This window comes from Diadema antillarum, unplaced genomic scaffold (genome assembly GCF_040938485.1).
Source record: "Diadema antillarum isolate AM-2024a unplaced genomic scaffold, OU_Dant_1.0 scf00000139, whole genome shotgun sequence".
In the NCBI taxonomy this organism is placed as follows: Eukaryota; Metazoa; Echinodermata; class Echinoidea; order Diadematoida; family Diadematidae; genus Diadema; species Diadema antillarum.
In genome coordinates, this window is record NW_027271028.1 from 1,455,246 (window position 1) to 1,527,334 (window position 72,089).

Here is a 72,089-nt window from a genome sequence, read left to right on the forward strand (position 1 = left end):
GATATTTCCCATGTTCATGATACAATTTCTTTCTTTTGTTTCACTCTAATTACAAGTCGCACCTAGCTTCAATAGTTTACAAAAAAATGTATCTTTTAATATCGTGTTATGTATAGTTGAACTTGATGAACAAAAAGATATTTCACAACAACATTTTGACATCGTAGTGTTTTCTCTCATGCATAACAAGCTGGTACTTGTATCTTGTACAATTTTCTCTCTCCCTCTCTTGTTGTCTTTCTCTCTCTCTCTCTCAAAAAAAAATCCTCAAACCACACGGTCATTAACATGCAATCATGTTTCGAGACGTAAGCATATCAGACGTTACATTATGATATTTAAGTTGTAAAGTATCGCGACTATCATGTCGTTTATTTGTTAATTTTGTTTAAGAATGTGTTGCACAAATTTAATTTTTTTTTCGGTTTCGTTAAAGTTCAGCATTTTGAATAAACAAGAACAAGAACAACAACAGAAGTCGCACACTAGTACATAGATTTAAACAAAATGGCGAAATGACAAAATGGCGAAATGACGAAACGGCGAAACGGCGAGTTGACGAATATGAGTACAATTATTCTTGCCTTTAGAGGACCACGATTGAATTTTACTCTTATAATCGTCCATACACGCATACTCTACACAGCTACGCAATGAGAAATAAATACACATTTAGTCTTTCGGTATCATATACACCTTCAATGCTTTAATAAACAAACAAACAAAGTTAATACAAACTATTTACATATTGAATAGTAGAAATGTGGGAAATGAAGAATATTGATAAATAAGTAACATATTACGATGTTATACATACAAAGAACCATCGAAGCTGTGTAAACTGTAGCTAAAGAACCTCCAAGGGAAAAGAAATACGCAAAACATAGTAGTCATGGAATGGTAACACGAACATATTAGTCTGGTTTTGCGCAGCATTATCGAATATTAGAATCGAGACACTAACCATGAACCGATAAACAGATTTCACCTGTTGAGACTCGTCTGCATGAGTCATAACTCTTACGTAAGAAAGGCCAATGCGGAATTCTCCAGTTGAATGACGTCATTATTATTAATTTAAGTATCGCTGGCGAGTGATTAGCTATTGCTTGTGTTATTCGGGCTAATATTCTTTGACAAAAAAAAAAAATGTATAGTGAACTAACTATGTTGAGTAGACCAATAGTCAGAAACAATCGCGTTCAACGGACTTGTTTTGTTTTGTTTTGTTTTTCATCTTGTCATTTTCTTGTTTTCTTCTCTTGTTGTTGTTGTTGTTGTTGTTTTCGCTGTTGAGACTGCGATTCTGCACGTAATTTAGTGTTGTAAAATTCAGTATTAGTTCATCACATCGAATAGAAAACAAATGTACAAAGCGATTGATATTCTACAGCAACACTCCACCAACTAAGGTCTGCGTTTGAATTTAGATATAAACTCAATATTTGCCCACTTCCAATCGAGGACTTTCAGTTTACACAATAGACAATGAAGCAAGCTGCTGAGTAGTTTGTTACATGATTTAGACCCTACCAACAATATTACTTGCGAAATCTAGTCGAATCCAAGTGAAATAAAAAAAAATCTTAGAAAAAAGATAAGGCCAATTTCTTACACACGTGCTCCGTATTAAACAGTTGAGAAAATCAAACATAAATTATATGCATATTATGCAACGCCCTGCTGTGTACATAAGTTTATGCAACTAACGTGGATATACACTGAATTGATAACACGGAATTATAAATATCTCTATTGCAAAGCTCAGTATCATTGTCACACAGCACCATATCAAATAAAATGAAACCCATGTGTTGTTGTTGTTGGGTGTGTTTTTTTTTTTCGACAAAATTCAAACCACTACCTAAATGTTTGTCAATCCATATTCATGATGTGTACGTTCATACAATAACGTGCATTGTACCAAGCATCTAAATCTAAATCAAAGGAGACCTCCGAAAGATTTTCTGAGTTTTACATTTGAACAACTATAAATCAGTTATACTGAGTACAGAGTTTCAAAATTTATAGTGACTGGGATGAAGAATAATATTGTTTTCAAAATTTACAACAAATGACAATGTACAAAGACGATGATATGACAGCCTCACCATAAGAATACATGACTTGGGGCTCAAGGAAGCAGAAGAAAAGAAGAAGGCATGTATAGATTCTACACTTAAGAACTTGTTAAGCAAGCGGTACTGGAATTACACTGCTACATTTCTGAAATATGTGAGGCTCCTATGATATCAACACTGTTCATTGTAATTTCTTTAAGATTTTAAGATTATTGGTTTCTCTCCTGCTCAAAGGCCACAATAAAGTCCAGAAGTTATACATGGAGCTGTTGATTTATGTACTACATGATGTAAAATTATGAATAACGTCTCGAATGCCCCTTCAAATTCAAACATTTTTAACATGTTGATGACTATACGCTCATTCCGCGGTGTATGTAATCTGATACTGTGCAAGATTTATATGTACAATGAATAACAACTAGACTAGCAATAAACATATACAGGTAAACAGACATTCTCTAGTAACTCGCTTCAACCGTAGATACAAAAAAGCCAAAATTATGATATTTTGAGATGCAAACAGTATTTTGCATGAAAATTACAACAATCTTTGCAGTATTACATTCATAATGATATCATAACTGAGTGTACAATGAAGGCATCTGTATCATTTTTTTTTCTCTCGTTAGACTACCGGGTGGAAAACGTATGAATGGAAAATAATTGTATGCAATGACTGATGATACTGCGTGTTTTTTTACTCAGATATCTAAATACGTCGTGGAGATGTTGTCATCCAAGATTTTACGCTTTGGATAGAAATAAGTGAAGGCATTTCTTGTTTGCGAGTATGTAGAGACACCATTGTTCACAACACGAAATCCTAAATTGGTTCCACCGCCCGACACTCTTGAATGGAGAACCTCTAGGTAAGTGTTTTTGTTGATGTCATTTTGTCTCTTACTGACGCCTTTGCAACTGAATTTGTCTGTTGGGCCAAAACAGTAGTACGTCTTGCTACAAAGAGCAACTATTCCGTCACCCTCCCATTCCACTTTGAACAAACCCGGAGTTCGTTTATCATACATAGCATTTTCCACACAGTCATTTCGAGGAAACCAGTTGCCTTTGTCTTCTTCGTATTGCTCTTTCATGTTCGGTTTTATCACATCCTCAAAATCTTTCGAAGAGATGGCGATATACGCAGAATCCGTATCCATTTCACACATCTGAAAATCAGAAGGATCAACATACTTCACGAGGAAATCATAATAAAACTGCAACATTCGAAGTTTTGCCATTTGGTACACGGCGTGTCCAATTTGAACCGGAAGATCCATTTTGATTTTTTGTTTGGCCATGTCCACTTCATAGCAGTCTTTTCCGATAGGATTGAGATCCCGAAACAGAGTGCTATTGACTTGTTTTTGTGCCTTATTTTCATCGCACACATTCACATTGCGATGTTTTTCCTTGTTTGTAATTGTCTTCCCGTAGGAGGAGTTTCCGATCAGCTTCATTGTATCAGCAATGATGCTCTTGCACGGATCGCTATCCCCCGCACGACGTGCGTCTGACACAGCTTCCCCAAATGTTTCAAAGCAAGCATTTGGTTTGTATTCTACAAATTGTGAGATGTTGGTAACAATGAGACCGTGTTCAAGGTACCAACGAAGAAGAGGGGTATACAACAAAATGTTCTTCCCGAACATACTTCCAATGAGGCTACGTCGAGGTGTCTGCATAATGCCATGTTTTTCTGCGTAGTTCCGCATTACATCTCCGATATCCTCCCGCGATATGTTTGTATTCTTAAAGATAGGGCACATCTCTGAGAAATAGTCTTTAAACTTGTCTGGCACGTGTATGTCGCATACAACAAACCCAAAGAGGTGTCCTTCCTGTATAGCGGAGAGAAGTTGTGCTTGTGACGCTCCATGGCGAAGCTTGGTTTGGGGAAAATGTTCTGAGAGAAACGCACTGAGAGTAGAGTCGTGCTTGCGCATATCTCGATATTCACATTCCCAAATGGAAATGTACTGATATCCCATTTGTTGAATGTATTTCTTTTTCTCCTCAGTCTTTTGACGTAATTCTTCCATAGGTTTCCCCAGTCTTTTGTTTAGTGTTTCCCCTTTGGTCAGATGACAAGAATGCCCGTGGAAATAGCACCCATTGAATTCAAAGACCTGATTAGTCTCCGCGCAGAAGCCATCTACGGGGAATTGGAGAGGGCCGATTCTTTTTTCGGAGTGATTGCCATTGTGTCGGATTTTAATGTCTCTTCTAAAACTTTCATACTGGAGCCATTCTTGCGCAATAGGATGTCTGCTCTCCGGTTTGAAATTGTTTTCCGCTCTTCGTCTCACATAGTGTCCAGTAGGCATGTCCTGCATGATTGCCCATAGATACAGAGCGTTCGCGTCAAAGCCAACCACTTTCTGACACGTTTTAACTCCCCGAATCTTCGTCACGTTCTTTTCATGATGGCGGTGAAAAATAATCGATGGACCCCCGACTAAATTTTCGCGAAAAGTGTAGAATAGGTCTTTATCCTTCTCTGAGAACAAACCGAAATGTGCGTCGGGACTACATTTCATCAGATATTTCATGGTAAGTCCCGGAACAGAAATCCCGTCCTTAAATAAATCAATACCTCTATGCTCGTAGAAAGCACGCATCTTTTCTACAGCCTCAATGAATGGGGTTACATCGCGATTATTATACCAGACGAGGTAGTCACGGAAAGTGGACATCTGGTTGTCTTTCCACTCACGCTGACATTGCTTGTATTGTTCAGGGGTCAATGCAGTGCGATGAAGGGTGTCATTAAATGCTTCTATGGGTGGAAGTTGTGGTTCATTCAACTTAGCGAGAGAGTCTACCCATTCGTACGGAAAATACCCCTTTGTTTCCTTGCATCCATAGGCCTTCATGAATGAAGCTAAAGAGAATCCTGGGGCAAGAAAGTTCAAAATGTCGACGAATTGTAGGTGCTGAGTTTTGATAGCCATGTGATTGTGGTTTCTCTTTACTAGGTAGTTGATAGGATCCTTTTCGAGAAGGGTTGGGTATAGAAACTCCTTGATGACATTAATGTCGTATTTACCCGAGTTAAATCCGACAACTGGCAACTCTTGTAAATAGTTTAAGAATTTTTGTCGCAGTCTCGTTAAGTATTTGGGTACAGGAGATATTTCCCCATCAGTCAAGAATCTACTTCGTATCTCCTCAGCTTTGACGTCAATCTTGTCCAGGACGTCTTGATAAAGTGGTTCCAGAAGTTGGAAAGATCGTTGGCTGACTTCTAGTAAGTACGCCACCATAGTGTCGATTAATGTCTGGGGATTTCCATCCGACACCATGCAATAAGCCTCGTTGTAACCTGGTACATTTGAGTTCACGCTAACACTCAAAGGTATGTGTCGAGATGTATACTGTAGGCTACCATCAGATTTGCATTCACTTTCATTAGATTTTTCAAGATAGCTCTCAATGTCAAATGTAGCAAAATATGGGAAAAATCTCCTACTTCCCTCTACGAAAATTCCCTCAGCCTCTAGTTCCTCCCATATTGTGGCTGAGTTGTGAAATGTTGCAAGCCCCTTAGGAAAAACGTGTTTGGTGGCTGTTGCGCTGCAGAGTTTTTCATGTCGGTGAAGTGATTTTCGAGATTTCCACAATTTGTTGCATTGTCTACATTGATAGTTACGGCAATACCTCTCGATGTCAATGATATAACTGAAGTGACTGTCGTGAAGATTAACGTACAGTGTCTCGGCAAACTTATCCAGACCTCGACGAATGAGTGTAGCAGCCACTGTCTGTTCACTGCTGAATAAATCTTTTTCAGTTTCAGTCGAACTAACAGTAGGGGTACAGACATCGTTGACTTCCTTTCCACAATCTCCACCTATTGATTCATCACCTACAGGCACTAACTGATAAACAATTATATTAATTTGAAAGAATTCTTCGATGTCACTCAGTTCGCTGAGTTTAACACCTGGGAATTTGTTTATTTCTTCATTTGGTTTGTAACTCTTTAACAATTCTTTCGTTGTTGTTTCCAGACATTTTGAACTGCAACCACGAAGAAGAGCAATACATCGAAAGAGGCACAAATTGTCGTCGTACGTTTTACCAGTCATTCGGTTCTTGACCAATGATACGATCGCTTTGTTATCTAGCACGTACAGTGGGAGCTCCATTCCCCTACCGATGGGATGATCAATGAGGGAAAATACGTAGAATGTGACGTTCGTGATATGTTGAACCACCCATTTGGAATTTGGGCGCAGGGACCTGGCATATTCAAGAACATCTTCGTGAATGAATGTGTTAATGAAACCTTCAAACGAAGCGTGATTTGTGATAGGAGGTGAAAATTGTACCATCTATGTACTCGTCCTTGTGATTGCCTGTCCTTAATATTGTACCAGTGTTCCTTGTACATTCTGGCGACACATCCCTCCGGGTCCACGTGCGGGGGCAGCTTGATATCTGTACTGAGGTCGGACTGTTGGTCAGACTGAGGGCACCGTGCTAGAAACAAACGAACAAACAATGGTCTTAATTCGTGCCTAAGAGACTGTAGAGTCGGTGATTATATTGACATTCATCATTATAACATTCAAATGAAAACTACTTACAATCAATTGATAATCTAATTACAAAAAAAATACGCATTTATTATTCAGTTATTTTATTTTATTTCATTTCCGATCGATGAAAGTATACAATATGACAATTGCATATAAACGAAATAAAGTACAACGTGACTTTTACATCTCAGAATGAGATTTAAATGCATGTCATTTGTTTACAATGAGACAATAATAATGATAATGATAATAATAACTATTTCTTATTGAGCGCTTCTACAGGAAAATAATAATGATAGAAGAAAATGATAATACTAGATGAAGAAATGCATGGACAAAAATGTAACTGAATAGATCATGACAAATAAAGAGTCGGAAATGGAGGCGACTGCTAAAAAGATGTCCCCTCCAATTTAAGTTATCTATTCACTTGTTAAACAGGATGAGGGAGAGAGAGAGAGAGAGAGTTCTCGAGAGTGCATCATTAACGGAGATAAAGGTAATTTCATTGATAAACACTAAATCTTTACTGAAACCTTAAATATGAGATAATGAAGAATTAATTCAAGCAGAAAATTCAAATAAGAATACTTATGCTTCTTTCGCCTTGTTGACTGATTCTCTCGTGGAGACTTCCGCTTACACGTTGGTGTTGATGAAGATTGTTTCCCATGACTTTTAATGTGTTTCACAAATTTTTTGCATTCATTGTATACTCGTCCGCAAGTGTGACAGAGATAAGTTTCTTTTGGATAATGAGTTTTCTTATGATCTTCGAGATCTCTGATCGTGGTAAAATGTGCATTACATTCTGAACAAACCAATCGTTGACTTTCCTCATCCGAATGACATTTGGAAAGATGTTGTGTCTTCTCATGTCGTCTTAAACTGTCGGGTCGACCAAACGCCTTCCCACACGTATTGCAAACATACAAAACTCGCTGATCCTGATGAAATGTGCGATGATGACGGGTTAAATTTCTCCTCACTGAAAACTCTGCATTACACGTTAGGCAAATGTATTTCCTAGCTCCGGCCGTCGTTTTATCCTCCTGTCCTTGGATATTTTGATGATGGTGCCGGGATTTCTCATGGCGCTTCAAGCTGTCGATTCGTTTGAAAGTCTGACCACACACCTTACATGCGTGTAATACTTGCTGATCCTGATGATGTATGCGATGATGACGCCTGAGATTTCTCCTAGCTGAAAACTTTGCGCTGCACAGCTCACAGGTATATTTTATCGAACTTTCCATCTTAACTCCAAAAGATAGTATACATGGGTAGGCCTAACTTGAAAGTCTGGAGAGTCTCGCTAAGACGAGAGACGAGAGGTGGTTTATTGTGTACGCCGTAAAAGATTAGCGCCTGTCTGAGCTCGAAGTCCAATTGCGCTCATTTAAATCACCCGCCAATTACACTTAAATTAACAATGACGTCATTGGACCAGGGCATTTCGCCATTGTGCGTTCGTATTACGCAAGAGACATGACTCGTAGAGACAAGTCCCAAAAGGTGAAATCTGTTTGTCGGTTCACAGTCACGGCCTCGCTTCTGATCTACTCGATGCTGATGCGCAAAACCAGACTAGTATATCTGTATACATGTATATGTTACGCCATTTCGTGACTCCTATTCGTGTCCGTATCATCGTGTTAACGAACACTTCCTATTTTGTGTATAGTCATTTGGTCATGTATAACAATTTGATTTGAATTATGTAGAATATAATTCTGAAATGAGAATTGCTTTTACTGTTCTTTTATTTCTACGCAATGTTACAGATTATCATTGGGATATTTCAAAATACGTAAGTACGTACATTGTAATTTCTATCATGCTATATAGACGTGGAAACAGAGGGGGTATATTTAGCCTAAAAAAATACGAAAAAGGTGATTCCATTGTAAAAGAAGACTGTGTTAAACCTCATTTCGATTGAACACAATGGACTATACTTCATTTGACATTGTGTTCACTGAAAGTCCTTGACGGAAAGTGGGCAAATGTTATGAGTTTATATTTAAACTTGAACGAGTATACCTTAAAATTTTTGGATGTCTCTGTAGGATATCAATCGCTTTTGTCGTTTGCTTTCCATTCGATGTGATGAAATATCGTTTTATTCCACAGCACTAAATTACGTGCAGAATCACAGTCTCAACAGCGAAAACAACAACAACAGAACAAAACTAGAAAATGACAAGATGAAAAACAATACAAAACAAAACAAGTCCGTTGAACGCGATTGTTTCTGACTTTTGGTCTACTGCACATACTTAATTCACTATACATTCTTTGTCAAAGAATATTATGCCCGCATAACACAAGCTATTGCTAATCACCCGCCAGCGATACTTAAATTATCAATGACGTCATTAGACTGGGGAATTCCGCAATCGGTCATTCTTACGTAAGAGTTATGACTCATGCAGACGAGTCTCAACAGGTGAAATCTGTTTGTCGGTTCATGGTCAGGGTCTCTCTTTTAATAGTCGATAATGCTGCGCAAAACCAGACTAATATTCTTGTGTTACCATTTCATGACTATGTTTTGCGTATTTCTTTTCCCTTGGAGGTTCTTTAGCTATAGTATACATAGCTTCGACGGTTGTATATATAGCGAATATATACGCCATATGGTCAGCGAATGTTCATTTTCTTGATTAACGGTTCTCTAAGTTGTATTTGTGACAAAATTAATATTGACATCGTAATATGTTACTTATTTATCAATATTCTTCATTTCAACATTTCTACTATTCAATGTGTAAATAGTTTGTACTAACTCTTTTTTTTTGTTAAAAAGCCTTTAAGTGTGTATAATACCGAAAGACTAAATGTGTTTTTTTCTCCTTGCGTAGCTGTGTACATTATGCGTGTATGGACGATTAAGAGAGTAAAATTCAATCGTGTTCCTCTAAAGGCAAGAATGTACTCATATTCGTCATTTAGCCATTTTGTTTAAATCTATGTACTAGTGTGCGACTTCTGTTGTTGTTGTTGTTGTTTATTCAACATGCTGAACTTTAACGAAACCGAAAACAAATTTAAATTTGTACAACACATTCTTAAACAAAATTAACAAATAATTTTTACGTCTTCAATATCATTGTGTAACGTCTGATATGCTTACGTCTCGAAACATGATTGCATGTTAATGACCATGTGGTTTGCGGATTTCTTTTTTTTTTTGAGAGAGAGAGAGAGAGAGAGAGAGAAAGAAAGACAACAAGAGAGGGAGAGAGAAAATTGTACAAGATACAAGTACCAGCTTGTTATGCATGAGAGAAAACAATACGATGTCAAAATGTTGTTGTGAAATATCTTTTTTGTTCATCAAGTTCAACTATACATAACACGATATTAAAAGATACATTTTTTGTAAACTATTGAAGCTAGGTGCGACTTGTAATTAGAGTGAAACAAAAGAAAGAAATTGTATCATGAACATGGGAAATATCAAAACATCGATTACATCAATCACTCATTTTTTTTCTTGTAATTTTTTTTCCGCGTATTCTTTCACGAATATATTTGAAAGACTTCGAGTTGTTTGAACCCCTATTCGTTATATTAAGAAAAAGATAAGTTATTGATCACACCATGCATATAGACCTCATTGGGTCAATGTACGATGTCGTGACCATGATAAAGAACCCACATGTCACAGTCGCATCTATGAGCACTCTTTCATGCGTCATCCACCATGATGGAACTCCACTGCTCAGTGGGTACTCGATCGTTATCTTGCGAAAATCGTGTGTACACATTTAAACATGAATATACCTTCAATGATATCACATTTCCGTATTATCGGGTAAACATACGACTCCGCAATTATTGTTCAAAACACTATCTGTTACTTCACACTTGTAAACACTATATACAAGTTTGTGTTTCAACATGTTTGCTTTTCCAACATTGTGTAGAAAACTGACTTAAATCTCTTTCACAATTTAGTACGATAAAATGATGAACGTGATGAACTAACGAAATGATGAAATGACAAAATGATTACACGATGAAATGATGAATGATGAAACGATGAAATGATGAAACGATGAAATGATGAAACGATGAAATGATGAAATGATGAAATGATGAAATGATGAAACGATGAAATGATGAAACGATGAAATGATGAAACGATGAAATAATAGATGAAACGATGAAATGATGAAACGATAAAACGATGAAACGACGAAAAAAGGAATATTGCTATCCTAATCCATTCTCACCTTTGATGTCATTTATTCACACCATGAGATTACGTCATGCAAATTCATATAAAATCTTGCATCATATATAAACGTGCACAGCCCCATCACACCATAAACTCCACATAAACCCTCAAGTTCATGCGATGTCAACTCATGAATATTCATACATTTTGCATCATCTTGGAACTTCACTGCTTCACGACTTATGATCCTACGTCGTGTTTACACATTTACACGAATACCGGTAATGATATGAAATTTTCTGTATGTATTATTGTGCAAGCAAACGACTCTACAACCTAACTTCGCAATAACCATAGAAATCATTTCAAGAGGCTCGCTCTCCACAGCTCCACAAGTCTCACCTGAGCGTGCTTAATCTTACAATCATACATTATTGATACGTATTTGCATACATTAATATTCATATGCTAGGTCATCTTGTTGGAGCTCCGCTGCTCCATAATTCGCTTTTGGTGATGACTTATCCTTATCCTACGAATTTGCATAGCTATATTCATATCAACCTTTCGTATCATCGCTCAAGATCATACGACTCCACAACATACACTCAACACCAGCCATACAATCAATTGGAAAAAAAAGAGACCCCTTCACAGCTCCATAGCTCCAGAGCTCCACAGCTCCACAGCCCCTTAGCCCAAACATAATTTATATATTTACATATTTATGAATAAAGCTTATCAGTATTCATATATTAGTCGTCTTGGAGCTCCACTACTACAATTCACTATAGATGATGCTTAATCCTTCATACGTTACCGGTATATGCATTCGCATTTACTTTGTATCAACCTTTCGTATCATCGTGCCAGAAAAAACAAACAAACAAACAAACACACACAAAAAAAAATAGCAAAAAAAAAACAAAAAAACAAAAAAAACTAGACTCCACAATATGCACTCCACACTGTAAGCCATACAATCCGTTGCAAAAAAAAAAGGTAAGTCTCCACAGCTCCACAGTAGTATGAAATGTACTTAAGCCCACTTGCGTTACTGTCACGCCCATTCACAAGCTAAACGTATCTGTGTCATACATTTAATCTTTACATATGATGCTGATTTAATTTACCCTTTCATATCATCGTGTAAAATCATACGACTCCACAACAAAGTAACACTCCACACCAGGCATACCATCAGTTGCAAAGAGTCACTCTCCACACCTCCACAGCTCCACAGCTCCATAGCTCCACAGCTTATACATAATTCATGTGTATTTACATAAATACATAATCATACATATTAATTGTTAAGCTCATTAATATTCATACGTTAGGTCATCTTGAAGCTCCACAGCTCCACAATTTATTATTGATAATGTTCATTTCTTCGCACCTTACTGTTATACGCATTTGCATAATTATATTCGCATCAACTGTATACGTGCAAAAATCATAGACTCCACAACATACACTCCACACTAGCCATGTTGCAAGAGAGTCACTCCCGCTCCACAACTCCACAACTCCATAGCTCCACCGCGTATGCATAGTTTATACAATGTTAACATAATTGCATAATCATACATATTCATAAATTAAGCTCACTAATATGATATGCTAGGTCATAGAGCTCCACTGCTCCACAATTCATTATTGCTATTGCCACACCCATTCACAGACTATTATATCTCACACTCATACATAATGCATGTACATTTACATAAATACATATTCATACATATTCATGATCATTACTATTCATGAGCTCATTAATATTCATTAGCTGTGGAGCTCCACCGCTCCACAGCTCCACTGCTCCACGAGGTGCGAACGGGTACATGTATATACTACTCTCCAGCTTTTCAGACATTATTTCTGTAAGGTCTTTTAGCCCCTAATGCACGTTGAGTGCCAATTTGCGAAAAAAAAAACCCCACAAAACCCAAACAAATAAACAAAACAAACAAAAACAAAAACAAATGCACAGACAAACAAAAAACAAACAAACGTAGTGTTGCACATCACTGTCCTGAAGAAAAAAGAGGTTTAAGGGAAATCTTACCCAAATATATATGTAAATTGACTGAATGCAGTAATATGAAGTAAAACACATAAGTGAAGTTTGAGGAAAATAGGACAATCCATTCAAAAGTTATGATTTTTTTAGAATACTTTCATTGCCGAAAACGCTGGACGAGAGGACTACAACAATTTGAGATGTCTTTGCAGGACAATAATATTGAGAAAATATAAAGAGAATTCTATATTTTGTCGTTTTTCCAGGATAATCAAAGAGCACTTGACTCATCTCTTTCAGAAAGCAGGGAAATGATATACTCTTAACATACATCACTAACAAGTCGAGGGAATGCATACTTTTCATAAAATATTAAATTTTGTGGAATTCTCTCTACATTTTGTAAGAGTGTCTTTTATATTGTTCTGAACTTTTGAACAGATGGTCTGATTTTCTTAAACTTCACTGACGAGCTTCTAATTATAACAACACCATGCATATTCCCAAAATCCATATATGTATTTGGGTAGCATTCCCTTTAATGTAGAAACGGGCAAACTTACCGATGCCGAAGAATTTGGTTATTGGAAACATTCCGAACATTCTAAGGTGTACATACTTTGCCGACATACACTGTATTTATCTTTTTTATAACATTCTTATCTGTTTATACATTTTAAACCACACAAACACAAACACACACACACACACGCACACACACACACATGCACACACACACACACGCACGCACGCACACACACACACACACACACACACACACACACACACACACACATCTTCTCTGGATCCCACATCAGGAAAATGTACCGCTGAATTACTTTTGCCTTTGTACGAACATTGGGTCATAGGTAAGTGCAAATGCAGGTTTGTTTGTTCTTGTTGTTGTTGTTTTTTTTTTGGGGGGGGGGGAATGGGACAGATAACTGATTTCACTCGTTTATGTCTTTCCTTTGCAGTGGCCATAGTGGTGACATCATGTTGTCAGCAAGTGAAAGGCAAAGGAAGGGAGGATAAGTGTTTAGGCCACACTCAAGTTGTTATCAAACAATCACACATGTGCACCCAACTGCTCACGACTCCTGCACAATGTTGCACTTCAATGTGCTGTTGACTCCCAGTGTTTACATGACTCGGACTGCTCTTTTTAGTCCATCCCACTTTAAAGTAACTGCTCACACCAGACAGTAATAAAGTGTCGGTTAAGTACTTGCCCCCCCCCCCCCTTTTTGCTTTGCTTTTTTTTTTGAGCTGCTATGCTTTGGGTGTGGATTTTTTGGTATTTACAGGGGGGGGGGGGGGGGGTGATCCCTGATAGCACATATAATGAGGAAATTTTACTAGTCCCAGACAGCTCATTATAACGAGGTTCTCATGTACTTTTGCTTCACAGTAAGTTTTTAAGAAAGTCTCTTGCCTTGTATGGCGCATTGCATTTGACAGCAATAGTCAGCATACGGTTTCAACCCGGCAAATTGTGCCAGAAGAAGAACAGCATTTTCTTTCATATTCTTGAAGCAAGCAGATAATTCAAATCATATCATATTGACATTCACACAACAGGTCACAACTTGACAAATTACAACTGAGGATAAATTTGTACGAGGCCATCGGCAGTTACGTCGTAACATAACTCTTGTTTATTCAGAAGCAAAATAAAAGCAAACACACCATCTGATACATACTCAACAAAATATAATGTTGGAAAATTCCACCACCTTTCTGTTACAGTAAAGAAACAAAATATAATTGATAGCAACATTTCTAGAACTGTAAAACAAATTTGGTAGTACTTAATATATTAATACCAGTTTCGTTGTTAATGTTGTTAACTGAAAGAGTTATACAAATGTTGACCTTTCGGTGTACACTTTAACAAATATGACTTGTGGAAAGTGCATATTCAAATGCAGACAGATACTATTCATGATGGAAAGAAAGAAAGAAAGAAACCCATTTCCTGGGATCACTCAAAGTGTGACAAAATCATACGAAAGCCTGAGACCTCAATTTGCTATACATATTACACAAGCACACATTCCACTGTGTCCTCATTTGTGCAAATTCAGAGTGGTAGTGGCAAATGACAAGAACTTACTGTGCAACCATCTCATAATTTCCATAATTGTCAAAATGTCCACAATGGTCCCTGACATTTTAACTTAATCAGTCGCAAATTACACACAGTGTAATGCCAATTACCTCACTACGCACCCCCTTACGCCCGAAACACGCATCACAGTATAGACAATCAGGCGCAGTCCACTACCTATACCTCGCACTCCAATCATAACCCAGGTGAATATTGTATTCCATCCACCCATGGGGAGCCCCCTATCAAGCTAATGCTCACTAAATGAAGATTTGGGGTCTCAATAAATTGATATACAGTATGGCTGGCCACCCACATATGAAGCATATTCGAACTGCACTCCTATTTATGGAATTGAAATTGATGTATGATTCCGGGAATAAAAACTCTGGCAAGCCATAATTAAATCATAATTACATCAATTACCTAGGAGGCAAATGATCAGCTACTAGTAACGTGTAAGGTGGAAAAGGAAGGGAAAAGTCATACTCTTCTGCACTGATCTAATAAATATATACTTGGTTGACCAGGTCAGTGTATTACCAGCAAATTATTTTGCCGCATATACCTTTGTGGACTGTCAGTCAGCATTTCCGCAAAGACAGAGCACAAATTGCACTGATATAGAGTAAAACCCCTGCTATACGTTACTATGTTGTCATGGGAATAACAAGCACAGCACTTATTTTGTGATCATTGTGTGTATAACATACAGTGAACATGCCACACTTGTAGAATTTGACATTGGAAACAAGGTTGATACATGACTTGTGGTTATGCGATGCACTTCACAGGGGTTAAAGGAAATCATCTCTAAGGTCGGTCATAACACAAGTTGGAGTGAAACCGAAACCACTGTAGGGTTCTATCATCACGTGAGATCTTTCTGAGAGGCATTTTGCAGGGAAGAGAGAGTAAAATGAAAGTAAGGCTTTCATCTCCTACTATAAGATATCACAAGGAGAAAACACTTCATTACCAGTAAATCTTAGTTAGGTTTACTTATGAATTCTGACTCTATTCGGCTGATAATACTTCACAGGGAAAACGGTGCATTCTTTCCTAGGTAGATCATAAACCAAGCTACCAGTGACACTGAAATAATTCCAAGGTATAGTTATCGTCACGTGAGATCGCTAATGACCTTGTGGTTGAGCTGATGGGAAACACGCTTTGAGAGAGGAAAAGAGAGTACAATGTATGTGAGACTTTCCTCCCCTAGTAGAGGATGGATCGAGGAGGGCGGTTTCACTTTGGTCTAGTTTCAGTTTGGTTTGCGTCATTTGGATGGGGTACTCTCTCCACATGTTTGACGGTATCCAAGGACACAAAGGCATCATGTTCTTGATCAAAACACAAGGTAACAGAAGCTTTTGTCTTGCACTGAAAGTTAACAAGCAGGAAACTCCACTGTAGCAGCAACAAAGCTCACACCATCAGTAAGAAACCAGTGCTCTCACTATCGTCACAACACACAGACATTTCAAAGATCGGGGCAGTCCCAATGAAGAATACATGTATATCATCTGCCACTCATCCTATGGCAGTACACATAGTCTGTACCTCATTTCAAGAAACCATACCTCTTTCTTTCTTTCTTTCTTTTTTTTTAACTTTGAATACTTGTTGGCAGGTTGCATGAGAACCAGCACCACTCTCCTGCTGTAATACCAAAGTGCAGACAATGGGGAAGATGCAGTCGTCAAACTTTGCTGCATCGAAAAATCAAATCTCACTTTCGGCAAATATGAGAGAAATCGTGACCAAGGTAACCGGGCAAATCTTCAGGACAGACAAGCCTGTGCCACAGAAAGCTGTTACATGTCATTGTGGCCTGTAGTATGGCATTCAGGAGTTAGCAGTGGGTTTATCTCGCTGTTAGACACAAGACTTTTACGGTACCAAACTTAATCTATATACAGGCACGAACAACACAAATTTAGAATGCTCAGCATTCACTGAGACAACAGCAATGGTGAAAACAGATGGTTAACTTATGCCTGGAAAATGATTTATTGTTTCTGGCAAAGATCAACGCATATGATTTTACCGTAAACATGTATTAAAGCACGATAGCGTGGTACCTTTGGAGAGTAATACGTCTTACATGGGTTGACATGACTTTGAGTGGGTGCGTGGTGGATTTTTCATTTTCATTTTTCTTCTTTACTGCTAGATGTTAAGTGCTCTCTATATTTGTAATTTGATATCAGTACTTGCGCCAGCATTGTCGTCATATGAGGCTATCTGCCTATTCCACCTACTTGGATGAGGGTTCTCACTATATCACACTTTGTTATAACAGGGATTTTTCTTTTTCATCATCTACACTGAAAGTTATCGTAGAAATTTCTCATTCGCTTTCAACAAGGTTTCTCTGGATTGTGCTTACTTCACAATGACACAAAAAGAATCTCAAGCCGACACTGTTACAATAAACCGTCTTCGTTCCTTCATATGCAAATCACCTCATTCACAAAATAATACTGGCTGTATTAAATCTACGCCAAGGAAAAGATGCACATGGTGTAGATCCAACATGGAATCTTGTTTTTTACCTCAGTCATTTACCAGCTACCAGTGCCTAAATTTACACACAGAAAGGTTGACCCCACCAACCAATGTCCCCCCAAGAGACTTGCACTGGGCCATACTGTAAAACTAGAAACAATCGCGGCCTGAAACTTTTGTGAATTGGAGCCAACAGCCTTCTTTGCGGTATGAAACATTCGTGAATTGCCACTGGCATTTAATACCATGTGTAGACAAGAACTTGCAAAATTTGAAAAAGTTTTATGCACGAGAACATTTCTGGTTTTACAGTACATCCCTCCTAGCAAATGCCAATGCTTCATTTCCATGGTTTCCAGGTCGACAAAGAGGAGGCAAATCTTGTAGAATTTTTGGATGCACAGACACACACTAACACGTATCACATACACCTTACGTTCTGACTTACATTGAGCTACGCACTAGACAGAGATAGATAGAGAGAGGAGAGAGAGAAGAGAGAGAGAGAGAGGACGATGCAGATAAAAGGAAAGATTTGCAAATTCTCTACTAAAGGTGTTTGCTGCCCTCATCAACTGACGTAGGCATACAGCGTGCTGCCATTCAGCGACATCAGAGACTTGACAGACTTGGCGTTGAGCTCTGTGGAATCAAACGGAGGACAAAGAATAATATTAAATGGCTTAGTCAAATACCGGGTTAGTGATTGGCTAAACACAGTCACGTGATGGAGGCACATTGGTTATGTTCACCCATGGGCAGAACATTTTTGTAATGTTCTCCCATAGGAAAACATTTTCACGTAACAAATGGCAAACAATAACGATTGAACGATCATATTTTTCACGCAATCGATAGGATAAATTTGCCTATTCCATACAATGTGAAAAAGCAGATGACCGATTATTGTAACGCGTACGAAAGTGTGATTTGAAAGACCTGCACACAGTGAATTTGGCTCTGCACGAGCGAGCGAGTGCGTTGTGCTGGTGGTTGACGTTGCGAACATAGATTCCACGGAAAATTCTGCGCAAAATGCAAGATTTCCTTTGTTTTCCGACAACGAACTCTACAGTATCATTTCAGAAAAGGACACGAAGGATGTCACAAAACACGCAGTGAATGTTTTACGACATTACTGCACGGAAAGGAATATTTCAATCGCTGATGTCGAACAGAAGTGCCCCGCTGAACTATGTCATTTTCTCCATATTTTCTACGCTGAGGTACGGCAAGCCATTGGGGACCTTTATGCTAAGCATACCATATCAATAAGGTATGGTTTGATGCGCCACTTTGAAATCAATTGATATCACGAACAGTACTATTTTCAAACCTGCTAACGACATGTTCCAAGCGATGATGCAGAAGCTCAAAAGTGAGGGAAAGGGAGTTATCAAACACAAGGAGCTAATCACAAAGGACTACATGATCAAAATTAAGAACTCTTCAGCTTTGGATGTTTCTACACCAAGAGGACTTCAAAATAAAGCTTTTCGTGGAAGTCATGCTTCATTTCTGTAATCGCGGTCGCGAAAACCTACAAGACATGAAGAAAGACGACTTTGCTACTGCAACAGACTCAACCAACCGATCCTACATCTATGTGAAGAAAGAAAAATTAACAGAAAATCATCCTGGTGAGTTTGGCGGTGACGGTGAGGAAAGCCAAACAGGTAGAATGTATGAGACTGCTTCAGATGATTACCCAGTGAAGTCATTCTATTCTTACATGTCACGACTTAATCCTTCATGCGCATTCTTGTGGCAATGACCAAAGGCTAAATTCAGTCCTGATAGCCAAACTCCGTGGTATGACAATATGCCTGTTGGCAAGAACACCCTGGGATCAATGATGGTGAAAATTTCAACTGAAGCAAACTGTTCTACAAAATACACGAATCACTGTTTGCGTGCAACGACTATCACAACTCTCGACGCAGCAGGCTTTGAAGCACGTCATATTATGGCAGTTTCTGGTCACAAGGCAGAATCTAGTCTGAAACATTACTCCAGAATTCAAGAAGCACAAAAATGACGAATGAGTTTCACAATTTCAGAACAATGTCAGTACAATACTGCCTGTACCAGTACGTCATTATCAGAACATGGTTCTGGTCCTTCAACAAGCACAGTCCTACCCCTACTAGCCCAGAGTAGGCCTAAATCTACGAGCATGAGTAGCGCCAGGAATCTATCGGCATCAACAAGCAGTGGTACTATGGAAATTGTTCCAGCTTCACCGCCAGCACAGCCACAGCAGATTCGTGAGTATGCTGCGTCAACTTCTCTAGTGAACACATCCCAAATAAACTCCAACAAGATTGATTCCCACCAGCACCTCCACTTTCATGGATGTAAGGTGAAAATTTTCTACAAGTAGATTACACTATCCGGTCACTGTAGTTCCAGCGGTCTGCGCACAAAGTACTGTACATAACTACATTGTATAAGTTCATGTTCTTCAGACTTTGGAAATTCTCCATGCTCAACATAGACCTAAGTTTCTGTGACAAGTTGAAGGTAAGTTTTCTCAGATTACTTTAACTATAATATCAACCCATAACAGAGGATGGTATTTGACTAACCCATATGATATAACAGATGATGACTTTTGTTGTAGGGAACATATACCAAACGTTCCACCCTCAGGGTTAGAAATGCTATTTTGGGAGGCTATAAGTCCCTCGACTTCGCCTCGGGACTTATAACCTCCGTCAATAGCATTTCAAACCCTTCGGATGGAACATTCGGTATGTTCCCTTCCCCGCCAGTCATCATCTATATAATATCAGAAATATTGAAACTCTCATCTGACTTTTCTTGAATATGCAAAGAGTATTTGATTCCCTTACTGTTTTTGTCAGAATCCCCAATTTCCAACTTATTAAAGCTCTTACTTTTCTTCTTTTTTTAACAACTGCAAACTGGAACTGATCTTCGCACCTTGTCTGTCTATAGATTGGAAATGGAATCCACAGGCGCACAAGAAATGAGGTTTTCCCATAACCTCTGTGACTGCGTTGAAGTCGAGACAAAAGAAGTTACCCCCCTCCCCCATAAGAAGATGACAAAGATTAGGATGAAAGTAATGAAAACAAACAGAATCCACAATCATCAAGATTCTAGAGTACTAACACAGATTTTCCAGATGACCATGGGAAGCAAAATATTTTGAAGATGATATCTGTGCAAAATTACAATATTTGAGAAACCTTACTTTCCTCCATTGATTCAGAAACACTGCTTTGCATCGTAGATTCTTCCATTTACGACTGACAATTGGAAAAGAACAAGGAGAGGGAAACTCACCGTTGCTTTTATTCCTTGACCGGTAGAGAGCGAGGGCCTTCCCATGAAGGCCGAAAATGACCCTGACGTGGTTGACCAGCTGATCGACGGTCAGCAAGAAATCACCGGGAGGGTTCTCCAGGAGGACGGTCCCGCGCGTGCTCCTGGCTCCGAGGGCGGGCTTCGCGTCGCACAACTCCACATTGATGAACTTGCAGAAGGGGGTGGGACCATTGCCCGTGGCGACCACCTTTGCCGACTGCGATGCCGAGGAGGCAGAGGACCCGTGATGACCCCGGACGATGACCAGTTCCAGACTGGGACCCTTGAGCTGAAGATGAGGACAAGAAAAGAAAAAAGTAAGATCAATACTTGTGGGGAGTGCAGTTTGACGAAACTGAATAGATTTACTGACTGACTTATTGCAACTGATTAACAAACTGCCCTACATCAACGTACAATAAAGTAAATAATTTCATGAATGTGAAGATTTACTGACTGGTGGGCAGACACAGGACGGATGACATACACAATTAAAAGTGATTCAAAACTGTATATGTACAGAAATAGAAAGACAAAGAGATTGATAAATTGATTACCAATTACATACAAAGTGATGAGCTTTCAATAAATCCAAAGATTAAAATAGCATCTCTTACTCTCTCCTCTTCATGCATGTATTGTATGTATGTATGTATGTATGTATGTATGTATGTATGTATGTATGTATGTAAGTACGTATGTATTAATGTATGTATATATGTATATGTGGTGTCTTTCACCACCAGCTTTGGACTCTAAAGTCACACTAGACATAAACATGAGCTGGGGAGACAGGATAGAAACTGATAAACCCACTGCTTGGATATGGGCTGGAGCTGATGACATGTGTATGTATGTATGTATGTATGTATGTACTTACGTATGTATCAGTCATCTGTCTGTCTATCTATCTTCCTTATCTATACATCTCTATACATATTTTTCAATAAATAGCAGGATTGATGAGTGATGCACAGTGATAGTTAAATGGCACACATTGATATGTGAAGGATGAAGGGAATTCAAGAAAGAAAAAAATCAAAAACAGAGGGCAGGACATGAAATCAAATAGAGAGATTAGCATGTGCATGATTAAAAAACATAAACATGACAAAAGATAACTGGACAAAAAGAATCTATTAAGCAGATACTGAGAGAGCAGCCACACTCACCTGAAATGTTTCCCTGATGATCTCTTCGGTGCCATTGGGTGTTGGCAAGGGCAGGAGTGGCTGCTTGATGGTGCTGAAGATGTACTCCTCGTGGGCGGGGATGATCTGTGTGAGGCGGTCGCTGGGCGGGTCCACCTGGTAGAAGATGGTGATCTCATCTGTTGGAACCAGGTGAGCCTGTAATAAATAAAATTCAAGGATAGCTTGTGGTAAACTCTTGCACCCCCTTTTCTTTTTATCACAGAGTTGAACAAGAAGAGACAGCAGATCAAACCAGTATGTGTGAATATTTGCAAATAAATTATGCAAACACTCAAAGATAAAAGGGTGCACATCAATATCAAATAGGCCTCATATGTAATTCTATCTAACTTTTGTTTTACAATGGACTGGATCCATCACGAGTCCTTCAAAAAAAGAAAGAAAAAAGAGCTGATTATTTCTTGAAGTAACATCTTGTAAGTATCTTATTTGACGAATCCTCGATTCTGATTGGTCGAAATCGTGGATGTCAATTTCATAACATGAGGTCAAGAACCCTCGGGGCAATAATATCAACAATGCCCTGAAAAGCTGTCATTTATTATGTAAATCATCCTACACAAGTTGATCACATTACCCTGGGCCTCACACACTATAAACTTTGCACCTACTTAGTGATCCTATAGCAGGAGAAAACTGCACACACATTGCACCATACACATTACAGCTTTAAAAGCCATCTAGTCCAAGAGAACACAGTTCTGTGGTTTGGTGCTATTTTGTTTCTTTTAAACCAACAATTTAAAGATTCATTGTTAGTGTTTAATGAGGTAGAGCAAAGCTTCTTTCATTCAAGGTCGTTGTTGTTCATATATATATATTTTTTTTTTTTTGCTGAATTGTTATTTAATCTTTAACTGCCGAAATAATTGTACAGTGTAATTCTTAAATTGGCAAAGCATTTTAGAAAACTGAAGTTCCTGTTTTCTCCCAAATAAGTTAATTTTTGTTTGACACAATGGTAATCTCTGGAGCAAAGTTTCCCCGAGGACTTGAAGTGATGACGATGGTTTATGCCTGATACCTTTTTCCTCAGTTTCTGGATGCGGTTGACGACCTCGCGCGCCACCCCCTCATCCAACATGGACTGGTCTGGAGTCACATCCAGGAGGACCAGGATCTAGAGATGACCAAATGATGGGAGAAAGAAGAGAAAGATGCACTGGGCTGTCACAGTTGGAGAAATAAATATATATATATTTTTGTTATACAATAGATGAAAAGAGGACAGTCAAGTTACTAGAACTCACATATGTCAAATTATCAATTTCATCTCATTCAAGTAAAAAGGAGATATAAAAGATTGATAAAGTAATAATACTGTAAGAAAATGATAACATACATGAAATATTGTTCCTGAGACTGACAATAGCAAACATGTTTTGATCCTACAGGTATGAGCTAACAAACTATACAAACTCACAATTCCTCAAAACTAATGGCTTCTGTATGGTAGGGGAATACAACACTAATTACCACAACCAAAAAAAGTTCATTTTTCAAGCTTAGTGACACCACTGAGGTATGCTAGTTGCCTTTTGACCTCACCTTTCCGTCCGAGTGGGCCTGGTACTGTGAAGTTTCCGTGGGCGACTGCCCCATGGTGTAGCTGAGCCGCAGGTCGTCCTTGCCCAGGGTGTAACCTTCGACCTCGATCTCGCCTTTGGCTAAGAAGCCTTCCAGCTGGGCATCGGAGAGCTTCTGGATAGCGGCCGCCACCCGCTTGAAGTCACCCTTCAGCCGCTTGCCCAGGATCATGTGGTCGGGCTCGGCGTGGAGCTCCACGCGGTACTTTGCCTTGTCCTGAGAGGTTGTGACCTTTCTCACGTTGAGTTCCTGTGGATGTCATGTGATATTATTTACTGTAAAAAGTGGAAATTTTCGTGTGAGTAATTTTTCGTGTTCTTCCGGATAAGATGAGTATTGCTTGTTTTTTATTTCCACAGAATCAAGACATCAACCAACAGAAACACACAACTGTATGACATGCAAACATATGTTCACACTAGCTGCTGGTTGTGCAGAATGCATGAAAATTTCAACATGGCAAAAATTTCCACTTTTACAGTATCACAATTTGGGTCTAAAGAAACAGTTTTAAATGTCAACTATCTGATTTGTAATCTCTTGCTAAAAAGAAAATAAAAAAAGTTAATCACAGCAAATAAATAAGAAATAAGCACAATAACACTTTTTCATTCCTATCATTATCATACCAGGCAAAACCATCGGCATGCAAACATAAAAATCCACACTACTGCAAGGACAGACACATTCCCCCGACTGAATCGCGGGAGACTTGTTGCTTTAAATGCGCAACCAGGGCCCTATTGCATAGAAGTTGATATCACACATACATCAGAAAATCAAATGTAAGTCTTTGAACTCTCGATTCTGATTAGTTGATACCTCGCTTATGTTGGAATGCATCTTTTTTATCATGCAACAGGGCCCAGATTTTTAACATTTATGCAGCCATTGTATAGAGATGGACCAGACCTCCAGGACAGAAGCCAGCCTCACCTCAATGATGTACTTCTCCAGGGAGCGGATATCATCCAGGCACTCCTTGCTGGGGTTCACCACCACCACCTCCTTCAGCGGGTACTTGGTCGGGATGGTGTTGCGGTCTCGCAGCACGCGGGCCAGCTCGATGACCGTCTGCATGTTGGCGACTGCACTTTCAATCTTGCCGTCAATCAAGTCATCCCTGCAATGAGAAAGCAATATGAAATATATACGAGTATATATTTATGAAGAGTTTATATGCAAAAACAAATATATCTCTTTTAATCTAACTGAGATGTTTGAGATTAAAGCTGCTGAAAAGCATAGACAATAATTACAATTAATGTGACAAATTTAATGATACATGTATCTTCAAAAAATCTCATTATGTAACAAACCTTGTATCAATTAAAAGATTTCATTTTTCTCTATTATCAGTTTTTGTGTTCAAATTCTTCATATTCTTTACAGAAATCACTCTCCTATATTTACAAGTACAGAAAAGTACAGTTTAGTCACATGAAAAAATTCAGACAGGTATACGTTTCTAGCCAAGGGAAACAAACTTCAAGTTCAGGTTTCCAGTTAAATGACATTTATATCCAGCAAATATGAATACATATAAGTACAAGCAACATGCAGTCAAATTATGATAAATAATGCTGGGTTTGACGTATAATGTGATGATCTTTGCTTTTTGTTGTTGTTGTTGTTGTTTTTTTGGTGGGGGACAATAGTTCTACAAGAATCTATTGTCATATACTGAAATATGAGATGCAGAAATGGACTGCAATGAAGTTTTGTTGGTCACTTAACCAACTCAGAGCAGTGCTTTCTACAATGGGAAACTGCCTCAATACCACAAAGATTTAAACTCGCCCACTGTCACTGCAAGACACTTTGACATGAGGCTGGATGAGATAAGTAGGAATCTGAATGTCACCTAACCCATTTAAAGTCTCAGAAGCCTAATTCTGTGGTTTGGCATTGTGTCGAGCCATTCTAATTATTCAATGTAGTCAGTCATATGGTAGAGTAAAATATTCTTTTCCATTTGAGCCCTCTATTTTTCAGATAGAATTGTTCGTTTTGAGCAGCACATTTCAGAGATGCAAGGATCATCTGCCTAGTGCCCCCCCCCCCCTCCCCTCCCGAGGGTTGATAGGCTAAGAGTGGTATGATCTTTGGTCAAACCTTGGCTTGGGCTGCATCAGGTAGTGCACACTCCTCGTGTCCTGCCCGTCGGCCAAGTCAGAGTCCACCAAGTGCCGCAGGTTCTGGTACATGTGCTCCGTCAGGAACGGTGTGAAGGGCGCCATCACTCGCACCATGCAGTAGAGGACACTAAAGAGCGCCTGGAGGGCGTCCTGACAGTCTTTGGCTCCGCCCTCGCCCTGCGGAGGACAAATTCAACACAGTCTTGAGGAGTCACCCCTTGTTTCCTCTTGCACTGCGTACTATTAAAGGTCTTGTTTACTTTTGGGAGTAGTGATTTAACAAATATTCAATATATAACATTTGATGCATACATTGTATGTGTAGGTCTTTTGTATCACAAAACATCCTACCATATAAAATTTTTGCAATAAAGCCTAAAATATTAGGAGATATCAGTATTTCTCTCATTAAACCGTAACTGTAGACGGCTTAGTATGGAAACATTTTTATCATAACTATTGTTCACATTTTGTGTATTTAACAATACTTAACATCGATTATACGGATTAACATTTTTACAGTGGTTGTTTCTATCCCTAACTCACATTTTAGAACTATTTTAAAGCACTAATGCAGGGTTTTTGTTTCTTCTGCAAATGGTAAATGATGCCCTTAACCCTAACTAGGCCGGGGGGGGGGGGGGGGGGGGCTCCGAGGCCCCCCCCCTCGACATTTCGCGCGACGTATCACTATCGCGAGAAGCTATCGCTGCGACGTTTCATGACTTTTTTCTTTCGAGTCTCCCGCATCTTTTGACACCAAATTTGCGATGCCCGGGCACACGGTTCCGAAGTTGCGCATAAATATGCACGTGCATGTCAGACCAAAAATTGCTCAAAAACGTGAATTCGTGTACAATTTCAATGCAAACTGTGTTTACAGGCAAATTTCATAAAAGCATGATTATTTTGGGGTTTTATTGATTAAAATCAATTAATAACATATTTTCTTGTTTGGAACAATGTCGCGGACAAATTTCATCAAAAAAACAATGGAAAGCATAAAGTCGAAAAACAAAGAAATACATAAGAAATTCAAAAAACAATAAAATACTTAGGAAATTTTTTCCTGATTATGCAATTTTTTTCTCTTACATTTGCTAAGGACCCTAAAAAGAATATTTACACAAAAGATGTGCCTGTTTTGAGCTTTATTTAGTGATTTATACCAAATTGTCTGATTTCATGCATCATTATGCATAAATTAGCATAATTTAGTGTAAATGATAATTTTTGAAAAAATGAACTTCATGGTACTTCAGATTACATCATAGGCAATGTGTGTACCAATTTTCGTCGCGATCACGCGGTCAACGGCCGAGATCTGGAGGGGGGGCCTGGGAGTTTTCACTTTTATTTTCATGCTAGTTTTCAGTTGTGCGAAATGGGCGAAAATTTCCACTCAGTGAAAATTTTCACTTTTACAGTACTAAAATAAACACTTCCTGAAATCTATTAGTCATTTTTTTTTTTATTTACCACGACTGATGCATTCTGGGATATCTCACCTTGAGTCTCTTCCTGTTTGAGCGCACATACCAGTTGGTCAGCATGTCCACAAACTTCACGAGTCGTGGTGCCACCGTGTAGAGGCGATAGGCTGGGCATGGTAGAAGGCAGCAAGAGGAAAGATTAATATCATTCCATACAGTAATTGGGGTTAAAGAAATCATATTTAGTAGCAATACTTGGATATATGAACACGTTATGTCAAATAAAGAGAGCATATTGAATTCACAGTTACTACCCAAAGGTAGCAAAGAACACAATCTGAGCAAGAAGTATAACTAACACTTTAAGGTCTGTCTGCCCAATACAGATTCAAAGTTCTAAATCTTACCACATGACAAATGTTAAGCATTCATTAGACATTTATCATACCACAGATAGAAATACCTCACAAGTCTTGTTACATTCAAAAGCTAGGACAAATTTTTCTATCCAAATGATCAGAATGTCATTTGCCTTGAAAGTACCAAGAGCTTTAATAAACCTACATATCATCTTATTTGGTACACTGATTTAACATCATGCCCTAAAACACATTCTTCTTGTAACAACTTAACTGCTACATGACAGGGGATCAGAAGCATCACGGGTTATCGGGCGAAAGCTTGGTAGTCTAGTGGATATGACGCCTGACCAGCAATCAGGAGATTGTAGGTTCAAGTCCTAACCGAGAAATCACTCCATCGGAGTCATTCACCGGGTGACTCGTCACTACATCACCATGAGACATGAAATCAAAGAGAGCTCACTGAGTACTCACCAGCCATCTCTTTCTGGACATACTTGGTGAGGGACTGGGTGAAGGAAAGGATCCAGCGGTCCATGATGTTATCTGATGGCTTGAACGTTTTCTCATTGTGTAGGAAGGACACCTTCTCTTCCTGAAACATCCACCCACAAAAAATGGTAAAATACTTGTTAATCATGTGATATCTTGATTTCATAATTTGACTTTTTTCTCTTTTACACACACACAAAAAAAAGTTTGTGTGTCCCTTTTGCAACCCTGAAATTAGATTCCTTTCATAAGCTGTTATATTGCAGAAGTAGGTAATTGAGACCTTTCCTCAAAATTATATGACTGAAAACTTCTACAAGATGAAGGGGAAAAAAACTATAGTTTCCAGTGAATTTATTTGGACCCAAAGAAAAATTCCAACAACTATTTTCGGTACAAAAGGGGAGCATGTTCTTGAATGGATTGCAGTTAGTTTTACATTTCTTTCTTAAAAAGCTCTGAGGTGTATTACTGTAAGATTTCGAATATCATCTTGGGAGACACTATTCTTCAAATTTGCAAAATATTGTGATGTTTGCAAAAGGGATATATCGTCGCTGGGGTGATAAGACCTTGTTAACAGGGTTCCCACAGAAATTTGAAAACAGAATTCCATGACTTTTCCATGACTTTTCCATGACTAAATTGCTGCTTTCCATGACTTCCTTTCTGGCACGGTTTCCAAAATCAGACACGTTACGATGGCCTCCACCTCCCCTCACAGCCATCTGTTCCACCCACTATCTTACTCATGACATGTACATCTATTATCATTAGTATATGTCCTGGGAGTTATGTAGAATTTGGAATGTCACAAAACTGTGGAAAATGGAAATCATGAACACCAATCAATAGCAGAGTATGATCACAGAGTATGAGCGCTGCGAGACACAACAAACTGGAAAGCTGCCTTAGCCAAGAGATAGATGCAATTCCATGACTTTTCACAAATTTTTCAAATTCCCTGACTTTTCCCTGACTTTCCATGACCACAAATTTTCCAGGATTTTCCAGGATTTTCCATGACTGTGGGAACCCTGCTTGTATCTGCAATTTTGGTGAAAATGACTTTTTTGAATTAATGGTCAAATAATGGGTTAAGTGACGTCCTGTCCAAATCCTAACGGTCTTACTCCAAAAATGAAGCCACCACGGCATGTCAAAGGAAAGGCTATCCTATTCGCCACAATACTTTGACCGCCATGTTTTTTGGCTCTCCTGAACATTTGACATTTTGTAGATACGAGGTCTTGTCGCCCCAGCGATGATATGACCTTTAATGTCCAATTTCCTACTAACTATCCCGTTCCCCTTCAAGTAGATCCATGCCACTGATTTCAAGTGTAAGGTAAGGGCACATATAACTTTTAGAGTAAATGTCCTCTCTAAGCAAAATTTAGAAATGGTACACAAACAAATGGTACTGCTTCAAAGCCCTTAGAGAAAGGTGTCCCTGTCTAAGCCACTCCTCACCCTCTGTAGTCGGTCCACATTCTGCATGAGGAAGCGGTAGGCGTTGAACCATGGCAGGAAGATGTCCTTGAGCACGTCGCGCACTCCGTTCTCCTGGAAGCGAAGGCTCTCAGCCCTCACCACGGGGGAGTTGACCAGGTACAACCTGCCATTTGTCGGCAACAAATCAGATGGGATATCTTAATGCCTGCCTGAAGCAAGGTTTGGTCACTGGTGCATGGGTCGACTGCCAAGGTGAAACTCTACAAACATGAAGACCTATTACAGATTGTTACTATTTACTTGCTGTGAACTGTGTCTTGGTGCTGGTAGTAGATCACAGCACAATAATACCCTAGTAGTACTGGAATCAACGTTATACCTTCAATACACTAACTTGACTCCCTATGTGGCTTCCTGCAGCTATTTTTTTTTTTTTTTGACAAAAAAACACTAGATCCAGATACAGTAACAATCAGCTTTCTCCCTGGAAGCTTTTTCTACACCTGAGAGGTGAGGGGCTTGCTCAAGAATAAAAGTGCAATGGCAGGCATCCAACTGTAAACCTGTAAAAGCAGTGCACAATCCTCAAGTCCAAAGTGCCACCCACAATACAAGCTTGGCTCCAAAAATCAATCATTCCAGGTGATCCAAATAAAATGAAATAAAAGATGGTCCAAATAAAAATGTGGCACCCCCCCCCCCCCTTTTACTAGGACCTACTTGTTTTACATTGATTTTTAATATCTCAACCAATTCCAAAACTGATTTTCCTCAAATAAGATTTTAATTCCTCTTAGAATTGTATGTTCTTTGATATTTTATATATCGTCGCTGGGGTGACAAGACCTTGTATCTGCAAATTTGGTGAAATTGACTTTTTTGAATTAATGGTCAGATAATGGGTTAAGTGATGTCCTGTCCAAATCCCAAATGTCTTATTCCAAAAATGAAGCCACCACGGCATTTCAAAGGAAAGGTTATCCCATTCGCTGCAGTGCTTTGGCCGCCATGTTTTTTGGCTCTCCTGAACATTTGACATTTTGTAGATACGAGGTCTTGTCGCCCCAGCGACGATATGTGGTTTCTAATTATCTTGCAAAAATGTTAAAATGTGAATCCCTACCTCATCCAAAACTATACCATTCCTTTGAAAAATCTTTCACTGGCTTTCCTCACCTGAGAGCATCCGCACCATAGGCATGGACAACATTCATGGGATCCGGGTAGTTCTTCTTGCGCTTGCTCATCTTGGTTCCATCCGAGGCCAGGACCAGCCCGTTGACGATGAGATTCTGGAATGGTGGCTTGTCGAAGAGAGCCGTGGACAGCACAATCAGGGTGTAGAACCTGACAGCAAAAAGGACACAGACCAAAGACATAAAACTCATTGGTTAGATGGTATAAGTAAGTGGCAATAGTCAGGGAGGAGCTACGACCTTCTGCTTTTCAACATTCATTCTACTGTAACAGTGCATTACTCTTAACTTTGTAAATCTCTGTAGTTCATAAACCTTTCAAAAATAAGATAGCCAACACTGATCAAAATTCATTGCAATGCTAATTTTTCTCCTGACTGGAGTACACACTGCTGCCATGGAATTTCATGTTAAAAGCAGTTTTCTTTCAAATACTCCCCCCCCCCCCCCCCAAACAACCTTCAAGAAACAATGTAGCCTGACATTTGTATAGTCTGTGGGATTCATATTAACAAGGCTCCCATGTGTGCCTTTCACAACCATGGGGCCCCTAGATTAGTAAACAGTGACAATTAATTCTTACATGTATACCTTACCAATAAGAAAACAAATGACAGGAAACACGTCACAATGCTTACACTATGGAGCAAAGGAAGCTTTGTCTTACCATCCCCTAGTCTGGTCGATGCCCTCAGCGATGAAGTTGGCTGGAAAGCTGTCCTCAAACTCCTTCTTGTTCTCAAACGGGTAGTGCACCTGGGCATATGGCATGCTGTGGGGAGGAGAGAAGAGCATCTTATTTCATCTGGTGTTATCTGAAATTTTACTTTTCATCTGATCATGATCCCTGATTGGATGCTAACAAAATTTAAATCAGTGAAAAAGAAGGGAGAATAAACAAAAATAAAAGGGGAAGTCCTTGCACACAATTGTCTGGAACAATCACTCATGCGTGGTTTATTTTCTTAATCTTTTGCTCAACTTTGGTACCACCTCTGTTATGTTCACCGAGTTCCATGATCCCTGGTTAAAGTGACAATAAAGACAGAAGGACATAAATATGTCCAAAGTTGATGCTCACTCTGCTTTTCTATAAAAAAATAGGGTGGGGTATGGGTCCAATACGTCCCAAGACCACCTGGAGAAGAAAAGTGGAGGGAGAATTAAAGGCCCTAAATCATTCACAAGGATCTATCCAGAGACTCGCTTGGGACCACGAGAAGTGGAGGATGTTCATTGCTGCCCTAAATGCCAATAGAAGCATACCAGGCAGTAAGTAAGTATAGCTGCTCTTCTACAGAGAAACACCAATGCTGTAATCCTTTCAACTTTAAGGACAATAAAATGCAAAGGAATGACTGCTTCCTCTGACTTTTATTCCATAAAAGGAAATGCACTGAAGAATTGTGAATAACCAAATAAAGGACTTGTGATGCACACGCCATCAACTTGTCTGATTTGCATTACAGATTGTGACCAATATCCCTGTCTCATATATACAAGGTGAAACGTCAAAACTTGCTTTAAGTTTCTCATTTTTGGCTTATTTTTGTTAACACTATCATTGTTCTGTTCGTTGGATTTCACTTTTTCTATTTCATTTAAATTGAACACGGAGTGGTGTTTTTCCTTCAAGTCGATCGATGTGATCATGGTTAACATTCACAATTTTTTTTCTTACCTTCCGCTCTCGAACCAGCAGTCAAAGACCTCTGAGATTCTGCGGAGGGGTGGCATGCCAGGTCTCTTGGATGGGATGGTCAGCTTGTCAACACTGGATGAATAAGGGAGGCAGAGAAAGTTTGGTCATTCCTTAGGTACACATATACCTACTCCAATTCAATTGTCTAAATTCCACATGACTATTTTTTTGGAAGCTTCCCCTCTTAATTCTTTATATGCCATGTTCGCACATTCAACTCAGTCGATGGCGTGCCAAGTTTGCATATTTTGCTCAAACGCACAAACCCGCCCAGATCGATCGATAAATTGCCAAATGCCACAGTACAGTACAAGCTTTACTCGCAATTCACTTCCTCTCACAGGTATCTTGCATTGTGTGGTGATTGAATATTAAGCGGTGTTCCCTATTAGATTTTCGGGTAAATTCTAAGCTTGTGTCACTGTTTTGTGTGCAAAAGTATATGCCTAGACAATAATGCAGCTATAGTGGTCATTTGCAAGCAAAATAACCATATACTTGTCATAAATTTACGTCAGAGCAAAGCTCGGAATTTTCTCTACAACATTGCTCATTGCATGTCCAGCATAACAAAAATCTATAAACAGTTACATGGAGGTGAAAATCAGAATGTATTCCAAAGAATGCCTATGGTGCAGTCTCAGAAGAGTGTGGCACACGGGGGGTTTACACCCTTGCACATAAAGAGTTAAGGCAATTGTTCAGGAACATAGCATTAATAGAATTTGAATATGTTACAGAAACAGTCTTTTGATGTTGATCCTCACCTCTCCCTGTGGAGGTCAGTGACCTCTGTCCCCGACAGCTCCTTCAGCTCCTGGATGGAGCCCACGCAGACAATCTCCTGGAGGTCCTCACTCACCCAGAGGGGGATCGGGGTGCCCCAGTAGCGGTTCCTGGACACCGCCCAGTCGTGAGCGTCACGCAGCCAGTTGGCAAAGCGCTTCTCTTTCACAAACTCTGGAACCCTTTATTCAAGGAAGGACATTTGTACAGAATCACAAACAATCTTTAAGAAGAGTAATAATGGTAAGGGTATGAAATCAGGAAAGGGCACTAGAAAGCACTCACTTATACATTTTATGGCATCAAGAAAAAAAAGGAAACAAAATGGAAAACACAACTGTGTAAAATAAAGATATATTTGTACTCATAAAAGCTACTTGGACCCCGCTCTGCCTAAAACCAAACCTAAACACTTTCTTACAATTTATGAATATTATATCTCCCCTTTGGGTTGTTAACCTGACCATTCATTTAATCTAAATCATTTGACGAGCTGTATCTACTTGATAAGTATTCATGAATAGAAAGACACTGATTTTTCATTACAAAAGGATTAGCAAGAAGAGTATATCTCAAAGAAAATACAATTTATTTAATAAACTTATGGGGGATCCAGGTTATTTCAATGAAACGGGTAGTTGATAGATGGAGTGGAGAGGTGTGTACTCACCAGTAGGTCATCTGATTGTTGGCCAGCAGGCGCTCAACCATGGGCTCCACCCGGACGAACCAGCTCGGCACGGCCTTGTAGATGAGGGGCGTGTCGGAGCGCCAGCAGAAGGGGTAGCTGTGCTTGCAGGTGCTGCTGTCTACCAGCCGCCCCATACTCTTCAGCTTCTTGATGATGTTCTTGTCCGCATCCTATGGAGAGAGAACATTTCAGGAGGAAGGGTTGGAAAAGGACAATGGCTGGTAGTGGTGATTTAATTGATAGCCTTGAAGGGGGGGGGGGGGGGGGGGTCATTTGAACCCCTTTCTAACAGAGACTCAGGATGCAAAGTCATGGCCAATACTTATAAACTCCTTCTACATGTCATGGGTAGCTGGTGATTTGCTTGCTACAATCTACCTGAGAAACTTTGTTTCTTTCACCTCCTTATAGTTTCTTGATGTTCTTGTCTAAGCTCTGCGAAGGAGCAAAGGGGGAAGAGATGGTTTTTGAAAAGAAAGGAGTAGCATTAATGATTTCAGTAAATATCCTTGGATGATCGTAAGACACAGGACCCTTTGAATAAGACACCGACAGCTGATACTGTGAACTCCTAAATGTCCTTAACTGGTGCTTTGTTAGCTTTGTTTGAATATTTTTATCTTTATTAATCTAATGACAATTGCTAATGCCAGTTGCAATCTCATGGACAGCTCTTCAATAGATAACTGTGGTAATTCATCATTAAATATACATTTCCAACGAATTTACAAGGTCTGTTTTATACTGTAGTTCATTATGAAAATACACAACACGTAACACCATTAAACTGAAAAAAAAAAAGGAGCTATTGCTTTCACATCTGATGTGCAAACTTACCTTCACATACTGGCCAGCGAAGTCTGTGACCTCACTAGTGAAACGTCCACTTGCGTCCACTGGACACACAACCATCTCCTTGGTGATGACCCCATTCTCCAGGCACACCCGATAATCATCCTGTGTGTGTGTGTTTTTTTTGTTGAGAAATATTGAAATGCACAGGTAAAAACTTTTAAAAAGCGAGAAACCATGATGCACTGATTTCTAGAGTGCATTTCGTCATCAGAACATTCCCATTCCTTTCCTGATGTCATCAACAAAAAACAAAAAAAGAGCTTGCACAGAACATAACTAGAAGTGTCGCTATGGCGACTGATGCCTCCGCCATAATGCATGATTCTCCCAATGGGCGTATAGTACAATGTCTTCACAATGTGTGATCCATGACAGTTTCACATAACTGGCAAAATATTGAAATGACAGGTTTATCAGAAATGTCTTGAACTGGGTTTGCTATAATTTTCTAAGAGTGCAGGTACACATATTTGGGGAATTTTGGGGAAGTTTATGCATTGAGTAATTTCCAAGGTGTGAAGAAAGAGTGTGATGATGGTACAAAATAGATTTTTCTTTCTTTCTTTTTTTTTTTTTTTTTTTGGGGGGGGGAGCATTGAAACCTGGCCTTTGACCCTTAACCTTTGACCTTTAACCTTTGACCTTTGACCTTCTGGCTGGAAATTTCCCGGAGAATCTCCATTAGGTAAGTTTTGAAACTAATAATGCAAGCATTGCATATACTAGTATATGAGGGAAATAGTACAATTTTGAGGAGTTGACCTTGACCTTTGACCCCTGACTATTGACCCATGACCCCTAAATTCCCTAGATAATCCCTGCCAGACAGTACATGCGTATGTACCAAGTTCCACGAAGATACATTGAACCATTGCGAGAAAAGTGATATTGCAATATTTTCACCTAACCATTGACCTTTTGACCTTTGACCTTATGACATGAAACTCTCTCTGGGGAATCTTTACGCAGTAGTACATGTCCACACCAAGTTTCAAGAAAATACCTTCGGATATTGCATAGATATGGGGGAAATTGCAACATTTGTAGCATTTGACCTTGACCTTTTGACCTTTGACCTCTTGCCAATGTCACTAAAATCTACTCAACTAATTGTCCCATCATACATCATCCTTAGACCAAGTTTGGTGAAAGCTGCTTCATCCAGTTTTGAGTTATCACGTAAACAGATAAATTTTAGGATTTGACCTTGATCTTTGACCTTTGACCTCCGTCCGATTTCACTGAAAAACTAATCAAATAATTGTCCCATCATACATCATCCTCCAACAAAGTTTGGTGAAATTTGCTCGATCCAGTCTCGAGTTATCGCGTAGACGGATACAATTTCATGAGTTGACCTTGATCTTTGACCTTTAGCCGATTTCACCCAAAATCTAATGAAATAATTGCCCCATCATACTTCATACTTGGACCAAGTTTGGTAAAATTCCAGCAAATATTACTCAAGTTATCGCGTAAACGAAAGTGGACATACGGACGGACAGACAACCCGAAAACATAATGCCTCTGGCACCACTTCTTGGCGGAGGCATAAAAAGCAAACTATTGCATAAGACAAGTCAATGACATGATGAAAAGAATTCACTTTGTGACTTCAAAATTAACTTGTTTCCTTTGCAAAGGCCATCAATTTCATGAGTGCGCTATGAGACTGAATCAGCTTTGTGTTTCACTGGTTCTTTCCGACAACTTTTATATTTCTCCTTGAAAAAATATAGTCCAATTCACAAAATCTTTACAAAATACAATGACATTTCAGGTCTCACTCATCAGTCTTGCAAGTCAATGAAGTGAATAACTTGAATAGGATGAACTGGTTCTGTTGATGTGATTCACATCGCTAAATCATGAAATACTGTAAAAGCTAGGAGAGACTTCATGACAGTTGTTGAGCAACTACAACACACACACACACACACACACACACACACACACACACACACACACACATGATCAAAACAACGTGCTGAAGGACCCTGGAATCTATCCAAACTTGAAATATTGGTTCAAAAGCACTTGTCCCGTAGCCTTGCCCTGAATTCTCGTCAGACTCAGATATTAAAACGCTCTAATTCGTACCTGGCCAAAGAAGGCAGCCTGATGAACGACGCCGGTACCACTGTCGTCCGTCACATAGCCGTCAGTCGTCACTTTGAAGGCACCCGTCTCTTTCAGCTGTTGGAACCGAATCAAAGCAGGATGATTGAAACTCATACTGTCACGATGTCAACAGGTGACGTGCAAACATGTCATTGGTTTGGTGTCAGCTGTTTGAAACAGAGTTGCAATTTCCATCCAGCAAAATTTTCTTCTAGTGTAACATCAGATGTGAGATAATTAATGCCTATTTGTGTATCTCAAACTGATACACAAACATCAATAATGTATAGGATTGATACTTCATGAATGATAAAAAAGCACTAATTAGTAATACATAAAATAAGCATAGAAATAATTTGGATGGAAAAAAGACTTGAAACAAATGCAACAAGTGCAAGCCAATTCTGCATCTTAAGCAGTGTACTGACCTGGTATTACTTTATGCATTGATGGTACATTCTTCATGGCCATGATTTTTTATTATCCTTCTTTTTAAACACTCTTTTCATTTTATCCTGATGAATCTATCTTCATCTTAGCATGTACCTTTCCTTCTTTTGTTTTGATACCATAGCTGAGGCTCATATTGTTGTTTTCTTTTTCTCTCTTTATTGACTCACCTTTGCAAAGTATGGGAAGAGTGGCTTATACTTCTTCCCTTTCAGTGTTGCACCTTTGAATCTGTTGAGAAAAACCAAGACAAATAATTTAGACTTTATTACAGTGCAGCACACACACATACACACATATATGTAGAAGAATTTTATTGTGTAGTACAAGAGATGGCCAAGTGCTAGCCAAAACAAGTTTACATTCATCAGGAGACATATCAATCTACCAAATAAAAGTGTGGCTAAAAAAAAAAAAAAAAAAAAAAAAAAAAACACCAACAAAAAAACAACAACACGCATTTTGATCCAAACTAAACCCTTCCCTATTAGTTACAGTCTCTCGGGTAAAAGAAACAAACAAAAAACAACAACAACTACCACACCCATCCTTGCAGATGATGACTTGTTATCTCAGATGTTATGACCCCTTCTATGGATTATAACTAATGAAACTGTCGCAATGGAGGCTGGTATGCCTCCACAATATAGCATTATTCTCCAAATAGCAAGGTGCTACATAAGCGCTTGCCTGGGGTAAGTGATAATTGAAGTCGGGCAAGTGTTTTGGAACAATGAGAAAAAATTCTTGCCCTCATTGAGCAAGCAAAAAGTTTTGAAGCCATCTGTTTTCATCATTTCCGGCTAAAAAACCATTAAGCCAACCCTACAGAAACACAAAGATAATGACTGTTTAGTAATGCAACACACTTTAATTTCATTTCAGCAACTTTCCAACACATATGTGAATAAGCTTTAAAAAAAAAGAAGAAATATGCAGCACCCTGCAATAGGTCTACATTACATCTTGACAGAGTCACAGTGAGAAAACAGTTTGACATGATAGGAAAGATATTAAAATGCCATGATTGAAAGTTTGATGGCATCCCAAAAATGTGCTGAGTGGTTTATATTCTTGCACCAGGTTTCACAAAACTCACTTGGCCAGGACCTTGTACTCTTCATTCTTCTTGAACAGCGCCCCCAGCCTGGCCTCTAGCATGATGTACACCTTCCCGTCCTTCTTGTGCTCGATCTTGACGTAGTCCATGTCCGGGTTGACGCACAGCGCCAGGTTGCTGGGCAGCGTCCACGGAGTGGTCGTCCAGGCGATCATACTCACGTTTGGTTCATCATCCAGGGGGAAGTTGATGATGACTAATATGGGAAAGGAAAGACAAAGAAGATGATGGGAATATTTTTAAGTCTTTGTAAAAACTGATTCAAATTTATAAATGTTTATTAATCTACTCGAGTATATCTCAGTACAAAATGTATGAATGAAGTACTTATTACTCTGTTGGGACATACTGTAAAAGCGGATATTTTTGCGCGACTAATTTTTCGCGCTTGGCCGAGTAAGAAGGGTTTCGCGTGTTTTTAATACCGCAGTATCAAGATATCAACTACAGGAACATATGGCAAGCAAAAATATTCGCATGCTTTTATTTTAGCGCTATTTTCTAATTGCGCGAAATGTGCAAAAATGTCAACACCGCGAAAATTTCCACTTTTATAGTATCTCAGTTCACGCTTTATGAAAATGCTAATCAATCTATTGAGACATATCTCAAAATAAATCACACTGGACTGCAGTAAATTCCCTTGTCAAGTCCATCTATTTTTCGATACGACATCCTCAATACTTTGTGTTCACTTTTACAAAATAGTTCATATCACTACCAAATTATGAATCAGAAATGATGACAAAGATTTAAACAAATCAGTGCAGTTGTACACCACAGCAGGAAGAGATTCACACTTAATCTAATGTAACATGACATGCCTATGTCCTACAGTTATAAATCAATGTCATTATAAATCAATGTCATGTTATAAAACTATGCAGTGCATGATCCATGAACCTGAGGTGGCGGGCAATTTATGGAAGCATGACTGGACCAAATTGTCAGTTTGTGATTTTCTGAATATCCTCTTCTTTACGACAAATTCATCATCCCCTATTATGCAAGTGTCCCTGAATGAGTCGGTTAAGATGCCATCCTCTGTTGCTAGGAAACATCCTGGGATGTCTTCTCCCAGTCCAACCTACCTGCAGGATCAACCACATCCTTGTAGTTCTGACCAGACTCAAAGTTTGAGAGTGGGGTGTTGCACGCTGTGGAATAGGGCATCACCTTGTGAGGGGGGAAAAATATCAAGAGTTAATGGTTATAAATAAAATGCATAGATAGTATATCTCAGTGCTCTCATTGTTTTGTTTTGTTTTGTTTTTTCATTTTCTTGACTTTATTTGAAAGTTGACTGATATCAATGAAATGAACTTGCAAAAATAGAAAAACTGCCTCATGTAACACAAATGCACTGTATACTGAAGCACTGTTTCAAAGGTGAGAAATCATTGACATTCTCCTAAAAAAGAGAACCCTGATTTCTCATTGCATCACTGTGGTTCATGATCACCAATTTAGTCACTTTGCAAAATTGTCTTACAAGTCACAATTTGTTAAACATGTGGCATTTCAAGCATAAGTCCCAAACATACAGATATAAAGCCATTCTCACAGCCCTAATACTCAAACATTGGGCATGGATTGGAGTGTCACAGTCATAAAACAAGTTGAAGATGAGAACAAGGTAATGTACATGACAAGAGGTTGTTGGAGATTTATCACTGCACATATCAACATGTTATCTGATACTATAACGATGGAAGTGTCCATGCCAATTGATGCATTACACAAGACTGTGAAGGAAATGCATCACATTTTCATTGAGCACTCTTTCAAATTCTGTTTTCGTTTGGAGAGAAAAGGCAGCATTTCTCAGCCAAAATGACCCATAAACTGGAAAATGAACAATCAGACTTTATACTGCAATTACAGAGAAGAAGAGATTTATCTAACAATCCAATGGATCTAAAGGCAGGAAAGGAGTGTAGTGTATTACCTTGAATCCCCTGTAGACCAGCCCCTTGTCGTAGAGTTGCTTGAAAACCCACCACACGCTCTCCATGAACCACGGGTACATTGTCTTGTAGTCCTTCTTGAAATCGATCCATCGGCCCAGGCGAGTGATGATGTCCTGCCAGCATCAGAGACAAGGGATCATATTAGATTTATTGGAGTTTGGGGTGAAGGGTCATGGGTGATGTTCCACCTCACTTCGCAAGCTGATGTCACTTGTCATTCCATTTGCAATGCATATCACATTGACTGTAATTGTCAATATGTCATAAGAAGAATGTATGATGCAAACAAACTTTTTGTGGGGCTTGATAAGACGGCCACATACAGAGATAGAGGGAGAAATTGTAAATGCTTTCAGTGTGTGTATGTGTGTATTCATGTTTGTGTGTGCACTGAATGTGAGAATTTGGAAAAATATATCTCCCCTCCTTTATACATAAATCATTCTGATACTGTAAACACCGAATATTTTGCATGGTTTTTATTTTTGCAAATTTCCTGAGTCGGTGCTACTCGCCAATTCAAAAACTCACTAAGATATCAATTCTGATCCTGACATGAATGTGGCGTGCATGCATCCACTTCTCCGGTCAGTACTGTACTCCACAATTGTGAATTTAACCTCTCGCGAAATTGTTGAAATGTCCCAATTCACGAAAAGTTAGGGTAGCTAAATATATGGTGTATACAGTAGCTTTTTGTATATTATCATTTTTTGCTTTACTTTCACCTTCTCTTTTTGCAAACAAAAGTGAAATCTTTGGGGAAATTAGACCTCCTGTACACACCCCTGTGCCACATCATTACCACAACACCATATAGCTGCTGAAGCTAAACTTAGTGTTTGGAGTTGATTTGCACTTTATCTTACCCTCTTATCAGAAATGGCAAATTTGGGGGGCAACATAGTCTTTGTTCTAAAAGCTGTGAAGCACAACAAGAAGTCCGCTTTTGCCAGTGTGTAAGGTGGATCTTGTGGTATGTCAAGTTTCTCTCTTGCATGATAAATATAAACTGGTTTATAGCATGTAAATCATGACTAATGCAGGATGTTGTTCATACAGCGAGATTGACTCATGAAGATTCCGACATGATATGGGCAGTGCTCATAGCGTTGAAAAAGAGCTCACCTCCCATTCGCCAGCGTATCTGGAGATGATCTTGCGGCACTCGTTGTTGTACGCCTCGATGCCCATCTTCTGGACATCCTCTGGGCCAGTGATGCCCAGCTTCTTGTCAATCTCATACTCCTGATATGGTGAGAGAAGCGGACAGGAGAATGAGTGCATGGGACTACTGGAATGGCTTATCTTATTGATGCATTGGGCTTTTCATTTCAATACACATGGGACTGTCTGCTTGAATGGCCTTAGAGTTAAGTACACACACCTATTTGAATGGACCTCCTGCAGCGTATCAGACTGAATAGAATAGACAGTCCTTTGAAGCATGCAGCTAAAAAAAGTCAAGCATCCTTGCACATTACTAGACATAGGCATACGAGACTGGAATTGTATTGAATTGCCGTGTTTGCATGAATTCTGCCTGCCAGCACAGCTGGGGGGATTGCTTATCCCATCAATCTACAACAGACACTTTAGTCCACTGCCTGGACTGTTTTGTGTGATCATTTACCGCGCGCACACACCGCTACAGCACGCGTATGCCCCACCGTACGCTCGTGTATTATTTGCCACGCATGCACGCATCTCGACCTCCAAAACAGTCCAGTCTGGTTTGCCAAGTCTCCCCGAAATATTTCGGAAAAAATTGGCCCCACCCCCACCCACTCATTCATTTCGAGCATCCTGATTGGTCGATGAGATCGCGTCCAGCAGGCAATTTGCGGGATCGAAAAGAGTCGATCGATCTCTAATCTCGTAGTCTTATTGCAAAGAGGTACATTGCATTTAGCAATATAACATACGTGTTTTACGCCAATATTTGTATTAATCTCAACATATATTAATGGCATTTCAAAATTATTTTTCTCTTTATTAAAAATTGCTCAAATAGTATATCTTAGAGATCATAAGAGGAGAATGAAATTAGAACGTACATAAACCATGCGTAAAATTAAGACTAACTTCTACTCGTTTCCATAACTGTTATAAATTAAATTATAAATATCACAATTATCAATATTTTAAATCTATTTTTCGACAAAAAAAAATAATAATTTAGAAATTGCAAATTAAGAATTGATGAATACGTATAGAAAAGATATCCGCCCATTTAAGGCATCGTGACATATCGTACATGTCAATTTCGAGGTGGCTTTTACTTCTCGGTCGGGGATCCCCCGGATCGCGTGTTCAGCATACAGCTTGTGCGATGTGCTTTTCGTATTGATTCCAAGCCTTGCGTTTCCGACCAAAATCTGTGCAGCATTTCAAGTATTTCCTACAAATCTTGTTTACATGATCAATGGATGTCAACATCAGCGTCTCCGCGTCGCTTTTCTGACAGTGATAATGAGAAGAGCATTCAATGCAATGTGCTACTGAGAAGCTTGGATTCGTTGACGGTTTCGGGGAGCAGCAGCAGAATTCAGAACCAGAACTCAGAAGTCCCTATCCTACTATACGTACTCGTTTCTCCATGCGTGGTCATGATTTGATTTTGTTTATCTCCCTGCCGACTGGTTTCGGCAATAGTGTGGTGTTCCAACTTCCAAGCTGCACCGTTATGCGTTGATATTCTTCGCAAACTAGACCTACATGATGGACCAGACTCTCCGAAAGCTGTGGCTCTTGTTGTCATGCCTTTGAAGTCTTTAATTTCGGACCAGAATGACAGTATGAGCAGGGCTAGTATGGATCTTGCTTGGCTTGGTGAAAAAGTCAAAGACTCAAGCGGCCTAGCGGTAAGCTAATCAATTTAGATCCATCCAGTTTCTAAAAATGATTCGTCAAGGCAACTTTCATTATGTGTCTCTTGTCTTGAATTACAAACTGTAACTGGAGGCCCCTAGTTGAACAACAAAAAATGATTGTAAAACTATTAAATGTAGTTATGTCTGGCCTCTCTCCTGGGCCGGGTAGGGTAAACACATGTCAGGCTTCTACTACAGTACTACTCTTGTGAGTGTTCCCACTAGGTGTACTGAGTTAAATCCTGTGTAATTGTGATAAAGTGTTAATACCGTAACTGCACTGGTTTAATTGTTTTGTACAGTACAGTAACTACTGTAACTTTCTTTCATACAAATGCAATTACACATATGCCTACTGCCTTTTCATAGCTGTTATAGTCTGTGAGCCACAGCCGGTGTCTCGTCGGCTTTGCTCCTCTACACAGAGGAGCGATCGAGACACACGCTGTGGCCCACAGACTAATTCTTCATGTGCATGTACATTGAGAAAAAACTCAAATAGGAGCATGCTTCAGTATGCAAATGTCCTCATACTTGTTCATCTATAGAATAAAATTATGCAGTCTTATGGATATGCGATATGCATAGTAGAGACTACAGGCATTATTAAAATCACTTATGTGCAATGAAGAAAAAGTTTTTTTTTTTTTTTTTAATCTTACTGTTTTTTTTTCTTATTTTTCAAATAGGGGGACCGTATCTGGAGACACCAAAGCATTTTGGGCAGCGTATGGAAAATTGGGTGAATTACGATCGAAACTCAAGTCGTCAGTCAGTCCCGCTGTTGCCCTGACTGCCACTGCAACCAGAGATGTGCGTAGCGGTATCATCGAAAACTTTGGTCTTCGCAATTATGTGTGGGTAAATCAGTTGCCGGACAAGCAAAATATGAAACATGTTGTCAAGTCTGCTGCAAGAGATTTAGATACAATGCTCAAGTGGCTGGCAGATGACTTGAAGACCCATGGTGCATGTTGTGAAAGGATGATAAGAAAAATGTGCAGTAATGTGCACGCGACCTTTATGGCACTGCTTCCAGAAGGTTGCCACAGGTATGTTAATAAGTTTATATGTACCACTGGAATACGGAAACTGATATCCAAAAGGATATTGTTGACTGCATGTTGGCAACAGATGGTGAAATCAGAGTTCTGATAGCTACCATTGCGTCTGGCCTGGGTGTTGACGTAAGCAGCGTACACAGTACGGTTTTGTGTGGATGCCCAAGTGATCTAGACGATTATATCCACTTTTTAAAAGCACTCATAATCAATTTTCAGGCCTTATCAGATATACCGGTCACATGAAGAAAAATGTACATGTACAGCTGTACAGCTGTACATCGTAGCTCAGATTTTTTTTTCAACTGAAAAATGTTACGTATACACGTGTACATGTAGCTTGTACCTTTGGGCTTTGAAAATTGTTTTTTAGAGAATTCATATTATTATGATTGTTTTAAAACAAGAATCCACTGTGGGTGTTTTTCCTCCTTAAGGTTTGTAATGGTGAGTGGTTGGTACATTGGTTTCTGGTGTACCTAAATTTTTGCAGTTCCATGCTACATGTACAATAATTTTCTTTTTATCACTACAATTACTGTACCTTGCTCTTATTCATAGAAGCAAATACAATGTACATTTGTACACACCTACTTTTCATACTGTACTTTTCATTAATATTTTCATTTCATTGGACATGTTGATGAATACATATCGTAATTACAAGTGATAAGATTATGGAAAAGTTGAAATATTTTAGTGCAAGGTTGTGTTTCTGTGATGTAGTGGATTACATGTACATGTACATACAGACCATGCCAAGTGGGGATGGGCTGTGTGTTTTGGGTGTTTGGGTGGATGTTTGAAAATTGAACTATTATGCCGTTTGTCTGCATATGTAATTGTACATCGCATGTTCATCTACACTTTTTGTATGCATACGTATACAAATGTACACATGTGTAGAGTATGTTTTTGAGTTGTACAACTGCCAAGAACTTGTTTACATATACTTTCTTTACATACAAAATCATTCATGAGAAGTACAGTATGTTCTTTGGCCCATTTTGATAAAAATAAAACTAGTTCTGTTAATGCACATGAACATTTGTACCTGTAGTTTGAACTGTGTAGCAATGAATTTATTTTCTTTTTTGAAATTCGAAGCAATTTTTTTTTTACCAAGAATTGTTGTAAAACACAACAAATTAAAAAAAAACCTACAGTGGGACCAGGAAGATTTCTTTGTCATAACCTTTAACCAGTTTGTGTTAATTCTGTGTTTTTGATGTGTAATGAGAGTCTACTACACATGGTAATCAGACTGAAATGTGACATGTCAAATTATTTCTCTGACATCAAAATTCAGAGTCAAACAGTTTACAATGTATTTTGTTTGAAATAATGCACTGTTGTTGAACAGTGATCATGAACTATCATGAATATACAGTAAATGTATTGTATATTACAGTACTTGTACACATGTACACAAATTGTACATGTACAAATGAAAGTGTGTAATGAAGGAATTTCAAGAGCATGGAGAAACAACTGAAATATGCCTGATATTTTATGAACTATAGAACATTTAATTTCAGTTCCTTATGAGTACTTGGTGGCACAGAATATCCAACTTTAAGGCACTTATACACCTAAGGAATTATTTTGAACGTCCTTCCCAGAGTGACAACTTTTTAAACTCATTATTGGCAGTTGGGAGTGGGATGCTAGCTTTGAAACTTCCTTGGTAGTTGGTACAACATTAACAGTTTTACCATCATGGCCAAATTTTTATAATGAAGGCTTAAGAAGTAATGTGATTAAAAAATGTACAAATTATACATATGTTCATATTACACAACTCGTAGTCCATTTGTTTTCACTTTGCTGTCTGCTCTTACTGGACATGAAATGATGAATACTACACAGTGTATTTAACAGAACATATATTACACATGTACAATGTACATGTACACCGTACATTGTACATTTCAAAGTACAACAGTGATAAATTGATGTATTTCCTGACCACACCTCAACACTGAAAAAAAAAATCTAAACTTATTTACCAATAATCAGCCGCCATAAACGTGGAAAAAAAAGTAAAGTCTACTTCATTGTACAGCTGTATGTACAAAGTACTAGTATATGTACAATGTTTTAATTTGGATGTGAATTGTAATAGGGGGTTTAATCAAATTGCTAACATGTGAGTGTGTGTGTGTGTATGCATGTGTTTGTGTATGTTTGGTGCGTGTGCGCGCACATGCGTGTATGCGTTTGTGTATGTTGTGTGCGTGGCCCACACATTTCCCAAGCATAATTTCACGCTGATATCCCCCTTAAATGTTTGTGAATTAGAAACAAACAAGTTGCTCCGTCATACTGTCTTTTGATATGAATAGGCCTACTTATTTAATAATGTATATATACATGGAGCTACTATTTTGAGCAAATACAGGTATATTGTTTGCAAAAAAAAGGAAGATATAATTGGATGTATACAAATATATATATATATATATATATATATATATATATATATATATATATATATATAAGTAACAAAGCTGCAACAAAGTTCATGCTGTATTCACCAACGGTTTATTTCTTCACACAAATTTTCGAGCGTCTCGCCGCCCTTTCTCAAGTGTTGAATATATGTATATATATATATTATATATATATATATATGCATATGCAGAAGGGCAGTTCAACAAAAGCTGTTCACTTCTGTAATGCCAGAGACAAATGGACCAATATCTCTGTAGCAAAAATGCCCTTAAGCATCTTCATCTTGGTTTACTAAATTTAGCTTTATTATCATGAAGACTTACAAACAAAAGACTGAGTGACGGGGTATTCTTGCAACAGGGATATTGGTCTGATTGTCTCTCTTACAGAAATTATCAAAGCGAATAGTTTCGGTCTAACTGCCCAGTAGGCCCTACTTGAAGTTGTAATAAAATGATAAAAGTTTTACAAACTTAGCACAATTCTTTAAATTTAGACTGCTCTCTACTAACATTTGGGGAAAAGAACAAACAAAAAAGGCACTTTCTGGTTCCTTACATGTACTTCAAAACTTTGCACTACAAGTTGTGTAATGCATCCCTTTCACCTCCACCACCCCTGAATATGCTTGATATCTTGTATACCATAGCTAAGTACCGGTTCATAGAACCCACATCTCACTGCCCCGAGCTTACATTCCAAATGAAAATTACATTGTTATATAGTGGGCCAGATAATAGTGAAAACAGGTGCATACAAGTGCCTATGTCAATTAAAGAATTTCTTTAATTTCTGAATATTTCATCATACAATATTATTAATGAAGAATAATTGATGACAAAATTATTTCCTTTAATGAACCCCCCCCCAAAAAAATATAAATATATATATACATATATATATTGATCCCCTTTACCAACAATAACATCGCCAAACAAATCTTCCAACTTTTCTTGAGGTCCACATCTCACGACCTTCACAGAGTTCTTTGCAGTTTTATGTAGTGTTTGGACGTTAGAAGTGGCACATCACAAATCATGTACATCGGTGAGCAATATTCAAGTCATCATCGAATCTGGGCACAACAAAGTCCAAAACACCATCCGAAAGTAGGTCCTAGATCACATGACTGCAACCATAACTTTCAGCCAGTCAAAAACGTTGCACGAATCAGCTGTGCGAGAATGCATGGTACGGATCAGTGAAGTACTGAGTACATGTATCGCATTGCATTGTGATCAAAGAGTTGGCTCGTTGATTGTGATAATGTGTGTTGTGCAAAAATGCAGGCATCTCTGTGCACATAATTAGTAATTGTTGCAGATCGCACTGTATTCACGGTGCAATGCACACAGTTGGCTGCAGATCGATCGATCCCACAGAACTCTTTTCTGTGATCGATCCCTTAGTTTTCATGCCTACGCAATGATTTACGTCAGCATACCTATGAACTTTTGACCCTACGCACTGTCAAACCATTCTGGACGTTTTTTTCGGACAGGTTTGTTGGCGCCCTCATCGATATCGAGCGGTTACAGGGGACAGCGCGATAAGCTGTGGAGCGCGCGTGGGTGCGTAATGATAAAAAAACGTCCAGAATCTGGACTACAGACACTTATGTGTGTGAGTCACTCGTACCAACCTATTCACACCCATAACACAACCCAGTAGTTCTCGATTTCCTGTTGAAACCCAGTTAGCCCCCAATTACTGTAGACTCAGACTATACATGTACTTCAGTGCGTGTTTGATAACTTCTGCCTTCAAAATGTGCTCTTTAATCATCCAAAATGTATAGGAGAGAAATGGAATGCTTGTGGATGTGACTATTTCTCTGATGCAACTACACAGAAAACTACAGCACACACACATACAAAAAAACCCACTTACACACACACAAACATACACACACATGCACATATACACAAATAGAAGAAGAAACATCTGTACTCATTTTGAATGTTTGAATGTCAGAGGCCAACCAGTGGTTGGCCTCTACCTGGCTTCTGCTTTGGATTTTCTAAAGATGACCCAGGGGACCTGATTATGGCAATCAAAATAAAGACAGCAACAAAAATAACTGGGCTTTTTGACTTCAGCCACATAAAGAGAAAAAAAAATCAATCAATCAATCCATCCATCTATCCATCCATCCATCCATCGATCGATCGATCGATCGATCGATCAATCAATCAATCAATCAATCAATCAATCAATCAATCAATCAATCAATCAATCAATCAATCAATCAATCAATCAATCATTCAATCAATCAATCAAACCAACAAACAAACAAACAAGTAGAAAAACTTACCACTGGCAGGCCGTGTGTGTCCCAGCCGAACCGCCTCTCGACGTGGAAGCCGCTCTGGTGGGCATACCGCGTCACAATGTCCTTGATGGTGCCAGCCAAGATGTGGCCGTAGTGAGGAAGACCCGTAGCAAACGGAGGCCCGTCGTAGAAGGCATACCTGGGAGGTTGGGAATACGATATGACAATGGCTCGTTGTGCTTATGGGAGTGTGAGGTATTAGGTGAAATGCAAACTGCACTGTCTTGAACTCATTGAGTCCTGGGTAACTGTGCTGAGGAAATTATTGTCTTGCCATGATAGTTACTGTATACGGCAGATATTTCGCGAGTCTAAATTTTTGCAAATCTGGAATTCCCAACGATTTTGCGAGTGTTTAATTTGCAATCGTGGAGTTCTGTACTGAACGGAGAAATGTACATGCGTACCTCACATCCACATCAGGATCAGAGTCAATATTTTTGCGTGTCTTTAATTTCGCAAATAGTACCTGACTCGTGAAATTCGCGAATAAAAACCTCGCGAAATATTCGGCATATACAGTAATTGCAAAGAGTTTATAATCTCACTGCCTATAGAGGGCAAACTACACAAAATATCTGCAATCATAAGAAGGGTTGGTATGACCTACTAGTGATGGCAGACCTCGCTCTACACACATGCTCTGCATGCTCACGTTAAAGGGCATACTTGAACTTCTATGCGAGTCCGCACGTCCTGATCTGGCTGCGCCTTGGCTGCTCGTATGCTAGCAAGGAGCACTGTCTACTATGAGGAGTAAGCCTAGTGCCTTGCGTTGTTTTGCACTCTCACAGAGCATACATTTATATTGGCATATGGTAAGTAAGCATTCCAGAACCTACTCATAACCTCCTTGTTTAATTGACACCTCTTAATAAGCCAGTTCGGAGTTAGCTCATGGGCACATTGGTACGAATAACCTTTCTTTTTCTCAGCCAGTTAGGGTCACTTCACTCGTTTCCAGAGCGACATAATGCATAGCATAAGCTTTGCACAACAACTTATGGGATTCATCAATCCTGTTCAAACAAAGAATTATTAACTTGCGTAGACCAGATGACCAGAATGATCTGTCAGTTAACACTTGGGAAAGCACCCATTTCATTATTTTGCATTGAATGTATTAACAATCTCTTTCTATTGTTATTGCCAAATACCACTTTTGCTGTCAGGTGGATATGTTAGCAAGCAGCATTTATAAGGATTACATGAATAATCATTACATCACAGATGCTTATCCCAGTGAATTTAAAAACCAACATGCCTGTTGGTACGAATGACCCTTTTCTGCTCATGCGCAAACTGGAACTGCGAACTGGCTTATACCCTGGTACAAGGTACACACATCTCTCATTGGAAACAGATTGGATGGAACCTATTAAAGTTATGAAGTCTGCAAAAATCAACAAGCTACTTTGAGATTGAAACAGGAACTTCAAACTTCTCTATTTGCAAATCAGTTATAAAACTAGCAATTAAGAGGCTTTTGAAAATTCTGTAACAACCGAAATCAACATAATATGAACAGCAAGGTGCTCAATTGAAAGAGATTTTTTTTTCTTTCTCTACTCTATCAGTAACACTAGAAAATACATAGTTTGCCAGAATGTGTGAATGAGTAGGATGTATACACAGCTCACCTAGGTTTGCCCTTGGATTGTCTGAGGCAAGACTGGAAGGCATCCAGCTCCTTCCACAGTTGGATAATCTTTTCCTCCTCAGCAGGGAAGTTCATGTGATCAGGCACCGGCTGAACCATGGTGCCAGTAGTGGTTTGTCTGGCACGGAGAAGAATACACACAATCAATTATTTTGTATAACATAATTAGAAATGATTTATGTTCGTATGCCAATAGTTGAAATCAATAATAAATATAGATAGATTAAAAAAAAAAAATTGCCATGCCAACATTACAACATAAAAAAACAAAATAAAGGAGGGGGGGGGGGGGGTTTCCAAAGAGCAAAGATGAATCTGCAGAAATACTTGCATGTTACATGTACATACATGCATGTTAATGGGCAAAACGCCTCCCAAAGCAGAAAGGCTTTTATATTCTGTTGTTATTAAAAACAAAGAAAGAATATCATTTTATTACCTCCGCCAAAGGGGAGGTTATGTTTTTGTTACCGTTGGTTTGTTTGTTAGTTAGTTAGTTAGTTCGTTCGTTCGTTTGTCCGTGTGCAAAATAACTCAAAAAGTAGTTAACAGATTGGGATGAAACTTGCAGGAAAGGTTGAGAATGACACAAGTAACAAACGATTAACTTTTGGTAGTGATCCGAGAATTTTGGGGGAATTTATGAAGGATTTTTGACATTTTGGCAGGTAGGGTCAATGAACTTGAGAGTTCAGGCTGCGCGTTTGGCGGAGGTCTGCGCTCTCAGAGTGTTTTTCTAGTTATGATTATTATCACTATTTCTTTTTAGTCTCCTGCAGTAGAAAGACTTTTATATTCTGTTGTTAGGACGAAGAATATCATTTTATTATGATGATTATTATCATTACTTATTTTTAGTCTCCTGCAGAATCAGGGGGGACTTGGAAGCTTTGAACAAGCACATCTCTGAGGCTAATATAAGGAGCCTAGTTCAAAGACCTCATTTAGTGTGGCTTTGGTGTACCACCTTATAAGGCAAATGCTGCATGTGTCACTACAATATTTTATGTGCCATTGTGAGTCAAATGGATTATTTAGATACAGACATGTATTTGATTGCTGTTATCTAATTAGTATTCAATCGTTTTGAGCACACAGTGCTTATGTGGACCTCTTACTTTTTAATATTTTGCTCTTCCTTGTACACAATGTCGTAAATAAAGCTTTGTAGTTGCATTGATGTTTATACGATCTTTTCCAACCTTTCTTCAGACATGATCACCTAAAGAGCTACTGTCATAACTGATACAAATATGGTAGACTGGCCTAGTCAAGAATAGATACAATTGTTATTCTGTAAATCTGCTAACTATACACAGCCCAGTCACTTTTTTACAGCGACTGGGCTGTGTATAGTTATACATTTGCATATATATGTTTATTTGCTTATATGTGTTTAGAGCTGACCATCATTTACATACCACTCATATAGTAACTACACTTTAGGAGTAATCTTACCACAACAATCACTTGATTTTTTGCATACATTACATGCTCCTGCATGCATTTCTCCCACATGCAACTACTCAACAGGAATTTGACAAGAGAATAATTTTCCTAAAAAGGCTTTGACATGGACAATGCACAGTACATTAAAACATCACTGCAATATCTACTTTGTTCCCTGCAGGACAATTTTTATTACAAATACAACAAAAATGCAGCATCAATACCATGATGTGGTATTTTGACACCTCATTGTCCACATGAAGCAAACAGAAATTCTCATTCTAACACAGGGATTCTATATCTAAATTGTAAATTCAACCATACGGTACACAAGCTTGTTGTACACATAGTCAATAGTACCGTACTAGAAAATGTCTATGAGCAGACTCACAAAATGCTCACAAAATATACACTAAACAGCTTGAAGCACAGGATCTTTCAGTCTACAAAAGAAAACATCAAAAATAGATATATCAACAATTTCAATAAGTTATATCCACAGTTGCAGTTACAGCTTTAAATTTACCTTCACAGAACAGTCACATGCAACAGCACTGCATCAACAGCCAACAAACCAAGTTGGCTCTTTCTGAAAAACTCAGATCACACCCTAGACAGTTCAGAGTTAAATTTGCAACACTGCAGTGCCAGTGGGATTGCAGATGTCATGTAGCACCAGCAGTCTGTCTACTCACTGGCACTGCTATTTCTGCTTTTATCGTGTTTATACCATCACATTCATAGAGAGCTAGCTTTTTTTTAATTGGATTCCAGGTAAAATACATTAAGCCTTGATTGCATCATCCCTTTTGACATGTGTTTTATGGCCTAGGCTGATGCTATGTCTCCGAGTTATTGGGCAATCACGCACTTTAGCTTAGTTAGGGCCCCATAAGCAGTGATAAGCCTCGGCTATTATTATTGTAAACCTATGGCTCGTAATAAAAGAGAAAACCATAATATTAAAAATGCGTTCACGGCAAGCAGTTTACATGCAAGCCAGGGGGTACGGCCGGATGGATAGCCTACGGGCACGTCAAGGATCAATGCACTGCACCGGTAAAATACTAGTAAGCAGTAACGTTAGACATATCCAATGCAATCGTGCAATTGCACGTAGTCCAATACGTCCTTATTCATGTTGTAACAGAAGTGTCAGAACAGCAGCTTGGGCGGAGTCGCACATCGACGTTTTAATATGCTCTAAAACTATGTCTAAATAATACCTTATATTACAATTAGTTAACCTATTGCATAAGCAAACAAATTACTTAGTCTACAAGGTCTAGATACTTATCACTACACTGGGGAAACGGTTTACATGCGCCGAAATTACTTACCGGTGTTCCAAATCTCTGATCACTCGCACACACGTGTGAAGTGATAATAAACTGAAGTTAGAGACAGATTTAAATGAATTATTATGTTTATCAAATTATCCTGTTTTGGAATCTATGAAACTAGATTTTATTTCTTGATCAATACAAATCTGCAAACAAAAATGACAATTTAGATCTGAAAGTATGTAAAATAGAACAAATAATTATAACTGCAGTTCTAGTATAATCAAAGATGAATAATATGATTGCTTATTTTAGGTATGGTATCTGTAAAGCTGCGTTTCAAGCGTGTTTTTGTTTGTTTGTTTGTTTTTTAATACACATGTACTAGTACATCTGCACTTTATATACTAGTACATGATAGGTCTCAAATAAAATATTTCCCCATAGAGACGTGTGTTAAAATTAAAAGTTTAAAAAATTCTGTAAAATAGCTGGGAGAAATGAGGTGTTTCATCTTCACTAGCCTGAAAGAGTGAGACATATCTTCTCATCCATCAAATTTCCAAGGCTCAAATTCTGTCCAAGGGTTCGCAAAGCCAGACTACAAGTTCATTTTACTAAAAAAAAAAAAAAAAAAAAAAAAAACTCATTTTTTTGTGCATGCACTTAATCAAATATTATAGTCCCTTCACATTCCATGAGAAGAGCTTTCATCTTCCAACCAAAATGCAGTTTGTAGAGAAATTCATACTCAATACATGTATCTGCAGCTATTCAGTTTTTTTTTTTGCCAAACTGCATTTCTGATTTCTTAATTATTTTTTTCTTCATTTATTGATGTGGTCAGGGACATTCCATTATATTTACAGGTGTGAGCCCTATAGCGCTCTGTAGGCATGCTCTTATCTCGTTGATTCATTCCCTTTCCCAAGTTATTTGGGACAACTACTCATAAGACCTTACAGTGCAATTTCCACACCATGTTCATGTTGTTTCAATACATATACCTCCAGAAATGAATGAATGTATGTTTGTATGGATCTAGATAGATATAGATAGATAGACAGACAGATAGATAGATAGATAGATAGATAGGTAGGTAGGTAGGTAGATAGATAGATAAATAGATAGATAGATGGATATACATAGATAGGTAGATAGATAGATAGATAGAGATAGATAGATAGATAGATAGATAGATAGATAGATAGATAGATAGATAGATAGATAGATAGAGATAGATAGATAGATAGATAGATGGATGGATAGATATACACCGTATATATGTATATATACATATATATATATACATATATATAAATAATTGATGATGATATTTATATATCATCAAATTCATCCATGAATATAAGAGAATTGTGAGATGTTAGGGTTCTAAATGTTGATTCATTCCCTTTCCCAAGTTATTTGGGACAACTACTCATAAGACCAAACAGCGCAATTTCCACACCATGTTCATGTTGTTTCAATACATATACCTCCAGAAATGAATGAATGTATGTTTGTATGGATCTAGAATAGATAGATAGATAGATAGATAGGTAGGTAGGTATATAGATATAAAGATAGATAGATGGATAGATAGATAGATAGATAGATAGGTAGGAAGGCAGGTAGGTAGATAGATAGATAAATAGATAGATAGATGGATATACATAGATAGGTAGATAGATAGAGATAGATAGATAGATAGATAGATAGATAGATAGATAGATATACACCGTTTATATGTATATATTTGATGATATATATCATCAAATTCATCCATGAATATAAGAGAATTGTGAGATGTTAGGGTTCTAAATGTTCTATATATGAGTTTACAATGTGTTTTAAGTCTCCACTCACCTGCACACAAATTCACGTAATTTCCTTTATTGAAATAATAATATCTTTTTTTTTATTGGTGTAATAACCCAGCAATTTGATTTTAAGGGAGAAAGAGTGTACTTGCAGTTGAATGTATACACACAGGATTGAAAGCATGATTTCATATAACATCGTTGTATACTGGTAGTGACGTGATGACATCATCACCTATATCTTATTGGAGTCCTGTAGGCCTATACTTGAGTGAGCGGTGATGGGACCATAACATTACATATTTTAAAGCCACTATACCCTCTACGAAGCAAGACGTTTACTTACGGTAGATAATATAAAGTAACTATAAATGCGCTGATAAGTGAGACATGATTTAAAAAAAAAGTCTGACGGGATAAACTGCTCATTACACTGATACTGAGTGATAGGAAGTTATCGAAGATCAAGTGCTTTTCTTATGCAATCAGTTGTTCATGTTTTGCGGTGAGCATAGAATATTATGTGTGTAAAGAACACCATCGTATTTCTCGTGAAAAATGTTTTATTTATCTATTCCAAATTGCAACTTGTATAATAAAACTTGTATTTACATTCGAGTGTCGGGCTGATGTTAATTTTCTTTGAATATAATAGGTGAAGGAGAGTAAACCGATGCTGCCAGCTAATAACGTTTATGAGTTTACAATGAAGCTGAGTCAATCAATCAGACGACATCAAGCACGCAGTACAGTATTCTACATAAAGTGGTATACCATTAAGAGTTTATACAAGTCCCAGTGCTATGAGTGCACTGGGGATATAATCACTGCGTGGCCTAACAAAAATAAAGAAAGTCCAAGTAATTACGATTTTAAAAAATGTTGGTTATATTCTTTATTACTTGTTGTTGGTTTTTTGTGTTCATTATTGTTTGTCTTTCTTGCGGAAGCATCAAGATCTAAATGAATAGTCATTGACGCTGTACATTATTTATTTTCCCTACATTTGCCTTACCCTTGTAATCCAAGGAATGTCTGTATAATTATCAGGTATAAAGAGCTGAAAGTGACAAAAACGCCTTGTGCCAGTAAAAACATGTGATGTAACATTTGCTGTTGGTCTGTTGCTGTCAAATCTCCCTGCAGGTTTAAACACATAACACCACATCCTTGCAGTCTTGCTCGAATTCATATATTAATCCCCCAATCCTTTTTTTCCCCCACAAACTTCGACTTTTTTTGTGTGATTGGTTTGGATTTTTTACCAAGTCAGTATATAAAAAACAAACACAGTCTGGTTCACTTTTAGCTCATAAATTTACCGTCGCCAATTGATATCTCGGCAATTGATAAAGATGAAGCATAAATATTGGCGAACATGAACTTGTGCCGGAAGTCTGATGATCTAGCTTTAAATACGTCACCGTTCCTGAGGGCTGTTTTGGATCCATGAGTCACAGTGAAGGTTGAGGCAGTCAGCAAACGTCCAGGAAGCAACGAAATGAGGTATACTGTTGGCGCCAATTTTCTGTCACATTTCAAGGTGTAATTCCACTCCATGTTTGCAGACATAGAATGGAATCAGACAAAAGTTGCGGTTTAATATTTGATATTAACGTTTAATACACAATGTCATAATAATTATATTTGCTAGATTGTGGCATAAGTCGCAGCTACATATAGATTGCAAGTTGCCTCAGTAGATGATATCATCAACTCTCTCATGAGGTTGAGCACACAAAAAAAGATGTATGTTTTTAGTCAATGATTTAAAAACTAAAAACCCTTTTCCCTGTCAGGCCATCATTGCAACTTATGGCAACATAAAACAAATTAATTCGAGTTGCACCCGCGTCTAGCGGTTCTTCGTCGTGCTAAAAATAAGAAATTTAGTGCTAGCTAACGTAGGGGGCGCTAATCCACGAGTTTCGCCAGTGCCATCTGTTTTTGTTTGATTGCTGCATGTCAACTTTACATGGCTCTATGTCGAGGCAGTTTGAGCTTCGCTGAATGAGAGAAGGAGAGAGAGAGTTCGTTCATGTGTTTCATTTATTAGGGGTTCTTTTATAGAGTTTGCTGTTCAAATAGAATAAATTCTCTAGAGTTATGGATTTGGCCAGTGAAGCTACATTAATCAATCATCCATGCAAATAAACATCATAAGCATGTGAAACATTCTCTATTAATGATAAATAAAGGACCAAATTTCACCTTCATCCCAGGTGACTGCAATTTACAACATTACATTTTTAGGTGATACGCTATCAGCGTATCACCTATTGTGATTGTCAAAATTTCTCTTTTTAGGTGATACGCTATCAGCGTATCACCTATTGTGATTGTCAAAATTTCTTTTTTTTATTCTTCTTTCTTTCTGCCACATTTTGTGTCGTCAATATCTCAACAATGACATTACGGAATAACATAACATTTTCAGTCAACATGTCTCATAACAATATCTAGCCACAATAAGGTTTTCATGACAGTAACATATCTATGACGTCATCTAGGCGCCATTTTGTGATTTTCGGACCTTGTCACATGATCGATCATAACTTCATAACTAGATATCATTTCTGTATCATTTTCGGTGGACATAAAGTTCAGGTCAGGCTCTATCTTACGTTTTAACGCTAGTTACCAAGGTCATCATTACGCGCGCGTTTGCGCGCGTCAAAATTTTAAAAGGCTCAAAACGACTTCCCAATGGGAAATCTCGAAGTTTCAGACAATTTTAAGCGTTTCAAACATTTTTTCGCGTGCGCGTCCGTCCGCGCAATTTCGCGCGCAGAGGGCGTAACCAACATGAAAATGCAATTTTTTTGACTGATTTGGATTTCTGATACTTTGAGTAACAATATCCATTGATTTCCGATCGATTTTGACCTATAACAAAGGAATGCACTGGCGTCAAAGTTGAAATTCCGCGCGCGCGTCTTTCTGCAAATATAGTGAAAAAACATGTTTTTGTTTATGTCGCCATAGCTCTTTAAATCGTCCATTGACCCTATATTTCTATTGCATATTACAAAAGCATATGAATTGGAAATAACGTTTCAAGTACCAATATTGCCAGGAAAACTCATGACGTCATCATATCATCATCTGAAATCAAAAAAGTGGAATTAATTTTTTTGAGGTACTCTTTCTGACATTCATTTACTCGTATCTCTATTGTTTAAGCTTAATATCACCCCAAATTCAGATATGTTTTACTTTGAACATTTGCCTTTCAAGTCCATGTCATGGTTTTGAAATTTGATGACGTCATCATACCTTAAATTGTGATTAAAGGTAAAGACGCAAAATCGGACAAGTTTACGTGTTATGTCTATGGGAGGTGATTTTTTTAAAAACCATACATTGACTTGACAACGTTTAAGCACCTTTATCTCAGATGATTTTGCTTCATTTCCTCTGAAAATTAAGTATGTTGTAGCTGTGACAATAAGCTGCAGTAATCATGCATTTTATTCTTTGAAATCTCCTCATCAGGTTGACAATTTTGCAATTTAAAACTGAAAATGAGAATGGAATGCGGACGAAACGATTCCTGATTCATCTTTCACGTACATAAGTTTACGTTCCTCTAATTTTCTCGTCGAGACGTATGGCCGAGTGGTTAGAGGTGTCGTCACAGAAACGTGAGGTTGCACACGTACGGGTTCGAACCTCACAAGAGCACGAAAGAAAATAATAATTTTTTTTTTTTACTTTTTTTCTTCAATGGAGTACTACACCTTCGTCCATGTAGAAGTCACGTTCGCATGTAAACACACCTATACGCACACACTCACACAGTATCCCTTTGTTTATCGTTGGAGACTGCATTGCTTCGACTGCTGCAAAATATTGCAGGCTGGGCTTTTCAAGCTGATCATGGTATATTGTAACAAAATGAAATTTGTTCATATCAATTCAGTAACACAATGTAGTCGTGGTTACTTTGTGCTGATTTTATACATGTAAGAAGCTATACATTGTAAAAAAAGGTATTTGAATTGTTCCTTTAAGTCAGTCTTCTGTATTGATGATTATTTGTCAATTAGTGGTTTTTGTGGAGTTTCAGATAATGATAAAAAGTATGTATGATAAGTGCAGCGATACTTTCTACAGTTAGTTCAAAGTTGTGTTACAGAGGTTTGATACATACATTTAGCATTGTGTTTGTGTGTCCACGTGTGTATACAGGTTGGCCATATGGCACATTCTAGACAATAAATCTTAATTAATTAGCAAACGCGATCAGCTATGGAACTGAATATGGTACTAATGTATGATGTTCATGATTCTCATTAGACTGTGACGAGTTTAAAGAGATAGCTTAACTGTGTGTAAAAATAAAGCAATAATAAGGAAATTTTAAGGGAATTTGATAACCATGCCTATAATAATTTCATACAGGTACTAATAGCTGCCTCATATTCGTGTGATTGATCGTCATGTCAATAGCAAACTGACAACGTACGATTAATATATTATACATTAAACAGCTGTCTTTCAAATCCATATCGATGTTTTCTAGTTTGATGACGTCATCATACTTTAAATTGTGATAAAAGTAAAGACACAAAATCGGACAAGTTTACGTGTTATGTCTATGGGAGGTGATTTTTTTTAAAACCATGCATTGACTTGACAACGTTTAAGCACCTCTATCTCAGCTGATTTTGCTTCATTTCCTCTGAAACTTTAGTATGTTGTAGCTGAGACAATAAGCTGCAGTAATCATGCATTTTATTCTTTGAAATCTCCTCATCAGATTGACAATTTTGCAGTTTAAAACTGAAAATGAAAATGGAATGTGGACAAAACGATTCCTCATGTATCTTTCACATACATAAGTTTACGTTCCCCATATTTTCTCGTCGAGACGTATGGCCGAGTGGCTAAAGGCGACGTCTTAGAGACGTAAGGTTGCGGGTTGGAACCCCACAAGATCACGAAACAAAATACTTAAGTATTTTACTTTTTTTTCTTCAATTTTGTATTACATATTCGTCCATGTAGAAATCACGTACGTATATAAACGCACCTATACACACACACAGACACACACACACACGCCATATCCCTCTTTTTTGTGTGTTGGAGACCACATTGCTTCGACTGCAGCACAATTTTGCAGGTTGACTTTGTCAAACCGATCATAGTATGTAATGACGACGACTGAGGTGTTGTACTTTGAACAATTGTCTTTCAAGACGATGTCATTGTTTTGTAATTTGATGACGTCATTACACTGAAAATTGTGATTAAAGGCAAGGTATCAAAACCAGCCGATTATAGGTTTTATGTCTGCGGGACGTATTTTTCCCAAGTTGCCAGAAATGGCATAGCGACCTCAATCGTTACAAGGCCGCTTTTCCGTCTAGCAATGCAATAGATGTTCACACGGCCACGTTGGTTGAGTGGGCATTGACTTTCCCACTGTTATATCTATACATTGTTTTTTTTTTTGTCTTACCATTTCCGTGGATGACCCGTGGCCGAGTGGTTACAGAAACGGTTTCGCATGTACGCTCAATATAACTTCAAGGTGCCTATATCACATTCTTTTCTTTGTCGATCACAGATGACTGTCATCTGATGACCACAAGCGTATCACCTAACTCGCCCTCAATGTGACGAGTTTTCATGTCTCGTTAGGTGATACGCTATCAGCGTATCACCTATTGTGATTGTCAAAATTTCTCTTTTTAGGTGATACGCTATCAGCGTATCACCTATTGTGATTGTCAAAATCTCTCTTTATTAGGTGATACGCTATCAGCGTATCACCTATTGTGATTGTCAAAATCTCTCTTTATTTCTTTTTATTCTTCTTTCTTTCTGGACAATTTTGTGTCATCAATATCTCAAGAATGACATTACGGAATAACATGACATTTTCAGGGAACATGTCTCATGACAATATCTAGCCACAATAAGGTTTTCATGACAGTAACATATCTATGACGTCATCTAGGCGCCATTTTGTGATTTTCGGACCATGTTACATGATCGATCATAACTTCATAACTAAAGGTCATTTCTGTATCATTTTTTGTGAACATAAAGTTCAGGTCACGCTCTATCTTTCTTTCTATGATGCTAATTACCTAGGACGTCATCTAGGACGCGTAAGCGCGCGTCAAACTTTTAAAAGGCTCAAAACAACTTTCCAATGGGAAATCTCGAAGTTTCAGACAATTTTAAGCGTTTCAAACGATTTTGCGCGTGCGCGTCCGTCCGCGCGTTTTCGCGCGCACAGCGCGTCAGTAACATGAAAATGCACTTTTTTTGACTGATTTGGATTCCTGATACTTTGAGTAACAATATCCATTGATTTCTGATCGATTCTGACAAATAACAAAGCATTGCACTTGCGTCAAAGTTCAAATTTCGCCTGCGCGTCTATGTGCAAATATAGTGAAAAAACATGTCTTTGTTTATTTTGCCATAGCTCTTTAAATCGTCTGGTTACCCTATGTTTTTATTGCATATTACAAAAGCATATAGATTGGACATAACGTTTCAAGTATCATTATTTCCATAAAACATTATGACGTCATCATATCGTCATCTGAAATCAAAAAAGTGGAATTAATTTTTTTAAGGTACTGTTTCTGAGATTCATTTGCTCGTATCTCTGTTGTTTAAGCTCAATATTATCCCAAATTCAGATATGTTGTACTTTGAACATTTGCCTTTCAAGTCCATGTCATAGTTTTGAAATTTGATGACGTCACCATGCTTTAAATTGTGTTTAAAGGTAAAGACGCAAAATCGGACAATTTTACGTGTTATGTCTATGGGAGGTGATTTTTTTAGAAACCATGCATTGACTTGACAACGTTTAAGCACCTTTATCTCAGCTGATTTTGCTTCATTTCCTTTGAAACTTAAGTATGTTGTAGCTGTGACAATAAGCTGCAGTAATCATGCATTTTATTCTTTGAAATCTCCTCATGAGGTTGACAATTTTGCAATTTAAAACTGAAAATGAGAATGGAATGCGGACCAAACGATTCCTGATTCATCTTTCACGTACATAAATCTACGTTCCTCTAATTTTCTCGTCGAGACGTATGGCCGAGTGGTTAGAGGCGTCGTCTAAGAAACGTGAGGTTGCACACGTACGGGTTCGATCCTCACAAGAGCACGAAAGAATATAATTTTTATTTTTACTTTTTTTCTTCGATGGAGTACCACACCTTCGTCCATGTAGAAACCACGTTTGCATGTAAACACACCTATACGCACACACTCACACAGTATACCTTTGTTTTGCGTTGGAGACTGCATTACTTCGACTGCTGCAAAACTTAGTAGGCTGGGCTTTCAAACTGATATAGTATATTGTAACAAAATGAAATGTGTTCATATCAATTCAGTAACACAATGTAGTCGTGGTTACTTTGTGCTGATTTATACATGTAACAAGCTATACATTGTAAAAAAGGTATTCAGTCTTCTGTATTGATGATTATTTGTCAATTAGTGGTTTTTGTGGAGTTTCAGATAGTGATAAAAAGTATGGATGATAAGTGCAGCGATACTTCCCACAGTTAGTTCAAAGTTGTGTTACAGATGTTTGATACATACATTTAGCATTGTGTGTGTATATATACGTGTGTATACAGGTTGGCCATATGACACATTCTAGACAATTAATCTTAATTGATTAGCAAACGTTATCAGCTATGGAATTGAATATGGTACTAATGTATGATGCTAATGATTCTAATTAAACTGTGACGAGTTTAAAGGGATAGCATAACTGTGTGTAAAAACAAGGCAATTATAAGGAAATTTTAGGGAATTTGATAACCATGTCTATAATAATTTCATACAGGTACTAATGCCTGCCTCATATTCGTGTGATAGATTGTCATGTCAATAGCAAACTGACAACGTACGATGAATGTGTTATACATTGAACAACTGTCTTTCAAGTCCATAACGTTCCTCATATTTTCTCGTCGAGACGTGTGGCCGAGTAGTTAAAGGCGACATCTCAGAGACGTGAGGTTGTAGGTTCGAACCCCACAAGATCACGAAACAAAATACTTAGCTACTTCACTGTTTTTTTTTTCTTCAATTTTGTATTACATATTCGTCCATGTAGAAATCACGTTCGTATATAAACGCACCTATACACACACACAGACACACACACACGCCATATCCCTCTTTTTTGTGTGTTGGAGACCACATTGCTTCGACTGCAGCAAATTTTGCAGGTTGACTTTGTCAAACCGATCATAGTATGTAATGACGACGACTGAGGTGTTGTACTTTGAACAATTGTCTTTCAAGACGATGTCATTGTTTTGTAATTTGATGACGTCATTACACTGAAAATTGTGATTAAAGGCAAGGTATCAAAACCAGCCGATTATAGGTTTTATGTCTGCGGGACGTATTTTTCCCAAGTTGCCAGAAATGGCATAGCGACCTCAGTCGTTACAAGGCCGCTTTCCGTCTAGCAATGCAATACATGTTCACGCGGCCACGATTGTTGAGTGGGCATTGACTGTTTCCCCCTGTAATATCCATACATTTCTTTTTTGCCTTACCATTTCCGGGGATGTCCCGTGGCCGAGTGGTTAGAGAAACGGTTTTGCATGCACGCTCAATATAACTTCAAGGTGCCTATATCACATTCTTTTCTTTGTCGATCACAGATGACCGACACCTGATGACCCCAAGCGTATCACCTAACTCGTCAGCGTGACGAGTTTCATATCTCGTTTCTTTTTATTCTTCTTTCTTTCTGGACAATTTTGTGTCATCAATATCTCAAGAATGACATTACGGAATAACATGACATTTTCAGGGAACATGTCTCATGACAAAATCTAGCCACAATAAGGTTTTCATGACAGTAACATATCTATGACGTCATCTAGGCGCCATTTTGTGATTTTCGGACCATGTTACATGATCGATCATAACTTCATATCTAAAGGTCATGTCTGTATCATTTTCGGCGGACATTAAGTTCAGGTCACGCTCTATCATACATTTTAATGCTAATTACCTAAGACATTATTACGCGCGCGTACGCGCGCGTCAAACTTTTAAAAGGCTCAAAACAACTTACCAATGGGAAATCTCGAAGTTTCAGACAATTTTAAGCGTTTCGCGCGTTCGCGTCCGTCCGCACATTTTCGCGCGTAGTGCGCGTAAGCAAACTGAAAATGCACATTTTTTGACAGATTTGGATTCCTGATACATTAAGTAACAATATCCATTGATTTCCGATCAATTTTGACCTATAACAAAGGAATGCGTTGGCGTCAAAGTTGAAATTTCGTGTGCGCGTCTTTGTGCAAATATAGCGAAAAACATGTCTTTGTTTATTTCGCCATAGCTCTTTAAAACGTCTGGTTACCCTATGTTTTTATTGCATATTACAAAAACATATGAATTGGAAATAACGTTTCAAGTATTAATATTTCCATAATTACATTATGACGTCATCATATCATCATCTGAAATCAAAAAAGTGGAATTAATTTTTTTGAGGTACTGTTTCTGACATTCATTTGCTCGTATCTCTGTTGTTTAAGCTCAATATTATCCCAAATTCAGATATGTTGTACTTTGAACATTTGCCTTTCAGGTCCATGTCATGGTTTTGAAATTTAATGACGTCATCATACTTTAAATTGTGATTAAAGGTAAAGACGCAAAATCGGACAAGTTTACGTGTTATGTCTATGGGAGGGGATCTTTTTTAAAACCATGCATTGACTTGACAACGTTTAAGCACCTTTATCTCAGCTGATTCTGCTTCATTTCCTCTGAAACTTAAGTATGTTGTAGCTGAGACAATAAGCTTCAGTAATCATGCATTTTATTTTTTGAAATCTCATCATCAGGTTGACAATTTTGCAGTTTAAAACTGAAAATGAGAATGGAATGTGGACAAAACGATTCCCGATTCAGCTTTCACATACATAAGTTTACGTTCCTCATATTTTCTCGCCGAGACGTATGGCCGAGTGGTTAAAGGCGACGTCTCAGAGACGTGAAGTTGCGGGTTCGAACCCCACAAGATCACGAAACAAAATACTTAGCTATTTTACTTTTTTTTCAATTTTGTATCACATATTCGTCCATGTAGAAATCACGTTCGTATATAAACGCACCTATACACACACACAGACACACAGACACACACCATATCCCTCTTTTTTGTGTTGGAGACCACATTGCTTCGACTGCTGGAAAATTTTGCAGGCTGACTTTGTCAAACCGATCATAGTATGTAATGACGACGACGGAGGTGTTGTACTTTGAACAATTGTCGTTCAAGACCATGTCATTGTTTTGTACTTTGATGACGTCATCACATTGAAAATTGTGATTAAAGGCAAGGTATCAAAACCAGCCGATTATAGGCTTTATGTCTACGGCGCGTATTTTTCCCAAGTTGCCAGAAATGGCATAGCGACATCAGTCGTTACAAGGCCGCATTTCTGTCTAGCAATGCAATACATGTTCACGCGGCCACGATTGTTGAGTGGGCATTGACTTTTCCCCCTGTAATATCTATACATTTCTTTTTTCCCTTACCATTTCCGGGGATGTCCCGTGGCCGAGTGGTTAGAGAAACGGTTTTGCATGCACGCTCAATATAACTTCAAGGTGCCTATATCACATTCTTTTCTTTGTCGATCACAGATGACCGACACCTGATGACCACAAGCGTATCACTTAACTCGTCAGCGTGACGAGTTTCATATCTCGTTTTTAGGTGATCCGAGAATCCTCTCGGATCACCTTCTGTATCTGTACTGATTCTTTGTTCTTCTTCTTCTTCTTCTTCTTCTTTATTTCTCCGCAAAAGTTGTGTAGAGATAAGCTCAGAAAGTGCATTGCCTATGAATGTCAAACTTATACCATATGTGTATCATGTCCCAAAGACGACATGTCAAGTAAAATCGTAGTGATCAGTCGACCGTGACGTCACTATGACGTCATTATATGAAAACACATTTTCAATCATATCTCATTAATGGAGTGGAATTTCTCAATGAAATTTACGTCACATAAATTTCAATTCAAGGGAATTCTACCCATATTTTCAGAATTCCTCGCATCGTAAAGACGTGCGCGTACGCGCGCGTTGAAATATTTGTATGCTCCAATCAAGCTCAAATTTTTTTTGCATACGTTTCAGACCATTTGGAGCATTTTTTGAAAAATTGAAAAAATTGGACGGACGCGTACGCGCGCGCACATATACGCACGTACAGCTCATATGCAACAGAAATTTCCCGATTTTTTACATTTATCGGATGTCTGAAAAGTCAAGGAATATTTCTAGCAAGTTTCAAGTCAATCCGACTCAATATGACGTCATACGGGACTGTCAAAGTTGAAATTCCGCGCGCGCGTCAATGGCGATATACAGTACAACAATGCCCCAAAACCGCCAATTTTAAATCCGATTTTACTCGTCAGGATGGACGGTGACCCCCCATTTTCTTTACATATTCTGAAAGCTGATGAGTTGTACATGTCAGTTTATGGGTTGGCGATACTGAAAAAGTCATTCAAAGATATCAAATTTCTTAATAAAGTTAAAAAAGTAAATTTTCAAAATGACGTCATCAAATTTCAAGTTCATTCAAGCATATCTCACTTTTTCTTTAATTGATTTACGTCCAAATTTCAATATGTTGTAGCTTATTAAATGGTCTTTCAGATATATAATAACAACAATTTGATTGGATGACGGCATCACCTCGTAAAAATGGATTTAAAGTAATCTTGTCAAATTTGACCAGTTTACGTGTTATCTCTATGGGAGTGCAGTTTTTCTGGAAATGAAAACTGACATGACTATCTTTATCGAGCACTAGCTCACTTATGCTTCGGTGAATTTCTCCCATATTTTAGTATGTTGTAGCTGAGACTTTGGGCTATCGTTAATGTGCCCTTCGTTTTTTCATACGGAGTCGGCATCATGCCCAAAAACTTGGTTGAAATTAAAGCTTATCTTCCATGTATTTTCATATTCCTTTCTTTCTGCAACTTTCTTTGCAATAACTCAAGAAAAACAAGCTCTATCAGCCCAATATTTTGCACATGTTTAGTTTATGTCACGTACATTATTTCATAAAATAACAACTACTTGATCGGGCACCTTCTTGGGTATGTAAATTAGGGTCAAAGGTCAAAAATGTTTCATCCTGTATCTTGGTTAATACATGTCTTATCTTTCCCATATTTTGCATACGTAAAGACCATGTTACAAGAATCATTTCACAAAATAACCACTTTTTGCTCAGACGCCATCTTGTCTGTGCAAAGTAGGGTCAAAGGTCATATGTACTTCTTTCTTTATCTTTATTATGACGTGTTATCTCTATGGGAGGGAATTTTTCTAGATGTGAAAATTGACATGATTGTCTTTATCGACGACTAGCTCAATTACCCTTCGGTGAATTTCTTCCAGATGTTAGTATGTTGTAGCCATTGTAATACTCTTTAAGTTTTGTTAATCAAAGTTTTAATCGGATGATGTCTTCACCACGTGAAAATGGATATAATGTAACCTTGTCAAATTTAACCAGTTTACGTGTTATCTCTATGGGAGGGAATTTTTCTGGAAATGAAAATTGACATGACTTTCTTTATCGAGCACTACCTCACTTACTCTTCTGTAAATTTCTCCCAGATTTTAATATGATGTAGCTGAGACTTTGGGCTATCATCAGTGATTCTTCATTTTTTCATACGATGCCGAGATCACGTAATAACTTGGTTGACATCAAACTTATATTCGATGTATTGAGATATTTCTTTCTCTCTGCAACTTTCTTTGCAATAACTCAAGAAAAACAGCCCCTATCATCCCCATATTTGGCACATGTTTAGTTTATGTCACGTACATTATTTCATAAAATAACAACTACTTGATCAGACACCATCTTGGGTATGTAAATTAGGGTCAAAGGTCATAAATGTTTTAACCTGTATCTTGGTGAATACATGTCCTATCTTTCCCATATTTTACACACGCAAAGGCCATGTTACAAGAATCATTTCACAAAATAACCACTTTTTGGTCAGATGCCATCTTGGCTGTGCAAAGTTGGGTCAATGGTCAAATATACTTCATTCTGTATCTTCTTTATAGTGTATACCGAATTTGGTAACAGAGATAGCAGACCTAACTCTCTTTTCTAAATGAGAATCCAAATATCACACGTCCAATGTCTCTAAACACAGATGAAACCTATATGGTCATGCCTATTGCGATCAGGACTCGAATCATTGATTAAAAAAAATCGGATCACCTAATTTGTCAGTCTTGACAAATTCCAAGTCTAGTTAGGTGATCCGAGTATCCTCTCGGATCACCTATTGTTTCTGTACGGATTCTTTCTTTATTTCTATCTCCTCAAAAGTTGTGCAGAGGTTAGCTCAGAAAGTGCATTGCCTCTCAATGTCAGACTTATACCATATATGTATCATGTCGCAAAGACGACAGCGCAAGTAAAATCATAGTGATCAGTCGACCGTGACGTCACTATGACGTCATTATATGAAAACACATTTTCATGCATATCTCATTAATGGAATGGAATATTTCAATGAAATTTACGTCACATATATTTCAAGTCAAGCGCATTTTACTCATATTCTCAAAATTCATTTTTATCTCAAAACGCGCGCGTACGCGCGCGTTGAAATATTTGTATGCTCAAATCCAGCTCAAATTTTTTTTGCACACGTTTCAGACCATTTGGAGCATTTTTTGAAAAATTGTAAAAATTGGACGGACGCGTACGCGCGCGCACATATACGCACGCACAGCTAATATGAAATAGAAATTTTCAATTTTTTCACACGGATCGGATGTCCGAAATTTCAAGGAATATTTCTACCAAGTTTCAAGTCGATCCGATTCAATATGACGTCATACGGGCCCGTCAAATTCAAAATTCCGCGCGTGCGTCAATGGGGATACACAGTGCAACTATGCCAAAAAACCGCCAATTTTAAATCGGATTTTACTCGTCAGGATGGACGGTGACCCCCCATTTTCTTTACATATTCTGAAAGGTGATGAGTTGTACATGTCATTTCATGGGCTGGCTATGCTGATAAAATGATTAAAAGATATCAAATTTCTTAATAAAGTAAAAAAAGTAGATTTTCAAAATGACGTCATCAAATTTCAAGTTTACTCGAGCGTATCTCACTAATCCTTTGCCAGTTTTCACCCAAATTTCAATATGTTGTAGCTTATGAAATGTTCTTTCATAAATGTAATTAAACAATTTTGATTTGATGACGACATCACCTCGAAAAAATGGATTGAAGGTAACCTTGTCAAATTTGACCAGTTTACGTGTAATCTCTATGGGAGTGCAATTTTTATGGAAATGAAAATTGACATGACTATCTTTATCGAGCACTAGCTCACTTATGCTTCGGTGAATTTCTCTAAGATTTTAATATGTTGTAGCTGAGATGTAGGGCTATCGTAAGTGTGCCCTTCGTTTTTTCATACGTTGTCGGGATCACGTGAAAAAACTTGGTTGAAATTAAAATTTATCTTCGATGTTGTCACAAATGTACATACTAGTAATTATGTACATGTATGATGTACTGTATGCATGGTTGTTTTAATGTGTATGTACACAGGTTGACCAGATTTATGGAGAACATTCTATGTGGTATAGATATAGTACATACAGGCTGACCAGATCAGTGGAGAATTTTCTAGGTGGTATGCAATGTAGCTATACAGTACATGCATGTAGCAGGAAATACTTTATAGCTCACTCAATTTAGATTGATTTCACCCATTCCAGAATGTTCTGGGAAGTGCTAACATATTTGGCTGAGTGAGGCACTGTCCCTGTAGCCCAATGTGATTGGTAGTTATTCTTGGTAATGATGTTTTGTACATAGTTAGGCAGTGAGTCATCCAGGTTTCCTGGAACTTGGACTGGCTAGTAGGTTGGAGAGAGTTATAGAATGTGCTAGAAGGGGGTGAATGGATAGTATATAAGCCAGAGAAATTCTGCAGTAGGCAGAGTACCCAACACCTCTGCTCTGAGAGTTACGTCACTTCTGGCTCTGAAGCGACTTGTTATAGTCAGTCCTGTGCTACCTGCTGACCTGTTATGTTTGTGGAGATAAGGCCTGGGAGACATTTTGCCTGCAGATAATTAATTTGCCTACATTGAAGATAGACTCCATATTTTTATGTCAATGGACATTGCTACGGAAAAGCTGTGACGGGCTGGATTCCTAGCTGGACAATATTAAGTGAATCATCATTCTACGCATCAACTGGACGTGGTCGTCACAACATTTGGACTCTGCACGTTTCGCTGTGGACGTATATCGTGGATTTTACCCCGGATCTATACCGTGGACTATCGTAACCTGTACCTCTGGAGTTACGTCAGAGGAATCATTCATCGGTGCATCGCGGATCATTCATTTGTGCATCGAACATCGTATCTGGACATTACCAGGGAACTGTAGCGACTTTGTGATAGTTTGGATGCATGTAAGTGATCCCATTACCGATTTGTAATTGTTTCTATTGATCATTGTTGTACTGATATGACGCCGATTACCAGTCTGTACCCACAATATTACTGTTAATAAACCGCCTGAACATCAGTTGATTGTTTCTTTTGTGCGATCATTCTCGGAGTGATTTTGGTCGTAACAAAATTGGGGGCTTGTGTCCGGGAATTGAATTTAAAGCCAAAACTTAGAATTTGGAACGTTCCGGAATCCAGAATATTGGTACAGACATAATACCAGTTGAGTTGATTGTTCAATTGTATATTGTGTGTTACACATTGTCACAATGTCAATCAGTACAATGGATGTTCAGGCATTTGTTCAGAGGACAGATTTGTCCCTCAAAGATTTGCAAAGGTTACGCAAATGTGATTTGACCGCTGTTGCACAGCATTTAAATGTTGATGTTCCACAAGGTGTAAGAAAGGCAGAGATCCTTGACTTAGTAGCTGGTCACATGGAGCTCAAAGAAGAAATTGACACTCAAGATCGAGCTCAAATTTCAGATCAAACGAGGCTTGAGCTTGCTAAATTGGAAATGAAGGAGAGAGAAAGAGCAAGGGAATTGGAAATGGAGAAAGAGAAGATGAGATTAGAAATTGAAAGAGAAATTGAAATGAAGAAACTTGAGCAACAATTGAAATTGCGTGAGATGGAATTGGCTCATGCACAGACTGTAAGAACTCAGGAAAGGGCTCCCTCTGAATTTGATTTGGCCAAGAACATTCGATTGGTGCCAAAGTTTGAAGAAAACAGAGTTGATGCATATTTTGTGTCATTTGAGAAGGTGGCTAACAGTTTGAACTGGCCACAGGAATTTTGGCCCTTGCTCCTTCAAAGTGTGTTTGTCGGCAAAGCAGCCGATGTGTACTCATCTCTCTCTGAAGAGCAATCACGTGACTATGCTACAGTCAAGAAAGCAGTGTTGAATGCTTATGAGTTGGTGCCAGAGGCGTACAGACACAAGTTCAGAAATTCGTACCGCAAACCAGGCCAGACACATGTTGAGTTTGCTCGTGAAAAAGAAATGATGTTTGATAGGTGGTACAGATCCCTGAAAGTGGATCAGGACTTTGATAACCTACGTGAGGTTGTTCTCTTGGAAGAATTCAAAAAGAGTGTTGCTTTCAGTGTGAGGTCGCATTTGGATGATCACAAAGTGACAAGTTTGCATAAAGCAGCCTTGATGGCTGATGAGTATGAGCTGACCCACAGAAATGACAACAGACCACCTTTCAGGAA

The 72,089-nt window shown here is 38.3% G+C and overlaps 1 protein-coding gene across 1 annotated transcript; it reads right to left on the minus strand.

The window, feature by feature from the left end:
- Positions 1-17,725: 17,725 nt before the first annotated feature.
- On the minus strand, positions 17,726-50,842 carry LOC139721130 (isoleucine--tRNA ligase, cytoplasmic-like). Its single transcript, XM_071632460.1, has 24 exons — positions 50,724-50,842; positions 49,066-49,222; positions 41,492-41,611; positions 40,342-40,476; positions 39,485-39,569; positions 38,373-38,589; positions 37,444-37,504; positions 36,803-36,898; positions 34,685-34,804; positions 33,827-34,017; positions 33,138-33,338; positions 32,350-32,442; positions 31,336-31,440; positions 30,649-30,819; positions 29,491-29,635; positions 28,000-28,120; positions 27,239-27,330; positions 25,708-25,907; positions 24,529-24,715; positions 23,554-23,841; positions 23,030-23,125; positions 21,964-22,140; positions 20,771-21,080; positions 17,726-18,100 (listed from the first exon to the last, which is right to left on the minus strand). The coding sequence occupies exons 1-24, from the start codon at positions 50,840-50,842 to the stop codon at positions 18,030-18,032; spliced, it is 3,558 nt and encodes a 1,185-aa protein (XP_071488561.1). The 3' UTR covers positions 17,726-18,029.
- Between the last annotated feature and the right edge of the window lie 21,247 nt (positions 50,843-72,089).

Excerpts from the sequence above, each read along its gene's own strand:
- LOC139721130 (XM_071632460.1), bottom strand. The coding sequence starts at position 50,842 with ATGGTTCAGCCGGTGCCTGATCACATGAACTTCCCTGCTGAGGAGGAA. Across the intron at positions 37,505-38,372 it reads GAGTACAAGGTCCTGGCCAA|ATTCAAAGGTGCAACACTGA; the intron begins GTGAGTTTTGTG and ends TTTTCTCAACAG. Across the intron at positions 36,899-37,443 it reads TCTTCCCATACTTTGCAAAG|CTGAAAGAGACGGGTGCCTT; the intron begins GTGAGTCAATAA and ends CGGTTCCAACAG.